Source organism: Musca vetustissima, unplaced genomic scaffold, assembly GCF_032173495.1.
Source record: "Musca vetustissima isolate MV318-11 ecotype Yass unplaced genomic scaffold, APGP_CSIRO_Mvet_v1 utg34093, whole genome shotgun sequence".
In the NCBI taxonomy this organism is placed as follows: Eukaryota; Metazoa; Arthropoda; class Insecta; order Diptera; family Muscidae; genus Musca; species Musca vetustissima.
In genome coordinates, this window is record NW_026885788.1 from 3,213 (window position 1) to 72,461 (window position 69,249).

Below are 69,249 nucleotides of genomic sequence, written 5' to 3' on the forward strand. Positions count from 1 at the left end.
TTACTCAGGGAACGTTCTGGTGCTAGTTGTTCGCAATTTTTTTTTGTTTTCAAATTTTCCAAATTTTGGATTTTTTTTTTTCAATTTTTTTCCATTCACATAAGGCATTTGTTTGGGGTTGGAGGGGGGTATGATTTTTTTCCCAAAAAAATAAAAACACAAAAGACATTAAGGGAAAATTTTTCAAAAAAAATTAATAAATTTTTTTAAAGGGTTTGTTGGTATTGGAATTTCAAAAAAATGTTGCAATGAGAACAAAATACAAAAAAAATATTTTTTTTAATTAAATTTTTTGAAAGCGTTATTGGATGTTGATAGCAGAGAATTTTTTCTTTAAGATTAAGTCATTAGTTTAGTTATAAAAAACTACACTGAGAAAAATACACTGAAATATTTGCTTATTTTAATTTGAATATTTTTAAAAAAAATTGCAGAAAAAATAAAGACTGCTAATTATTCTATATCAAAAATAATAAAAAGAAAATAAATAAATAAAAAAAAATAAAAAATATTAAAAAATAAAACAAAATTAACCAGTAAGGAAAATAGTAAAGTCGGACGGGGCCGACTATATGATACCCTTTACCACTTTGGCTATATTCGATAAATATATCTATCCTAATTTCAGAACGTTGTGCAAAATGTCGTGCCAATCCGCTTAAATTTGACTCTTTGGTGCACAATTTGCGAAAAATCGGACAAAAATATACATGGGAGCTATATCTAAATCTGAACCGATTTCAATAAAACTTGGCACACGTTAGTCTATCCTAACTTCAGTACGTTGTGCAAAATTTCGTGCGAATCGGCCTAAATTTGACTCTTTGGTGCAACGTTTGCGAAAAATCGGATGAAAATATATATGGGAGCTATATCTAAATCTGAACCGATTTCAATAAAACTTGGCACACGTTAGTCTATCCTAACTACAGAACGTTGTGCAAAATTTCGTGCGAATCGGCTTAAATTTGACTCTTTGGTGCACAATTTGCGAAAAATCGGACGAAAATATATATGGGAGCTATATCTAAATCCGAACCGATTTCAATAAAATTTGGCACTCGTTAGTCTATCCCAACTTCAGAACGTTGTGCAAAATTTCGTGCGAATCGGCCTAAATTTGACTCTTTGGTGCAACGTTTGCGAAAAATCGGACGAAAATATATATGGGAGGTATATTTAAATTTGAACCGATTTCAATAAAACTTGGCACACGTTAGTCTATCCTAACTACAGAACTTTGTGCAAAATTTCGTGTCAATCGCTGTAAATTTGACTCTTTGGTGCACCATTTGCGAAAAATCGGACGAAAATATATATGGGAGCTATATTTAAATCTGAACCGATTTCAATAAAACTTGGCACACGTTAGTCTATCCCAACTTCAGTACGTTGTGCAAAATTTCGTGCGAATCGGCCTAAATTTGACTCTTTGGTGCACCATTTGCGAAAAATCGGACGATCATATATATGGGAGTTATATATAAATCTGAACCGATTTCAATAAAACTTGGCACACGTTAGTCTATCCTAACTTCAGTACGTTGTGCAAAATTTCGTGCGAATCGGCCTAAATTTGTCGCTTTGGTGCACAATTTGCGAAAAATCGGACGAAAATATATATGGGAGCTATATCTAAATCTGAACCGCTGTCAATAAAACTTGGCTCGCGTTAGTCTATCCTAACATCAGAACGTTGTGCAAAATTTCGTGCCAATCTGCTTCAATTTGGCACTTTGGTGCACCATTTACATTAAATCGGACGAAACTATATATGGGAGCTATATCTAAATCTGAACCGATTTTCTCGAAACTTGGCAGACATCACTCTGGGCTCAATTCAGTACGTTATGCCAAATTTCGTGCAAATCGAAGGATATATAGGGACTTTGGTGCACTATTTACATGAAATCGGACGAAACTATATATGGGAGCTATATCTAAATCTAAACCGATTTTCTCGAAACTTGGCAGACATCACTCTGGGCTCAATTCAGTACGTTATGCCAAATTTCGTGCAAATCGAAGGATATATAGGGACTTTGGTGCACCATTTACATGAAATCGGACGAAACTATATATGGGAGCTATATCTAAATCTAAACCGATTTTCTCGAAACTTGGCAGACATCACTCTGGGCTCAATTCAGTACGTTATGCCAAATTTCGTGCAAATCGAATGATATATAGGGACATTGGTGTGCCATTTACATGAAATCGGACGAATCTATATATGGGAGCTATATCTAAATCTGAACCTATTTTCTCGAAACTTGGCAGACATCACTCTGGGCTCAATTCAGTACGTTATGCCAAATTTCGTGCAAATCGAAGGATATAGGGACTTTGGTGCACCATTTACATGAAATCAGAGGAAACTATATATGGGAACTATATCTAAATCTAAACCGATTTTCTCGAAACTTGGCAGACATCACTCTGGGCTCAATTCAGTACGTTATGCCAAATTTCGTGCAAATCGAATAATATATAGGGACTTTGGTGCACCATTTACATGAAATCGGACGAAACTATATATGGGAGCTATATCTAAATCTGAACCGATTTTCACGAAACTTGGCATACACCACTCTAGGCTCAATTCAGTACGTTATGCTAAATTTCGTGCAAAACGAAGGATATATAGGGACTTTGGTGCACCATTTACATGAAATCGGACGAAACTATATATGGGAGCTATATCTAAATCTAAACCGATTTTCACGAAATTTGGCAGACATCACTGTGGGCTCAATTCAGTACGTTATGCCAAATTTCGTGCAAACCGAATAATATATAGGGACTTTGGTGCACCATTTACATGAAATCGAACGAAACTATATATGGGAGCTATATCTAAATCTGAACCGATTTTTTCCCAATTTCAATAGAGTTCATCCTTGGGCCAAACAAATGAGCTGTGCTAAATTTTATCCAAATCGGATTACAAATGCGACCTGCACTTTGTTTACAATTTAACATGGACAGACAGAAAGTGATGCTATGCATATTCCCGAAGAGGATCATGGGTCTACCTCGTTTCCTTTTGCCTGTTACAAACATATGCACAAAGTCGTAATACCCTGTTCCACAGTGTGGTAAAGGGTATAAAAAGAAAAATATTTTTTAGAGAACTTCAATAGGCGTGGATTTTTTAAATAATTTTTTTTTAACGACCTATATAAGGCGTAGATTTTTTTCAATGGGGAGGAGGGGAATTTTTTTAGAAATTAAAAAAAAATCAAATTAAATAAAAACACAAAACATTTTTTTTTTGTTTTTCACTAACATACATGATTGCCATAGCAAATTTTTATTTATTAAAAAAAATAATAATAAAAATTAAATAAAACAAAACTTAATTATTAAAAAAAATCATAGCATATATAATAGTAATTAGCTGTTTATGTTTTTATTTTACTTGATTACAAATTATAAATTAAAAAATAAGAATAATAATAATTGTGATTATATGTGTTTATATATATATTTTTGTATAAATATATTTTTATCGTAATGCATTTTAATAATATTTTTTTATTAATAATAATTATAATAAGGGAGAGTATATTATTTAATAAAAATTAAAAAAAAAAATAAAACATAAAACATAAAAATGTTTAAATATATTTTTGTGTGTATATATAACTATTTTTTTGTTTCAAAATAAATACAATTTTTGTTAGAAACTTAAAAAGGAAATTTGTATATATATATATTGTTATATTTTATATATATTTTTAATATATATTTATTAAATTGTGATCATTAACAATTATATATATTGTGATATAAATATTTATTTATTTATTGTATGCAATAATTAAAAGCAAACAAATTTAAAAAACAAATGCCATATTTTAACTAAAATCTAAAACCTAAAAAAAAATAAAAATATTTTTTTTTTTTTTTTTGGAAAAAAAAGTTGTTGGGATTTATTTTTATATGAAAATAACACAGGGTCTGAAGGGCAAAATTCACCAAAATTTTTTTTCTAATTTTTATATTAAAAACATTTTTACTATTTTTACAGAATTTTTCAATTTCTAAATTTACAAAAAAAAAAAAAAAAAAAAAATTGAAATAAAATAAAAAAATTAGGACCGGAATTTTTCAGCCTTCCACAATTTTTAAGCAACTTTCCTCGAATAATTTAATTTTTTAAATACCTATATTAGGCCTGGATTTTTTTAAATAATTTTTTAAACACCTATATAAGGCGTGGATTTTTTAAATAATTTTTTCTAGGACCTATATAGGGTGAGGATTTTTTAAATAATTTTCTTTAACACCTATATAAGGCGTGGATTTTTTTAAATAATTTTCTTTAACGCCTATATAAGGCGTGGATTTTTTTAAATAATTTTCTTTAACACCTATATAAGGTGTGGATTTTTTAAATAATTTTTTTTAAACACCTATGTAGGGTTAGGATTTTTTAAATATTTTTTTAAACGCCTATATAAGGCCTGGATTTTTTTTAATAATTTTCTTTAACACCTATATAAGGTGTGGATTTTTTAAATAATTTTTTCTAGGACCTATATAGGGTGAGGATTTTTAAAATATTTTTTTTTAACACCTATATAAGGCCTGTATTTTTTTTATTAATTTTCTTTAACACCTATATAAGGCCTGGATTTTTTTTTTTAATAATTTTCTTTAACACCTATATAAGGTGTGGATTTTTTAAATAATTTTTTCTAGGACCTATATAGGGTGAGGATTTTTTAAATATTTTTTTAACACCTATATAAGGCCTGGATTTTTTTAAATAATTTTCTTTAACGCCTATATAAGGCGTGGATTTTTTAAATATTTTTTTCTAGGACCTATATAAGGTGAGGATTTTTAAAATATTTTTTTTAACACCTATATAAGGCCTGGATTTTTTAAATAATTTTCTTTAACACCTATATAAGGCCTGGATTTTTTTAAAATAATTTTCTTTTAGCACCTATATAAGGCGTGGATTTTTTAAATATTTTTTTCTAGAACCTATATAGGGTAAGGATTTTTAAAATAATTTTTTTGGATAAATTTTTGACATTTTCTACCAATTTTTTTAATAATAAATTTTAATAATTTAATTTTTAATTAATAAATTTTTGACATTTTTCTACTAATTTTTGCAATTTTTAAATTCTTACATAATGAAAAAAAAAATTTTTTTTGAAAAAATTATAGCCCCGAGATTTTTCAGCTTTGTTCAATTTTTAAATATTTTTCCTCTGATTTTTTTTCCAAAATATTTTGATTTTTTTAATAATTTTTTCTAGGACCTATATAGGGTGAGGATTTTTAAAATATTTTTTTTTTGATTTTTTTTAATAAATTTTTGACATTTTCTACCAATTTTTTTAATAATAAATTTTAATAATTTAATTTTTAATTAATACATTTTTGACATTTTCTACTAATTTTTGCAATTTTTAAATTCTTACAAAATGAAAAAAATAAAAAAATTTTGAAAAAATTATAGTCCCGAGATTTTTCAGCTTTGTTCAATTTTTAATATTTTTTCCTCTGATTTTTTTTTTCCAAAATATTTTGATTTTTTTAATAATTTTCTTTTAGCACCTATATAAGGCGTGGATTTTTAAAATAATTTTATCTAAGACCTATATAGGGTGAGGATTTTTAAAATAATTTTTTTTTTGATTTTTTTTAATAAATTTTTGACATTTTCTACCAATTTTTTTAATAATAAATTTTAATAATTTAATTTTTAATTAATAAATTTTTGACATTTTTCTACTAATTTTTGCAATTTTTAAATTCTTACAAAATGAAAAAAAAAATTTTTTTTTTGAAAAAATTATAGTCCCGAGATTTTTCAGCTTTGTTCAATTTTTGAATATTTTTCCTCTGATTTCTTTTTCCAAAATATTTTTTTTATAGTAAATTTAATTAAGCTAATTACATTTTGAATTTTTTTCAAAATTTCTTAATTAGGCCCATGACTTTTTTCAGACCTTGTGTTATTTTTTTTTTCAGGTGATTTTTTTTTTATCGAAGTGATGATATGAAGTGTGTTTTTTTTTTTTTTTTTTTGAAAAAAATGCGAAACATAATTTTGTTTTTATGATTTATGAATTGTTTTTTGTATTTAAAATGATTTAAAATTAAAATGAATTTTGAAGTTTTGATTTTTCGAGGTGAAGGCCAAACAGTGGGTCGACAATTAAAGAGGGGTTTCAAAATTAATGGCTTTGTTAGTTTTTGGTCGATTCGTTTCGATTTTTTTTTTTGATTTTGTTGTTTCCAAATTTAGGTGAATTGTTCTAATTTAAAAACAAGGCCTAAATAGAAAATTCTACCGCGTAGTTTTTTGTCCTGCTGATAGAAAGAGAGAAAGAGAGAGAGCATGCCAATCAATCTCTTGGAGGACATTAACTACTATTATTATTGGGAGAGGGGGAAATTTAGTCGAGGGGTTTCTAAAGGGGAAAGGGATTTTTTCATTTACAAAAAAATTTCAGAATATTAAAAAATGGTAAATTTTATAAAAAAATATTTTTTTTTTAGTTTCCCAAAGGTTAAGGGGAGGGGTTTTTTTTTAATAAAAAATCATAATATATTAAAAAAAAAACTAATAGAATTTTTTATTTATTTTAAAATTCTAAGAAACTAATTGATTTCTTTATTTTAAAATGTCCCAAACACTTTTTTTAGATTTTTTTTTTCGAAAAAAATTATCGTGATTTTTTTTAACAATTTCTAATAATTCCAGAAAATTGGGGAAAAAAAATTAGGGTTTCCCAAGGGTTAAGGGGAGGATTTGTTTAATTAAAAAATTCTAAAAAAAAAATAATGGGATTTTTTCTTTATATTAAAATGTCCCAAATTTTTTTAGAGAACTTTTTTTTTGAAAAAATTTTTTCGTGTTTTTTCCTAAAGGGTTAAAGGTTAAGATTCTTTAACAATTTTTAGTAACTTTAATTCCAGAAAATTGAAAAAATTGGGATAATTTAAAACAAAATTTTTTTTATTTCAAAAATTAAAAAAAAAATCGGAAAAAAATATATCGTGGTTTCTCAAGGGTTAAACGCTAATAATTTTTTGTATTTAAAGATTTCTAATAAATTTAAAATTATTGGGATTTTTTGTATTTCCAAATTTTTGGAGAAATTTTTAGAAGATTATTTTAGGATTCGCAAGGGTCGAAGTTAGGATTTTTTTTATTTTCCAACATTTTTTTTTTGTGAAATTTTTCATTTTTTTTGGGGAACAATTTTTGGTTTCCCCAAGGGTTAAAATGTAAGAAAATTTTTAATTAAAAAATCTATTAATTTTTTTGGGCTTTAGCCCTTTGGCTTCCTCAAGGGTTAAAGGCTAAGAATTTTTTAATTAACAAAATATATTAAATTATTTATTCTTAATTTTCCCAATTTGTTTTTTTTGTGAAATTTTTAAATTTTTTTTTGTAAAAAAATTTTTGTCCCCAAGGGTTAAAAGCTAAACATTTTTAATTAAAAAAATCTACCCCTTTTATTTATTTATTTTTTTAGAAATTTTTAATTTTTGGCGAAAAAAATTTCTGGTGTTCCCATGGTTTAAAGCGTAAGAAATTTTTTAATTAAAAAAATCTATAAAATTATAGTTTTTTAAAAAAATTTTCAATTTGTTTGTGAAATTTTAAATTTTTTTTCGGGAGAACAATTTTTGGGTTCTCCAAGGGTTAAAGGGTAAGATTTTTTATAAATTAAAAACATCTATTATATTTCTTTTTAATTTCCCAATTTTTTATGTAAATTCTTTGGAAAAAAATATTGGGATCCCCAAGGGTTAAAGTTTAAGATTTTTTTAATTAAAAAATCAAATAAATTATTTTTTTAAATTTCCCATTTTTTCTTTTTTTTAAGAAAACATTTTTGGGTTCCTCAAGGGTTATAGTTAGTATAAGATATTTTTTAATTAAAAAAATCTATTAAATTATTTTTTTTAATTTTCCATTTTTTTTGTGAAATTTGTACATTTTTTGAGGAAAAAACATTTTGGTTCCCCCAAGGGTTAAAGGGCAAGAATTTTTTTAAATAAAAAAATATATTTAATTATTTTTTTTAAATTTCCTAATTGGTATTTTTTATGTCAAATTTTTAATTTTTTTGGAAAAATTTTTGGGTTCCCCAAGGGTTAAAGGGTAAGAAATTTTTTAATTAAAAATCTATTAAATTATTTTTTTTAATTTCCCATTTTTTTTAATATCTTATTTTTTTGTGAAATTATTAAAATTTTTTGGGGGAAAAATTTTTGGGTTAAAGGCCGAACAATTTTTCAATTTTAAAAAATTTCAATATTTTTTTTTTTTTGGAATTTTTCCCCTTTTAAAATAACCCACATCTTGTTTTGGAGCTTTAAGTTTAAGGTTTACTGAAAAAGCTTTCGAGTGAGGGGGTTGGAAAGCTATTGAGTTCGAATTTTGTAAACTTTATAAAGCTGGGTTTTGGAATATTTTTAAACATTTTTGAATATAAAAATTTTTAATTTTTTTTTTAATTTTTTTAAAAATATTTTCTTTTCTTAACAAAGCCATTTAAAATAATTTTGTGCACCCTCTTTAATTTCACAAGAGACTCATCTAAGTAGAAAGAGAGTGAAAAAAAACAATAAATAAAACATAAGGAGAGGAGAGGAGGAGAAGCACCAAAAACAACAATTTTTTTTGAAATGTCATGTCATCACTTTATTATTTTGTTTCCGGAATACATAAAAATTTACAAAATTAATATTTGTAAAATTAAATTAAAAAAAAAATAATTAAAATACATTTTCCACATATGTGTATGTGTGTAAGTAAGTAGTAGTGGTGGGGTGTGGGCATTGGGAGTATAGGAGGGTGTTTGGGGTATAAATACTTTTGCTAAATTTACAAAATTTTGTAAAAAAAAATTAAAATATATATTGCGATCAAGAACACAAATTAAGCTAGGCTTACACGAAACAAAAAAAAAACATTTTTTTGAGGTTAGGTTAAAAATAAAATTTACAAAAAAATTTAAATCAATGCTGGGAAATATTTTTTTTTTTGCAACTACAAATAAAAATATATATTTTTTTAAATTAACTACAAACAAAATTTGTTGTAAGCTTTTAAGGATGCATTAACATGATTTTCTAAAATTCTAAAAATATTAAAAAAAAAATAATTTTTATATATTTTTTTACTTAATTTAAAAAATTACTAATTCTAAAAAATTTTACTTTTTTTGTGTTCTACTAAAAAACTTAATTTTCTTGTATCTTGCTTAATTGTGATTGTTTTTAGTGTGTGTGTGTGTGTGCGTGCTTTCCTTAAATTAAATAACTTTTTTTGTGTGGTTGTTGTTGTTTTTGTTTTCTTTTCGACTCACCGACGTGGTGGTGATACTGTTGTTGTAAACCTCCGCCGCCGCCACTACTCGTCGTCTGCGTCGTCGTCGTCGTACCGTTATTAAGACCACCGTTCATACGTGTTAATTGTTGTAGATCATTTCCGGTTAGAGGCGCCGATGAATTTAGAAATGCTGACGCCGTTACAATTGCCGCCGCACTGCCGCTGGCATCCGTCGTCGTGGCAAACTGATGATTGGCAAAATGGAAGCTATTGTTGTTGTTGTTGCTATTCTGTAAGATTGACCGATTGTTGGCGGCTGCCGCTGCTGCTGCAGCGATAAATGGTGTGCTTTCAATAACTGGTGTCTGGGGTGAGTCCAATGGTCGAATGCCCACAAATGAAGATTCAAGCCAACATTTTCTGGAAAAAAAACAAAAAACATTTTTTTAGATTTTTTTCAAAAATTCGGAACAAATATTTTTTTAAATATGATTAATATAAAAAAATATTATTTTTTTATTTAAAAACATTATAAACATATTTTTATATAAAACAAAAAAAAAAATTTTTATAAAAGAAAAATATATATTTTTCTAAATTTATTAAAATAAAATTTTTTATAAAAAATTATAAAAATTTTTTTTTTTATTTCTTATTAAAAAAATTGTTTTTAAAAAAAATTATAACAAATATATTCACGATATAAAAAAATATTATTTAATATAAAAATTATTTTTTTTATTTAAAAACATTATAAACATATTTTTTATATAAAACAAAAAAAAAATAATTTTTATAAAAGAAAAATATATATTTTTCTAAATTTATTAAAATAAAATTTTTTATAAAAAATTATAAAAAAAAATTTTTTATTTCTTATAAAAAAATTTATAAAAAAAAATTTTTAACAAAAATTATAAAAAATATATTCACGATATAAAAAAATATTATTTAATATCAAAATTATTTTTTTTTATTTAAAAACATTATAAACATATTTTTTATATAAAACAAAAAAAATAATTTTTATAAAAAAAAAATATATTTTTTTTCTAAATTTTTTTAAAATAATTTTTTTTATAAAAAATTATAAATAAAATTGTTTTTTTAATTTCTTATAAAAAAATTACAAAAAATATTTTTTAACAGGTGATGGGAGAGGGAAATATTTTTTGGAGAGACTTTGGAGCTCCATTTACCTTAAATCGGACGAAAATATATATGGGAGCTATATCTAAATCTGCACCGATTTTCACGAAACTTAGCAGACATTATTCTACCCTAATTCAGTACTCTATGCCAAATTTCGTGCAAATCGAATGATATGTAGGTACTTCGGAGCCCCATTTACCTTAAATCGGACGAAACTATATATGGGAGCTATATCTAAATCTGAACCGATTTTCTCGAAACTTGACACAAGCCATTCTAGACTCAATTCAGTACACTATGCAAAATTTCGTGCAAATCGAAAGATATATAGGAACATTTGTGCCCCATTTACCTTAAATCGGACGAAAATATATATGGGAGCTATATCTAAATCTGAACCGCTTTTCACGAAACTTGGCACACGTCATTCTAGACTCAATTCAGTACACTATGCAAAATTTCGTGCAAATCGAAAAATATATAGGGACATTGGTGTCCCATTTACCGTAAATCGGACGGAACTATATGGGAGTTACATCTAAATCTGAACCGATTTTCTTCAATTTCAATAGGGTTCGTCCTTGGGCCAAATAAGTGACTTGTGCCAAATTTCATCCAAATCGGATCATAAATGCGGTATGTACTTTGTTTACAATTTAAGATATACAAACGGACGGACGGACATGCATAAATCGACTCAGAAAGTGATTCTATGCATATTCGCAAAAGGAACCATGTGTCGATCTCGTTTCCTTTTGCCTGTTACAAACATATGTACAAAGATATAATACCCTGTAACACAGTGTGCTGAAGGGCAAAAAAAAAAAAAAAATCTACGCCTCTTGTATGTACCTCAAAAATATTTTTGAAAAATCTACGCCTCTTCTAAGGCCTTGAAAAAATATTTTAAAAAAATCTACGCCTCCTCTAAGGCCTTAAGGCCTTGAAAAACTATTTTTAATAAATCTACGCCCCTTCTAAGGCTTTGGAAAAATATGTTTTAAAAAATCTACGCCTCTTCTAAGGCCTTAAGGCCTTGGAAAAAAATATTTTTAAAAAATCTACGCCTCTTCTAAGGCCTTAAGGCCTTGGAAAAAAATATTTTTAAAAAATCCACGCCTTATGATAGACCTTGAAAAATATTTTTAAAAAATCCACGCCTTATGATAGACCTTGAAAAATATTTTTAAAAAATCCACGCCTTATGATAGACCTTGAAAAATATTTTTAAAAAATCCACGCCTTATGATAGACCTTGAAAAATATTTTTAAAAAATCCACGCCTTATGATAGACCTTGAAAAATATTTTTAAAAAATCTACGCCTCTTCTAAGCCCTTAAGGCCTTGAAAAAATATTTTAAAAAATTTACACCTCTTCTAAGCCCTTAAGGCCTTGAAAAAATATTTTAAAAAAATCTACGCCTATGTAGGCTAGCCGAAAAAATATTTTTAAAAATCTACGCCTTGTTTAGTATTTCTTATGAGTAGCTCCAAAATATATTATTCAAAACTCGTCTAATAATCCATAGAAAATAATTTCTAATTTCCACTCTAACGTATACGTTTTGTCATCACTTATACGCATCGAGATCCTTAGGAATGTATTTTATTTTGTATTTATTTGGTATCTTTTTAATAAATATTAAAAATATTTTATCTCTTAAGTTATATAAAATGTGAACCCATTTTGTCATGCCGTTTTTAAAGCCCCTTGGCCTTTTATTTGTTCCCTTATATTGCATAGCATTTCATGCCCTAAGGTCTCAAATTGTCTTTTGTAAATTTAAATGAGACAACCCGTGGCCTCATTTAATGGCCTGCGGATCGTGGTTTAGTTTCATGAATATTAAATTGATAATATGTATGTGATTTCTGCGTTTACGTACAAATTTATTGTAGTGACCACTGAGCGTATACGTTGCGTCAGCATGTATACGCAGGAATGGCCCGTTTAAAAATAAATCTTCTTTAAAGAACTAAACCCTTAATTATTCCCAAAAAATATTAATACAAAATCTATGCCACTTTTGAAGACCTCGATTTAAGGTAAATAGTGCGCCAAAGTCCCTAAATATCTTTCGTTCAATTTCATGTCAATGTTCTTTCGAAAAGTCGACGTCTGTTAGGAGACTATGTAGAATATACCCAAAGTGGCAAAGGGTGTCATATAGTCGGCCCAGTCCGACTTTACTACTTTCCTTACTGGTTTAAAAATATTTTTTCAATGACTATTATAAGGCGTGGATTTTTTAAAAATATTTTTTTTTCAATGACCTTGAGGTACTACCAAAAGACGTAGATTTTTTAAAAATATTTTTGAGCTACTTAGAAAGGGTATAGATTTTTAAAAAAATATCATTTGAGTACCTCAAAAAGTATTTTTTGAAAAAGAACTACGCCTCTTTTGAGGATCCCTCAACCTGAAAAATATTTTTAACAATTGTATTAACCTATAGAAAATAATTTGTAATTTCCACCCTAACGTATGCGTTTTGTCACCACGTATACGCCTCGAGAACTCAAGAAATTTATTTACTTAGTTCTTGTTTTAATAAATATTAAAGTTATTATAAATATATGTTTTATCTTTTAAGTTGAGAAAGTGTGATCTCATGCCCTTAAAGCGATATATTTTTAAAGCCGCTTGGCCCTTTTATTTCTATCTCATCATTACATTGCATATTGTGCCCTACGGTCTCATGCTGTCTTTTAAAAAATTTAAATGAGGAGAGGCATTGCCCCACTTAATGTCCTGCGGATCATGGTTTAGTTTCATGAATATTAAATTCAAATATATGTATGCCATATCTGCGTTTACGTACAAATTACATATTTATGTTACGAATCACAAAGCGTATACGTGGCGACAGCATGTATACGCAGGGATGGTCCTTTTAAAAATAAATCTTCTTTAAAGAACTAAAGCCTTAGCTATTCCCAAAAATATTAACACAAAATCTATACTTCTTTTGAAGATCTCGAAAAATATTTTTAAAAAATCTACATCTTTTTTGACGACCACAAACAAATATTTAAAAAAAAATCTACATTTTCTGTTGTTCTTCAAAACCTGCTTCTAAAAAATCTACCACACTTTTGAGGACCCGAAAAAATTATTTTTAAAAAATCTTTTGAAGACCCGAAAAAATTATTTTTAAAGAATCTGTGCCTCTTTTGAGGACCTAAAAAATACTTTTTTAAAAATCTACGCCTTTTGGTAGTACCTCAAAAAATATGTGTCAAAAAATCTAGGCTTTTAAATTGTCTCCACAAATATTAATTAAAAATCTGCGCCAATTATTGCCGAAAAAATATTTAAAAAAAATCTACACCTATTATTTAGCCCAGAACTGAGCAATTACCCTATTATTTAAGTAATTAGGCCACTAATGCGTATACGTTATATCAGCACTCTACAACATATATTTCCTCATTTAAAGTTAGATTGAACCTGATTTTTTAAATATTTTACAAAGTTTAAATGAGGAGAAGCATGGCCTCCGTTACTTGCCTGTGGATCATGGTTCATTTTCCTGAATATAAAATTTAAAAATATATGTACAACATATCTGCGTTTACGTACAAATTACATATTTATTATGATACGTACTACAGAGCGTATATGTGGCGACAGCATGTATACGCCTGGATGTTCCATTTAAAAATAAATATTTGTTTAATTTGTGCTAAAAAAATATTAATACAAAATCTAGGCCTCTTTTGAAGACTTCAAAATATTTTTTGTAAAAAAACGACGCCTTTTTTGAGGATCACAACAAATATTCTTTACAATCTACGCCTTTTGGTAATACCTCAAAAAAGGTATGTTAACAAATCTTCGCCTTATTTGAGGACATCAAAAATATTTTTTAAGAAATCTACGCCTCTTTTGAGGACCTTATAAAATATTTTTAAAAAAATCTACACCTATTATTTAGGCTCAAAACTGAGTAAATACCCTATTGAGTAATTAGACCACTAAAGCGTATAGATTATGTCAGCACTTATACGCCCTGTGGTATATGTTTATTATGATACGTACCACAGAGCGTATACGTGGTGACAGCATGTATACGCCGAGATGTTCCATTTAAAAATGGATTTTGTATTTATTTAGGGTTCTTCGAGATATTTTAAATCGCAATGAATTATTTTTAATTTTTTTTAGAAATATTTTCCCCTTTGTTTGTATTGAAATAAAAAAAAACTCCGAAAGAATAGCATTTCAGATTCCATCTGCTTTGTATTAATTTCACGTTTGTGCAATTCTTGTGGTTTAAAAAAAACAATTGTTCAATTGTGTTTCGGCTATGGTTTTGTCCAAATGCCAAACAACAAATAACATTTCCGCCTACCGGAAAAAGCTTTTGTTGCGCCATTGTTCGGTTTTACAGAAGAAACGGCAAAAAAATAAAAAATGAGGCTGCAGTAGGATTTGTGGCGCTCTTTTTCATCTGATTGTGGTTGTTGCTGGGAAATGCCTTTAGAAAAAAATATTTTTTTATTTGTCTTTGCTTTGATGATGTTTTTTCTTCTCTTCTCTACTTTTTATTTAATGTTTGTTGTTTTAAGTTTTTTTATATATATAATTTTTTCTTGTGTCTCTCTTTCTTGATGACTCACAATCTATGGCTTTGAATAATTTATAAAGTGTGTGATTATATTTTATAAGTCATACAATATGTAGGTATATTTAGACATACATACTATTGCATAACCTTAGACTATGTCTGGAAAATGTATCATCATCATCGTCCTCATATATCGATGCACATTCTCAGAGTCAAGGAAAAGCCGGCGTCATATTTCCAGTATTTCAAAATTATTCTAATATTCATGAACTCAATAAATAAAAACCATGGTCCCCCAAATGACAACATGAATGTAATACTTTCTGAGGGATATAAAAACTCCACGAGAGAGAGATAGAGAGGGGAGGAAAAGTGAAATCATCACAACCAGCAGAAACTTGTAACAAATATACAAATGTCACATAAAAAAGTTTACTTTACAAATATAACCCAACAACATCAAAAAAAAGTAATATGAAAATGGAAAATACATTTTATGCGACCTCATTTTATTTATTTTTTTTTCTCATAATAAAAAAGTGTTCCGGTAAAAAAATCGTGGAGCCAATGTTATAGGTAGTTTGTTAAATAATCTGAAACTTTGAAAGATATTTGAAAAATCAGGTTAAATCAAGCTTTAAATAAAGGAATTTATTTTTGAGTGCCTCAGGGCGTATAAGTGCTGACATAATGTATACGCATTAGTGGCCTAAATACTCAGCAGGGTAATTACTCTGTTTTGGGCCTAAATAATAGGTGCAGATTTTTGTTTTAAATATTTTATAAGGTCCTCAAGAGGCGTAGATTTTTTAAAAATATCTTTAAGGTCTTTAAAAGAGGCGTAGATTTTTTAAAAATATTTTTAAGGTCTTTAAAAGAGGCGTAGATTTTGGAAAATATTTTATAAGGTCCCCAAAAGAGGCGTAGATTTTGGAAAATATTTTATAAGGTCCCCAAAAGAGGCGTAGATCTTTTAAACATAATTTTTTCGGGTCCTCAAATAAGGCGAAGATTTATTTATTTTTAAATGGAGCATCCCGGCGTATACATGCTGTCGCCACATATACGCTCTGTGGTACGTATCATAATAAATATGTAATTTGTACGTAAACGCAGATATGCTGTACATATGTTTTTAAATTTAATATTCTTGAAACTAAACCATGATCCACAGGCCATTAACTGAGGCCATGCTTCTCGTCATTTAAATTTATAAAAGACAAGTACGCGTAATAAAAAAAATGTTGAGGAAAAAATTCTGAAGTCAATTTTATAGGTGGTTTGTTAAATAATCTGAAACATTGAAAGATATTTGAAAAATCGGGTCAAATCGAATTTTAAATAAAGGAATTTATTGTTGAGTACCCCAGGGCGTATAAGTGCTGTATACGCATTAGTGGCCTAAATACTCAATAGGGTAATTACTCAGTATGGGACCTAAATAATAGGTGTAGATTTTTTGAAAATATTTTTGAGGTCCTGAAAAGAGGCGTAGATTTTTTAAATATATTTTTAAGTTCTTTAAAAGAGGCGTAGATTTTTTAAAAATATTTTTGAGGTCATCCAAAGTGGTATAGGTTTTGGAAAATATTTTGAGGTCCTCAAAGAGGCGTAGATTTTTTAAAAATATTTTTGAGGTCATCAAAATTGGTGTAGGTGTTGAAAAATATTTTATAAGGTCCCCAAAAGATGCGTAGATTTTTAAACATAATTTTTTCGGGTCCTCAAATAGGGCGAAGATTTATTTATTTTTAAATGGAACATCCCGGCGTATACATGCTGACGCCACGTATACGCTCTGTGGTACGTAACATAAATATGTAATTTGTACGTAAACGCAGATATGGCACACATATATTTTCATTTAAGATTCATGAACTAAACCATGATCTGCAGGCCATTAACTGAGGCCATGCTTCTCCTCATTTAAATTTATAAAAGACGAGTACGCGTAATAAAAAATGTTGAGGGAAAATTGTGAAGTCAATTTTAAGGGAATTATTTGTAGAGTAACCCGGGGCGTATAAGTGCTCACATAATGTATACGCGTCTGGGCCCTAAATACTCAATAGGGTAATTACTCAGTTTTGGACTAAATAATAGGTGTAGATTTCTTTGAAAATATTTTATAAGGTCCTCAACAGTAGCGTAGATTTCTTAAAAAAATATTTTTTGAGGTCCTCAGCTGAAATCAAAATCAGATTATATCAAGCTTTAAAAAAAGAAATTGATTTTTGAGTACCACTGCGCGTATAAGGGCTGACATAATGTATACGCATTAGTGGCCTAAATACTCAATAGGGTAATTACTCAGTTTTGAGCCTAAATAATAGGTGTAGATTTTTAAAAAAATATTTTATAAGGTCCCCAAAAAAGTCGTATATTTCATAAAAAATTTTTTTTTGAGGTCCTCAAATAAGGCGAAGATTTTTTAACAAATAGTTTTTGAGGTCCTTAGCTGAAATCAAACGTTAAATAAGGGAATTATTTGTAGAGTACCACGGGGCGTATAAGTGCTGACATAATGTATACGCGCCAGCGGCCTATTTATTCAAATAACAGGGTAATTACTCAGTTTTGAGCCTAAATAATAGGTGTAGATTTTTTTGAAATACTTTTCGGCGAAAAATCCGTCCCTACAAGAAAAATCTGTTCTAAAAAAGGAATGTTCTGGTGTTATGTCAAATGTCCGAACCTTGACACGGTTGAATTTAATTCGTAGATGCAATTTCGCAACAATAGTCGACATAAATACAGCTTATCAAGTAAAGACATTTGTAAGCCACATTGCCCAATATGCCTGATGAGCCGCTTAACCAACGGAATGTAGTATATCTCTGGCTTTCCTTTTCATTGCAACTCCGATCATGTAGCTCTCATCTCGAAAGAGAAATTAATAAAAAAAAAACATTTACATGAATGATCCTTCGCCCTAAAAAAGGCATAAAAACTCAAAAATTCAGCTTGAGTCCGGTTGGGATTTGAACCCTGGTTCCCATGGCATCTGTTGATTGTTGTTCGGCGCCTTAGCGTTCAAAGCCACCTCGCTATCTTTCTAAGGTTGCACAATATGCAGTTGCATACCATTGAAGAAAAATATTGTAGTCTGTATGGAAAAAAAAAAAATCCGTCACTACAAGAAAAATCTGTTCTGAAAAGGAATGTTCTGGTGCGTAGTCAAATGTCCGAACCTTGACACGGTTGAATTTAATTCGTAGATGCAATTTCGCAACAATAGTCGACATAAATACAACTTATCAAGTAAAGAAATTTGTAAACCACATTGACCAATATGCCTGATAATCCGCTTAACCAACGGCGAAACGTGTCGCATAATGGTGGGAATGTAGTATCTCTCTGGCTTTCCTTTTCATTGCAACTCCGATCATGTAGCTCTCATCTCGAAAGAGAAATTAATAAAAAAAAGGTAATTGGCCCGGTTTGTAATTAATATTAGCCTAGATTTTTGAACAAATATTTTTTGAGGTACTATCAAAAGGTGTAGATTTTTAAAAAAGTATTTTTCAGGTCCTCAAAAGAGGCATAGATTCATTAAAATTTTTTTAGGTCCTCAAAAGAGGCACAGAATCGTTAAAAATAATTTTTTCGGGCCCTCAAAAGATGCACAGATTCTTTAAAAATATTTTTTCGGGTCCTCAAAAGAGGCATAGATTCATTAAAAATATTTTTTTCGGGTCCTCAAAAGATTTTTTTAAAAATAAATTTTTCGGGTTCTCAAAAGTGTCATAGAAGCAGTTTTTGGTGAACAACAAAAAAGTGTAGATTTTTTTTTTAATATTTGTTTGGGGTCCTCAAAAAGGCGAAGATTTCTTAAAAATATTTTTCTGAGGTCCTCAAAAGAGGCATAGATTTTTATATGAAATATTTCTTGGAAATAATTAACGACTTAGTTCTTTAAAGAAGATTTATTTTTAAATGGAACATCCCTGCGTATGAATGCTGTCACCACGTATACGCTCTGTGGTACGTAACAAAAATATGTACAACTAAATGGCGTAGATTTTTTTAAACTATTTTTTCAAGTCCTCAAAAAAGGCATCGATTTTTTACAAATATATTTTCGAGGTCATCAAAAGTGGCATAGATTTTGTATTAATATTTTTTTCCAGCACAATTAAAGGCCTACGTTTTTAAGCAAATATTTATTTTTAAATGGACCATCCCGGCGTATGAATGCTGTCACCACATATACGCTCTGTGGTACGTAACATAAATATGTAATTTGTACGTAAACGCAGATATGATATACATATATTTAAATTTAATATTCATGAAACTAAACCATGATCCACAGGCCATTAACGGAGGCCATGCTTTTCCTCATTTAAATTTATAAAAGACAAGTTGAGACCTTAGGGCATGAAATTTAATGCAATGCGAGGGAACAAATAAAAGGCCAATGGGCTTTAAAAAATATCTCGCTTTCAAGGCATGACAAAATAAGGTCATATTTTGTAGAATTAAAAAAATAAAATAAAAAATATTTATAATATATATAATATTTATGAAAAAAGATAAAAAACTAAATAAGTAAATTTCTAAGGGCCTCCAGACGTATAAGTGATGACAAAACGTATACGTTAGGGTGGAAATTATAAATTATTTTCTATACATTAAAAGTGGAGTTTTGAAGAATATTTGTAAGGGAGCAATAAAAATATTTTTGAGGTCCTCAAAAAAGGCGTAGATTTTTTAAAAATATTTTTTGAGGTGCTACTACAAAAGGCGTAGATTTTTTTAAAAATATTTTTTGAGGTACTACATTATCAAATACCCGGGGGTCAAATCGAAATTTAAATAAAGGTATTAATAAAAGTTAGTTGTAGAGTACCCTAGTGCGTATATGTGCTGACATAATGTATACGCATTAGAGTCCTAATTACGGAAATTATATGTGAAGATTTGTATACCCTACACAACTATGTAGTCAGGGTATTTTAGCTTTGTGCGGTCCCAAGAGTTTGTAACGCCACGAAATATTAGTCCTAGAACCACCTTTAAGTATACCGATCGTCATGTATTGACTAGCTGAGTCGATCTAGACATGTGTGTCCGTCCATTTGTCCATTATAATTTGTAAACACGATACAGGCCACAGTTATGAACCAATCTTCACGAAATTTTGCATGTAAGATGGGTTCTGGTCAATGAAGACCCCTAATGGTTTTGGTAATGATCGGTTAATATTTACCAAATACTTATTTTTTTCTGGTCGCCGCAGTTATGGTCCGAACATCGTGAAATTTAACATGGAGAAGGGTATCGGGCCAAAGAATAAACATGCCTGCTTTGATAAAGATTGGTCATTATTTAGCGGGTCAAATGGACCCTGACTTTTGTGTGAAAAATTACAAAATTTCTATTCTGGGGCGTATATACTTGCTCCTGAAGGACGGACATATACCCGAGAAGTTGATAGTATATTCAAGAGGAGTTGTTGACCTTCAAATTGATACCAATTATATGTACTCTGTATGTACTCTGATGTGGGAGTTATACGTAATTAGGTAAAGGTGACTCTGTGCATAGTATCGCTTTGAAATTGTACATGAAGTTCCGATTATGGTCAAGGACGACGCCTATAGTTTTCGGTGAAGTTGAGATTTCATTAAGGGGGTGCAATGAACCGAAAACTTTAACTTTGTAAGATTTTCCAGTCGCTCCAGAGGTAATTATTATATGCAGAACACATCACATCTGACCAATATTCCGAGGGTCAAATCAACCAAAACCTAAAGTGACTAGTTTTTTATTTAATGGCGTAAAAATTCACTTCAAGAAAAAAACCAGTAAGGAAAGTAGTAAAGTCGGACTGGGCCGACTATATGATACCCTTCACGATTTTGGGTATATTCTACATAGTCTCCTAACAGACGTCGCATTTTTAAAGAACCAGTAAAATGAAATTGGATCCATAAACATGTCATTCTGCAATTCATAGCGCTGTACCAAATTTCGTGCAAACCGAAAGATATTAAGGGACTTCGGGGCACCATTTACCTTAAATCGGACGAAGCTATATATGGGAGCTATATCTAAATCTGAACCGATTTTCAGGAATCTTAGCACACACCATTCTAAACTTAATTCAGTACGCTATGCCAAATTTCGTGCATATCGAAAGATATTTGGGGACTTTGACGAACCATTTACCTTAAATCCGACGAAAGTATATATGGAAGCTACATCTTTATCTGAACCGATTTTCACGAGACTCAGCACACATCTTTCTGAACCTAATTTAGTACCCTATGCCAAATTTCCTGCAAATCAAAAAATATATAGGGACTTTGGTGCACCATTTAGATTAAATCGGACGAAGCTATATATGGGAGCTATATCTAAATCTGAACCGATTTTCAGGAAACATAGCACACACCATTCTAAACTTAATTCAGTACTCTATGCCAAATTTCGTGCAAATCGAAAGATATAGGGACTTTGGTGCCTATAACGGACGAAAATATATATGGGAGCTATATCTAAATTTGAACCGATTTTTTCCCATTCTCAATAGGATTCGTCCTTGGGCCAAATAAGTGACTTGTGCCAAATTTCATCCAAATCGGATCATAAATGCGACCTGTACTTTGTTTACAATTTAACATCTACTTGAAAAAAATATTTTTAAAAAATCTACGCCTCTTCAAAGGCCTTAAGGCCTTGAAAAAATATTTTTAAAAAATCTACGCCTCTTCAAAGGCCTTAAGGCCTTGAAAAAATATTTTTAAAAAATCTACGCCTCTCAAAGGCCTTAAGGCCTTGAAAAATAATTTTAAAAAATCTACGCCTCTTCTAAGGCTTTAAGGCCTTGGAAAAAATATTTTTAAAAAATCTACGCCTCTTCAAAGGCCTTAAGGCCTTGAAAAAATATTTTTAAAAAATCTACGCCTCTTCAAAGGCCTTAAGGCCTTGAAAAATATTTTTAAAAAATCTACGCCTCTTCTAAGGCCTTGAAAAAATATTTTTAAAAAATCTACGCCTCTTCAAAGGCCTTAAGGCCTTGAAAAAATATTTTTAAAAAATCTACGCCTCTTCTAAGGCCTTGAAAAAATATTTTTAAAAAATCTACGCCTCTTCTAAGGCCTTGAAAAAATATTTTTAAAAAATCTACGCCTCTTCTAAGGCCTTGAAAAAATATTTTTAAAAAATCTACGCCTCGCAAAAAAATCTACGCCTCGCCTTGCAAAATATTTTAAAAAAATCTAAGCCCGTTATTAGCCTTTAAAATTTTTTTTCTACCTAAAAGTATGCAATAAAAAATAATGTCATCATAATCCCATGATTTATTCTCTGAATTTTAATTAAAGCCAATTTTCTTGTTCTACTTTCGATTTTTCTTTAATACCGAACTTTTTAATCTCAGCCATGATTTTTTTTTTTCATAATTTAATTCACTTCACTGATATTGTTCTTTTGTTTCCGATTTTTTTTTGTTCTTCCATGGATTTCATGGCTCAGTGGATTTTGTAGGGGAGAGGTTCTTCTTCTTTGATTGAGGTAGTTTCAAACTCAAAATTAAACTTCTTAATGGAGGACGGACTTAATTTTAATGAGGTAGGTTGATAGGTAGGTAGTTGGGGAGTCTTATTTAACACTGCAGAGAACCTTGCGAGAAATTTCTCAAGCAATTCGATTTCGATGTTTCATGGTAAACTCGGTCTTTGATTAATTAATTTAAAAAGTTGTTTTTTTTTTTTTTTTTGAAAAATCAGAAATTTTACCTCTTGGTATTTAAATCCGACGATAACACACACACACTCACACTCAGAGAGACAACAATTTCTATCTTTTCTTTCTTCTCCAAAAAAAAAAAAAAAAAAATCCGGCCTTAATTACAACTCAACGCGGTAATCACACACGTTGCCGATTATTTTTTTCACAATTCCGAAAATGATAAAAATAATTGCCTGACAAGAGAACGATTCGCACGTCTTGCTGGTAGCACGCTGTGTAAGCCAATGAATCCGTCGTTCGCCAAAAAGGAAACTCTCTTCTGAACTACAACAGCAGCAGCAGCATTTTGAAACGCAATGGCCTGGTATGGTCTGGTTTGGTTCTTGTTGCTGTTGTCACTCAATGCTATTGTAGTGGTGCGGGGTGTTCCGAGATGGTGGTGAAGGATAGTCGTGGTGATGGTGGTGCTGTTCGGTCGATTGTGTGACCGACAATGGATGTGTGTGTGGTATTTTGTGGATGATGGTTGATTCCAAAAGGGGGTGGGAGGAGGTTCGCCACCCTACATTTCAAATTTCAAACCAGAGACGTGGTCTATTGAAACCCCTTTTCGACTCATGAATTTCCTTACGACCCTGTGTGCCAAATTTTATGTTTGTAATTCTTCATAGAGACTAAAAGTCGTCGCCATTGTCTCATGGCTTTTGATATGATACTCACACATATATATAAATATATATAAGTGTGTGTGTGTATGTGTCTCTATGTTTGTAAAGAAAATCGTTTATTATTTGTTAACAGTAAATACTGCCGATGTTGGCAGGAAATAAAAAATAACAACAACTAGTTGTTGTAATAAGAAAGGAAAACACAATCACAAATGAAGTGTGGGAACGAGGGCAGAACCAACAAGGTCAGGAAGAGGCCTTAGAAGAGGCGCAGATTTTATAAAAAATTTTTTAAGGCCTTAGAAGAGGCGTAGATTTTTTAAAAATATTTTTTCAAGGCCTTAGAAGAGGCGTAGATTTTTTAAAAATATTTTTTCAAGGCCTTAGAAGAGGCGTAGATTTTTCAAAAATATTTTTTCAAGGCCTTAGAAGAGGCGTAGATTTTTTAAAAATATTTTTGAGGTACTTAGAAGAGGCGTAGATTTTTTAAAAATATTTTTGAGGTACTTAGAAGAGGCGTAGATTTTTTAAAAATATTTTTGAGGTACTTAGAAGAGGCGTAGATTTTTTAAAAATATTTTTGAGGTACTTAGAAGAGGCGTAGATTTTTTAAAAATATTTTTTCAAGGCCTTAGAAGAGGCGTAGATTTTTTAAAAATATTTTTTCAAGGCCTTAAGGCCTTAGAAGAGGCATACATTTTTTAAAAATATTTTTTCAAGGCCTTAAGGCCTTAGAAGAGGCGTAGATTTTTTCAAGGCCTTAAGGCCTTAGAAGAGGCGTAGATTTTTTAAAAATATTTTTTCAAGGCCTTAAGGCCTTAGAAGAGGCGTAGATTTTTTAAAAATATTTTTTCAAGGCCTTAAGGCCTTAGAAGAGGCGTAGATTTTTTAAAAATATTTTTTCAAGGCCTTAAAAGAGGCGTAGATTTTTTAAAAATATTTTTTCAAGGCCTTAGAAGAGGCGTAGATTTTTTAAAAATATTTTTTCAAGGCCTTAGAAGAGGCGTAGATTTTTTAAAAATATTTTTTCAATGCCTTAGAAGAGGCGTAGATTTTTTAAAAATATTTTTTCAAGGCCTTAAGGCCTTAGAAGAAGCGTAGATTTTTTAAAAATATTTTTGAGGTACTTAGAAGAGGCGTAGATTTTTTAAAAATATTTTTGAGGTACTTAGAAGAGGCGCAGATTTTTTAAAAATATTTTTGAGGTACTTAGAAGAGGCGTAGATTTTTTAAAAATATTTTTTTCAAGGCCTAGTTGAGGTGTGGTTTTTTAAAAAATATTTTTTTCAAGACCTAGTTGAGGCGTGGTTTTTTTAAAAATATTTTTTTCAAGGCCTTAGAAGAGGCGTAGATTTTTTAAAAATATTTTTTTTTTGCACAGCTCACTTATTTGGCCTAAGGACGAACCCTATTGAAATTGCAGAAAATCGGTTCAGATTTAGATATAGCTCCCATATATAGTTTCGTCAGATTTTATGTAAATGGTGCCCCAAAGTCCCTTAATATCTTTCGATTTGCACGAAATTTGGCACAGGGTACTGAATTAAGCCTAGAATGATGTGTGCTAAGTTTCGAGAAAATCGGTTCAGATTTAGATATAGCTCACATATATATTTTTGTCGGATTTAAGGTAAATAGGGCATCAAAATCCCTCCATATCTTTCGATTTACACGAAATTTGGCATAGGGAATTGAATTAGGTCCAGAATGATATGTGTAAAGTTTCGTGGAAATCGATTCAGATTTAGATATAGCTCCCATATGTATTTTTGTCCGATTTAAGGTAAATTGTGCACCAAAGTCCCTATATATCTTTCGATTTGCACGAAATTTGGCGCAGCGTACTGAATTAAGCCTAGAATGATGTGTGCCAAATTTCGAGAAAATCGGTTCAGATTTAGATATAGCTCCCATATATATTTTCGTCCGATTTAAGGTAAATGGGGCACCAAAGTCTCTATATATTTTTCGATAGGCGCGAAATTTTGCTTAGGGTACTGAACTAGGTCCATAATGATGTGTGCAAAATTTCGTGAAAATCGCTTCAGATTTAGATATAGCTCCCATATATATTTTCGTCCGATTTAAGGTAACTAAGGAAACCAAAGTCCCTATATATCTTTAGATTTGCACGAAATTTTGCTTAGGGTTCTGAACTAGGGCCAGAATGATGTGTGTAAAGTTTCGTGAAAATCGCTTCAGATTTAGATATAGCTCCCATATATAGTTTTGTCCGATTTTATGTAAATGGTGCACCGAGGTCCCTATATCTTTCAATTTGCACGAAATTTTGCATAGGGGACTGAATTAGGTCCAGAATGATATGTGCCAAATTTCGAGAAAATCGGTTCAGATTTAGATATAGCTCCCATATATAGTTTTTTTTATAAAATCCCAGGACTTCCCTCGTTCATGTGTGAGTCAGCATTTTTCAAGAGAGTCATGTACTGCGGTTTGCTGCACATTCCTCGAAGTTGAGTGGAGTATTTTGAGAGGAGAGAGTGTGTGTGTGTGTTGGTGTTCTGCAGAGCAAAACCTCATACTTGTGCCGACACAATAGGGGAGTTTGAACTAGTTTAGTATGTATGTCTAAGTGTATTGCAAGCAAGGGTGAGGGGGAGGAGGACGAGGCAAAATGCATTGCACCACCACCACCCAGGAAGGGGGTTAAATTCTTTGTCTCTCTGAAGTTTGTTGTCCTATTCATTGCTGTTGGACGATAAATGGAGCAGAGACCACCATATGTGTGTCTGTCATCTATGTCCCGGGCTCGTAGTATGGTCCTCGACATTTTTTGCTCGGCTTGTATGTATATAACAAAATATTTGCTGCAGGTTTCCGGTATGATGACGAAGTCACCAACAACAACCTAACGAAGTTCTGAAGCGAGAGCAAGATGAGGGGAGGAGGATAAGTGTGGTGGTCAAACGGAAATAAGGTAGTAGACAGTGGCAGAATAAAATGCAGCAGTTGCAGTGGCCAGTGTCAGGACAGGGGGAGAATTTTATATTTCCAAGCGAGCGAAGAGGGTTCGGAATTTTTCGAAAAAGTAATGAACGAGGACTAATGGAGTGAGTGTTAGTTTGCCCTGCAGAAATATGTTACGTGCGAAGAAAAAAAGGTTTATTTTTGAACAAATTTGTTCAGGCGAAGGACGGAAGGGGGGAGGGATGCCCTCTAACAGATTGTGAGGGTTTTTTTTAGTTTATTTCTAGAAACTAGGGTAGATGGCCATCTACCGGTGATGTTGATGGCGGATGATGAGGGTAGTAGCTCCGAACATTTGCTCTTTTTTCCCTCAGAATAGTGTTGTTGTGGTTGTTGTTGGCTTTTTTCGTCGTCGTCGTGTTTGATTTGAAAACTTCTAGGCAAACAAATTGAGGATTTCTGTGTGTTGTGTTGTTCCACAAATATTGATATGACACTTTTCCATGGAAGTAGTGTCGCTGAGACTGTGATACCTCGCCTTGGCCTCTCTTTTCCGCATAATTAAAAAGATGGCAACAATTTTGTGAAATAAAATTCAAACGGCAGAACTTATGTCAATTATAATTATTTTGGAATTGGAGGACAGCTGTCACAGGTAATTTATTTTGAATTAAATATTTTTTTCATGGCCTATTTTAGGCGAGGATTTTTTAAAAATAGGTTCTAAGGTCTATTTATTGGCGTGGATTTTTTTGAGATATTTTTAAAGGCCTACTTATAGGCGTGGATTTTTTAAAGATATTTTTTCATGGCCTATTTTTAGGCGTGGATTTTTTAAAGAATATTTTTAAGGGTCTACTTAGGCGTGGATTTTTTAAAGAAAATTTTTAAGAGCCTACTTATAGGCGAGGGTTTTTAAAGATATATTTAAGGGCCTACTTATAGGCGTGAATTTTTTAAAGATATTTTTAAGGGCCTAGTTATAGGCGTGGATTTTTTTAAAGATATTTTTAAGGGCCTACTTATAGGCGAGGGTTTTTAAAGATATATTTAAGGGCCTACTTATAGGCGTGGATTTTTTAAAAATATTTTTAAGGGCCTACTTATAGGCGTGGAATTTTAAAGAATATTTTTAAGGGCCTACATATAGGCGTGGATTTTTTTAAACATATTTTTAAGGGCCTACTTATAGGCGTGGATTTTTTTAAAGATATTTTTAAGGGCCTATCATAAGGCGTGGATTTTTTAAAGATATTTTTAAGGGCCTACTTATAGGCGTGGATTTTTTTAAAGATATTTTTAAGGGCCTATCATAAGGCGTGGATTTTTTAAAGATATTTTTAAGGGCCTATCATAAGGCGTAGATTTTTTAAAGATATTTTTAAGGGCCTATCATAAGGCGTGGATTTTTTAAAGACATTTTTAAGGGCCTGCCTTTAGGCGTGGATTTTTTTAAAGATATTTTTAAGGGCCTATCATAAGGCGTAGATTTTTTAAAGATATTTTTAAGGGCCTATTATAAGGCGTGGATTTTTTAAAGATATTTTTAAGGGCCTATCATAAGTCGTGGATTATTTAAAACTATTTTTCAAAGCCTATTTATAGGCGTGGATTTTTTAAAAATATTTTTCAAAGTCTATTTATAGGCGTGGATTTTTTAAAAGTATTTTTTCATGGCCTATTTATAGGCGTGGACTTTTTAAAAATATTTTTCAAAGCCTATTTATAGGCGTGGATTTTTTAAACATATTTTTCAAAGCCTATTTATAGGCGTGGACTTTTTAAACATATTTTTCAAAGCCTATTTATAGGCGTGGACTTTTTAAACATATTTTTCAAAGCCTATTTATAGGCGTGGATTTTTTAAAAGTACTTTTCATGGCCTATTTATAGGCGTGGATTTTTTAAAAGTAATTTTCATGGCCTATTTAGAGTGGTGGATTTTTTAAAAGTATTTTTTCATGGCCTATTTATAGGCGTGTATTTTTTAAAAGGAATTTTCATGGCCTATTTAGAGTGGTGGTTTTTTTAAAAGTATTTTTTCAAAGCCTGTTTATAGGCGTGGATTTTTTAAAAATATTTTTCAAAGCCTATTTATAGGCGTGGATTTTTTAAAAATATTTTTCAAAGCCTATTTATAGGCGTGGATTTTTTAAAAATATTTTTCAAAGCCTATTTATAGGCGTGGATTTTTTAAAAATATTTCTCAAAGCCTATTTATAGGCGTGGATTTTTTAAAAATATTTTTCAAAGCCTATTTATAGGCGTGGATTTTTTAAAAATATTTCTCAAAGCCTATTTATAGGCGTGGATTTTTTAAAAATATTTTTCAAAGCCTATTTATAGGCGTGGATTTTTTAAAGATATTTTTCCTGAATTTTATTTCTCTTTGAAACTGAATTTATCCACATGTCACCACACACATCCCTTGGTTTAAAATCCAATAAAAAAATTACTTTTAAACAATCATATGGTCCCCTCGTTTCGATGTAATTACCACAATCATTTTTTCCGAACGATATGTCGGATTGCAAAAGTTCTTCTTCTCTAATAGCATTTCAATTGCATTCAATCGCTTAGGGCATATGTTGCAAAGCTCATACCCGGGCTCACTCCCTTTCTCCGGGAAAAGCACTAACATTATTAATGACTGGTAGCTGTGGCAGTAATAAGTAACCTCCCTCTGATGCAATTGCAGCAAAAATAAAAAATCAATAATAAATGACATTAACAAAATTGACTACCTCAGTAGGACGGACCGACCCTACCTCACACCATAAGATTAATGCCAATTCCTCGCAGGCAAAACTAACAGCGACCTGTCGACCAGGTTGTACCCGATACAATTACAATTTAATCGGATTGATGTGATTCTAACGCCACTCCGCCGCACGCCACTCGTCATCACCGTTTTCCAAGTGACCTAAGGTGATGACATGTATGTGCCAACAATGGAAAAAGGCGGACAGACTCATGTCTCGAGCATATTGTGTTTGGGCTGAAATCTATGACAATTTATGGAATTTTTATCTAATAGGTTTTTTTTCTCTATTTTTTTTCTTAGAATAATAATAATATTGATTTCATAGCATACATTTAGGGGCTGAGGATATTTGCGTCACAATGTTCTTCATTTCATCTAGTCACAGGCAATTTCATTAGAGGAGCAGAGGAACAGAAGAAAAAGCACTTTAACATTTTCCCACTTCGAATAGAAATATATTGTGTGTCTATGTGTGTATGCACACATACATACATATATAGTATGTATGTCATCATCATGTACTTCACTATAATGACACATATGGACTATATTCAGTTTTTTCTGTTGTTATTGTTTCAAGATGATGATGAGAGAGCTCATTTATCTCGTCATTAGTTTTCTTAAGCGCTGATGATGAAGATAATGGCGTGTGTTTCTTAGCATGACATTGAAATGGATGTAGCAGAGCAAAGAAAGAGGGAAGATTTTCAAAAAAAAAAAATTAAAAAAAATATTAAAAAAATTAAAAAAAAATGTTCCCAATAAAAACGTTATTAAAAATATTTAAAAATTTTTTAGCAAACCCGCGCCACTGTGGAAACCTTTGAAAAATATATTTAAAAAATCCACGCCTATAAATTGGCTTTGAAAAATATTTTTAAAAAATCTACGCCTATAAGTAGACATTGAAAAATATTTTTTTCAAAAAATCCATGCCTATAAATAGGCTTTGAGAAATATTTTTAAAAAAATCCACGCCTATAAATAGGCTTTGAGAAATATTTTTAAAAAAAATCCACGCCTATAAATAGGCTTTGAAAAATATTTAAAAAAAAATCCACGCCTATAAATAGGCTTTGAAAAATATTTTTTAAAAATCCACGCCTATAAATAGGCTTTGAAAAATATTTTTAAAAAAATCCACGCCTATAAATAGGCTTTGAAAAATATTTTTAAAAAATCCACGCCTATAACTAGGCTATGAAAAATATTTTTAAAAAATCCACGCCTATGTTGGCTGTTTGAAAAATTATTTTTAAAAAATCCACGCCTATAAATAGGCTTTGAAAAATATTTTTTCAAAAAATCCACGCCTATAAATAGGCTTTGAAAAATATTTTTAAAAAATCCACGCCTATAAATAGGCTTTGAAAAATATTTTTAAAAAATCCACGCCTATAAATAGGCTTTGAGAAATATTTTAAAAAAATCCACGCCTATAAATAGGCTTTGAAAAATATTTTTAAAAAAAATCCACGCCTATAAATAGGCTTTGAAAAATATTTTTAAAAAATCCACTGCTATAAATAGGCTTTGAAAAATATTTTTTCAAAAAATCCACGCCTATAAATAGGCTTTGAAAAATATTTTTAAAAAATCCACGCCTATAAATAGGCTTTGAGAAATATTTTAAAAAAAATCCACGCCTATAAATAGGCTTTGAAAAATATTTTTAAAAAAAATCCACGCCTATAAATAGGCTTTGAAAAATATTTTTAAAAAAAATCCACGCCTATAAATAGGCTTTGAAAAATATTTTTAAAAAATCCACGCCCTACGGCCCTAGAAAATTGTTAAAAAAAGAAACCAATCCTATAAGTAGGCCCTAGAAAATGGTTGAAAATACCCTGACAACATAATTGTGTAGGGTATAAAAACCAACGCCTAGGCCTATAAAGGTGTGTGTTATGTTTCGTGAAAATCGTATCAGATTTAGATATAGCTCCCATATATATTTTCGTCCGATTTAAGGTAAATGGGGCTCCAAAGTGATTATATAACTTTTGATTTGCACGAAATTTGGCATAGGGTACTGGATTAGGTCCAGAATGATATGTGCTAAGTTTCGACAAAATCGGTTCAGATTTCGATATAGCTCCCATATATATTTCGTCCGATTTAAGGAAAATGAGGCATCAAGGTCCCTATATATCTTTCGATAGGCGCGAAATTTTGCATGGTGTACTCAATTAAGTCTAGTATTACCTGTGCCAAATTTCGAGTTATTCGGGTCAGATTTATATATAGTACCCATATATATTTTCGTCCGATTTAAGGTAAATGGGGCACCAAAGTCCCTACATATCTTTCGATTTGCACGAAATTTGGCATAGGGTACTGAATTAGGTCCAGAATAATATGTGCTATGTTTCGAGAAAATCGGTTCAGATTTCGATTTAGCTCACGTTATAGATATCGTCCGATTTCCTATAAATGGTGCATAAAAAACATAAAGTTTGATCGATTGCCATGAAATTTGGCACAGCGTAACGAATTGGGTCTAAAATAACGAATGTCAAGTTCGGTTCAGACTTCAATATAGCTCCCTTTATAAATATCGTCCGATGTCATGTTATGGGACCATTAATTATTCATTATTTGTGCGATTGCCATGAAATTTGGCACAGAGTACCAAATTGATGCTAGAATGATGTATATTAAATTTCATCTTAATCGGTTCAGATTTAAATATGGCTCCCCTTATAGATATCATCCGATTTCCTATAAATGGTGCATAAACACACAAAGTTTGATCGATTGCCATGAAATTTGGCACAGAGTACCAAATTGAGGCTAGAATGATGTATTTTAAATTACGTATAAATCGGTTCAGATTTCGATATATCTCTCTTAATGGTATCGCTCGATTTTCTGTAAATGATGCACCAAACAGTCGAAGTTGGCTCGATTGGGACGAAATTTGGCACAGCGTACACAATCGAGTCTAGAATGACGTATGCCAAGGTTTGGTAAAATCGGTTCAGATTTAGATATAGCTCCCCTTAAAAATATCGTCCGATTTCCTATAAACGGTGCCTAAATGACGGGTATTAAATTTCGTGTAAATCGAATCGGAGTTCGATATATGTCCTTTTATAGCTTTCGTCCGATTTTCAGAAAGTACAGTCTCAAACAGCCAAATGTGGTTCTATTGGACGAAATTTGATACATCGTAGCAAATTGAGACTAGAAGGATGTGTATTCAATTTCATCATAATCGGTTCAGATTTCGATATAGCTCCATTTATACATTTCGTCCAATTTTCGGATAATACAGCACAACACAGCCTGTCTCATTATATCATAGCTACCCTTGAACGGATAAGGGAGGAGAAAATTATCATTCCGATCAAATGCAATTTTAATAGCCATACAAAGTTGCATTTACTGCCGTTCTCTACCTCTCTCTCTCAATTTTTTTTCACCCTCCGAACAATGTCATTATTTTCACCACCCAGTAGTCATTATTCAACATTTATGGTATTGGGGTAATTTATAGTTTATTTTTCTCTTTACTGTCCTACCCCATACCAATAATTCTTAAGTACAAATTATGGCCATTCAAGGTGGAAGCGTAATTTCCCTTCTTGATAGTTAGTTGTTGTTGCCAAAGTAATGGCCTAGCTTTAGATTCATGGGGAAATGAAGAATTTGTTCTGCCAAGAAGAACGATTTTTTTTGTTGAGGATTGTCATTAGGTGTGTCCTTTTTCGCAGAAAAATTTGCAAAATAATTTTGAAGGTGGCAAATTACTGCAACAAAAAAAAAAAACAATAAATCCTGAAAAATTGCAACTCACTTTTTTTCATTGGATATATTTGGGGAGAGAGGTTTTGAACCGAGGCTTGGAGTTTTCTGACGTCTCTCTTAGGCCTGGATTTAAAAAAAATATATATTTTTCATGGCCTACTTATAGGCGTGGATTTTTTAAAAGGAATTTTCATGGCCTATTTAGGGGGGTGGATTTTTAAAAAGTATTTTTTCATTGCCTATTTATAGGCGTGGATTTTTTAAAAGTATTTTTTCATGACCTATTTGGAGGGGTGGATTTTTTAAAAATATTTTTCAAAGCCTATTTATAGGCGTGGATTTTTTAAAAATATTTTTCAAAGCCTATTTATTGGCGTGGACTTTTTAAACATATTTTTCAAAGTCTATTTATAGGCGTGGATTTTTTTTAAAGTAATTTTCATAGCCAATTTATAGGCGTGGATTTTTTAAAAGTATTTTTTCATGGCCTATTTATAGGCGTGGATTTTTTAAAAGTAATTTTCATGGCCTACTTATAGGCGTGGATTTTTTAAAAGTAATTTTCATGGCCTATTAATAGGCGTGGATTTTTTAAAAGTAATTTCATGGCCTATTTATAGGCGTGGATTTTTTTAAAGTAATTTTCATGGCCTATTTATAGGCGTGTATTTTTGAAAAGGAATTTTCATGGCCTATTTAGAGTGGTGGATTTTTTAAAAGTATTTTTTCATGGCCTATTTAGAGGCGTGGATTTTTTAAAAGTAATTGTTCATGGCCTATTTAGAGGCGTGGTTTTTTAAAAGTAATTTTCATGGCCTATTTATAGGCGTGGATTTTTTAAAAGTAATTTTTCATGGCCTTTTTATAGGCGTGGATTTTTTATAAGTAATTTTCATGGCCTATTTATAGGCGTAGATTTTTTAAAAGTATTTTTTCATGGCCTATTTATAGGCGTGGATTTTTTTTAAAGTAATTTTCATGGCCTATTAATAGGCGTGGATTTTTTAAAAGTAATTTTCATGGCCTATTTATAGACGTAGACCTTTTAAAATGGGTTTCGGTAGCCAATTTATAGGCGTAGATTTTATTGTCTCCCCATTCAGGTCAATGCCTCCATTTGATGACTACAACACTTCCTTCCTGTTCCTTTGTAAAATTAAAATACAAAAACAGACATTTTCACCATTCACAAAACATGCAATACATTTTTCATTGGGAACGGTAAAAATGTTTTCCGAATTTAATAAGGACGTTCATGTTTGATTCCTTCCCCCCCGCCTCCTCCTCTCCTCCGCTATTTATAAACAACTTAGACAGCAAAGAGGATATGTTCCTTTGGCAACATATAAAGGAACAACATAAATGTTGTTCCTGTTGTTGTCAACAACAAAACAACAATTCTCCACAGGAGGAACAGGAAGCCCGCCGAACACACACACACAAGGTAAAAGCCACCTTTCTTCTTTCAAGGAAGAAGGATGAAGGAACATGTGTGTGTGATAGTATTTGTGTTGTTAGTTTGTTATTTGCCAAGTTTTGTTGTAGCAGTTGTTAGTTTGTTCGTTGCTATAGCACAGTCCAAATGGCATGGAACTGCATATTCTATTCCTGCTGCTGCTGCTACTAACTTCGGTATTTGGTTGTTTGGTTCGCCTTCGTACGTTCGCCTTTAACAAGGAATATAAATTGAATTTTATTTCCCCAATGCAAAAAACTACAATACGTGTCCTTTTCTTAGAGCAGCAGCAACATACATACATATGTGTACGAATATGTGTGGCAGAACACTGTCCTTCTTAGGGGAGAGGGGGAGAGAGAGCAGCACCGAGAGAAGAAAATACATTGTAGAAATCAGCAATCAAATGGGAATGACATTACCAAAGACATGGCATATCCTAGGTAATATTGTTAGGTAGATTGCAGGGAAACAACTAATGGAATAATGTTGAAAAGGACTAGAAGAATTTGAAATACAATTCAGGGATCTTCAATTGAAGAGAAAAAAATTAAAGAAAAAATAGTTAGGGCTATCATAGGGCGTGGATTTTTTTTAAAAAAATATTTTTTTATGTCGTTGAATTAAAAAAAAATATATATTTTTTTTGGCGTCTACTAACAGGCGTGGATTTTTTAAAAAAATATTTTTAGGGTCATTCTAGCCTCAAGTTGGTATCAAATTTCCAAAATTGTCAAATTTCAACGTAATCGAACTAACTTCAGCTGTTTAATGCAGTATTTTCCGAAAATCGGAAGAAATCTATAGAGAGAGCTATATCGAAATCGGAACCGATTTACACAAAATTTAATACACCTCATTCTATCCTTATTCTAGTTCACTGAGCCAAATTTCATGGCAATCGATCAAACTTTGGGTGTTTTATGCACCATTTATAGGAAATCGGACGATATCTATAAGGGGAGCTATATCTAAATCTGAACCGATTTCAACAAAACTTGACACACATCATTCTAGCCTCAATTTGACACGCTGTACCAAATTTCATCGAAATCGTACAAATAATTAGTAACTAATGGACCTATAACATGAAATCGGACGAAAGTTATAAAGGGAGCTATATCAAAATCTGAACCGATTTTAACAAAACTTGACATACGTTCTTATAGACCCAATTCGTTACGCTGTGCAAAATTTCGTCGCAATCGAACCAACTTTGGGTGTTTTATGCACCATTTATAGGAAATCGGACGATATATATATAAGGGGAACTATATCTAAATCTAAACCGATTTCAACAAAACTTGATATACGTCATTCTAGACTCGAAAGTGTACGCTGTGCCAAATTTCGTCGCAATCGAACCAACTTTGGGCATTTGGTGCGGTATTTTCCGAAAATCGGACGAAATCTATAATGGGAGCTATATTGAAATCTGAAGCGATTTCCATAAAACTTAATACACAACATTCTAGCCTTAATTTAGTACGATGTACCAAATTTCATCGCAATCGGGCAAATAATGAGTAATTAATGGACCTATAACATGAAATCGGACGAAAGCTATAAAGCGAGCTATATCGAAATCTGAACCGATTTTGACAAAATTTAACATACGTTATTCTAGACCCAATTCGTTACGCTGTGCCAAATTTCGTCACAATCGAACCAACTTTGGTTGTCTGGTGCACAATTTATAAGAAAATCGGACGAAAGCTATAAAGAGAGCTATATCGAAATCTTAATCGATATACACGAAATTTAATATACATCATTCTAGCCTCAATTTAGTACGCTGTGCCAAATTTCATCGCAATCGAACGAAATTGAGGCATTTGGTGCAGTATTTTCCGAAAATCGGACGACAAGTATAATGGTGGCTATATCTAAACCCGAACCGAATTCAATGTTATTTAAAAGACATCACTCCAGACCCATTTCGTTACGCTGTGCCAAATTTCGTCGCAATAGAACCACATTTGGCTGTTTGGTCTAGTATTTATCAAAAATCGGACGAAAACTATAAAGGGAGCTATATCGAAATCTGAACCGATTTCAATAAAACTTTACACACATCATTGTAGGCTCAATTGGGTATGATATGCCAAATTTGGTCGCTATCGAACAAACTTTGGCTGTTTGGTGCACCATATACACAAAATCGGCGGAGATCTATAAAGGGACCTATATCGAAATCTGAACCGATTTCAATAAAACTTAACACACATCATTTTAGCCTCAATTCAATACGCTGTGGCAAATTTCGTCTTAATCGAACAAACTTCCGCTGTTTTGTCCATCATTTACATGAAATCGGACGAAATCTATAAAGGGACCTATATCGAAATCTGCATCGATTTACACAAAATTTAATACCCGTCTTTTTAGACCCTTTTTAGACCTCTGTGCAAAATTTCGTCGCAATCGAACAACATTTGACTGTTTGGTTCACTATTTACATGAAATCGGACGGAATCTATAAAGGGACCTATATCCAAATCTGAACCGATTTCAATAAAACTTGACACACATCATTGTAGGGTCAATTTAGTACCCTATACCAAATTTCATTGCAATCGATCAAACTTTGGCTGTTTGGTCCACTATTTATATAAAATCCGACAAAAGTTATAACGGGAGCTATACCAAAATCTGAATCTATTTACACGAAATTTAGTACACATCATTCTAATATTAATTCAGACCTCTGTACCAAATTTCATTGCAATCGGACAACTTTCATTTTTTTTGAAATTATTTTCTTAAATTAAAATTTTCTTAAAATTAAAAAAAATAATAATTTTAAAAATTAAAAAAACACTTACCTTAAATTGTAATGAAAATGAAAAGTTCAAAATTTTGTATTGTGCATGTGTGCGTGAAAATCATACGGCTCATATGTACAATGTAAAGAGTAGGAAGAAGAAGAAAAACCAAAAATTTAGGAGGGTTGGGATGTGAACGGATGTGATGATCGGACCCACAATTTAGCGGTGGGCTGTTGTAGCTCCACATCCATACTCGATAGAGGTGGAGGAGGAGGAGTAAATCAAATCAACAGGTCTACCAGGTGAGGCGAACTAATAAAGTTGGTGGGGTGCATGAAGAAACTCAAAATCAAATCGGAGAACTTCGAAAATCAAAAATGAAACTGAAGAACTGAAAATCGGCCGCAGAAGAAGTACGTACGGTCGCGTGATGGGGGTTTTATAAATAGCTACAAAGAAAAAAATTATAAAAAAAATAGAAAAAATTGAACTAAAATTGTGCAGTACAAAAAATTGAGTCGGTTGGTTGGGGTTAGGGGTCACAAACACAAAATTTTGAAAAAATACAACTCTAAAAAAGGTTGTTGGCTTGACTAAAGAGGGGGTGGTCAGTGAAAAAACTAAATTGGGGAGATTTACTTAAAACTTAAGGTGAAGTTCTATACCGAACCCTGGTTTTAGGGTTCAGTTACTAAGGTGCTGTACATTAACAAGGGGGGTACTTAGATTGCGGGGGAGATTAGGTGGTTGAGTGGTTGGTGGCGGAGGTTTTAAACCTCCTCCCCGAACAAAAACTACTTTAAACTGAAAATTCAATTCGAAAAGCCTAACAATGCTGGCGGATTTTTGTTTTTCCGTTCGCCCCAGCCTACCTCGAATTTGGACTCGTCGATCTACTGCGCTGTTGATTTGTCTGATCGTTTACATAATGTACAATGGCCGATGTGACCTCCTTGATTGAGGATTGAATCTCCGGGGTGACCGGTTGTAGCTTGCGAGTGGCCGCCGTAGGGGTGGTTTGGCTTGTGGGCGATGTGCGTTGTTGCTGGGACAGCAAAGAAGAGGCCAATCTGCAATTTAAGAAAAAGAAATTAATAAAAAAATCTGAACTTCGAAATGATGTTCCGCCTTACCTTTCATGGGCCGTTCTCTGTGACAATTTCTCTTGGCTACGCCAGCCCAAATAGGGCTGACGCATTGAATTCCTTATCACACTGTGACCGCTGTTGACGGACATAAAGCTCGAATTGATGGGACCACCTCTCGAAAATGAACCGCGTTGCGAGACGCTAGGCGATGTCTGTGACGAATTTAGGTGAGATGTGGACCAGCGTGAAAATGCCCCACCACTACCGGCACCATGACCGGCATGCCCACCAGCTGCAGTACCATGCTGACCAGCCGTACCCGTCTGACCACCATGATGACTATGTGCCGAGGGACTTAACAACAAAGGACTACGATCGGAACGCTGGGAACCCAACGAACTAAGGGATGTGGTCTTTGAGTTAAGACCGGCCCAACGACCAGAATCTTGGGTACGTTTGCGGGTGAAATTGCCGGGTTTATAGGTGCCAGCAGCCGACGAGCCATCCGGGGATTTTTGATTGTATTGCCTAAACCAGTCGGGTATATTGAGACGTTGCAGGGAGGCCTGGATGCGTAGCTGATGTTCACTCAGGGCGGCCGGATTGTGATCGTGGGATTTTTGAAGCTCATTTTCGGGGGGCTGGAATTAAAAAAAACAGATATTTATAGGCGTGTTTTTTTTTAATATTTTTTAGGGCCTACTTATAGGAGCGGATTTAAAACAAAATTAGGGCCTACTTCTAGGCATGGATTGTTAAAAATATATTTTAGGGCCTACTTCTAGGCCTGGATTTTTAACAAATATTTTTTTAGGGCCTACTTCTAGGCGTAGATTTCTTACAAATATTTTTTTAGGGCCTACTTCTAGGCGTAGATTGTTTAAAATATTTTTTAGGGCCTACTTCTAGGCGTGGATTGTTTAAAAATATTTTTTAGGACCTACTTCTAGGCGTGGATTGTTAAAAATATATTTTAGGGCCTACTTCTAGGCCTGGATTTTTAACAAATATTTTTTTAGGGCCTACTTCTAGGCGTGGATTGTTCAAAATTATTTTTAGGGTCTACATCTAGGCGTCGATTATTCAAAAATATTTTAGGGCCTACTTCTAAGCCTGGTTTTTTTTTTACAAATATTTGCTAGGGCCTACTTTTAAAATAATTTTTAAAGGATCCTCAAAAGGTGGTCATGGACCCCAGGAATCCGCACTTCGACCGGAAAATTAAAACAAGAAATATTTTTCTTTGAAAAAAAAATTGAATTTTATTTTTCTTAAATCCTAAAAAAGAGAGAGGATCTTTTCAAGACCCCCTCTCCGAACTATATATTACAAAACTTAAACATAAACTTCCCGATGACTTCCGAGGACATTTAAAACGTGATCCATATGTTTGCTGCAGGCATTCAAGCGGACATCAGCATAACGACTCAGGAAGAACATATACCGCTCCAGTTCATCGAGGGAACAATGCTGGAAACCATTACTGTTACCAATCCGCCGAATATCCGCAACGATATTTTTAAGTAGCGGTAAATATTCCGGAGAATCCTGTAGGGCTTCCAAGGCGTCATAGGAGGTCTGAGGCGAATTGTGATGATATTGTGATAGACGACCCTGCACTGAGCTGAGACGGCGATGTTGCATCTCTAAGGTGGCCATTAAGCTATCAATGGCAATTAGAGATCGATTGGGGCTTGAAGGACGGGAGGAGGCGTTTTTGGTGAACAATTGATCCAAGGGTTCATTTTCATATTCCTGTCCGAACGAATCGAGTAGGGCATTTTCACTGTATCGGGTCATGGTTGTGCCGCTGCAGGGTTCTTCCGAATGCAGTGAGGTGAAATCGAAGGTACGACTGTCAAAGGGCGAAATGGATGAGCAGGGCGAATCGATTTCTCTAAAATCATCGGTGTCGAAGTCGAATTGCTGAGCCTGGAATTTTGTGGGCCAATTGTTTTTCGTTGAGCGGGCAGGGAGACTGAGGCGGCTGCTGGTGCGGAACATCACGGGTTTGGCAGATATGCTGCTATCCCTTGAGGAAGATTTACTGCTGCTATAACTACCCAGGGAATATTTGGGACTTGAGGATAGGTGGGAGAAATTCGAAGAGGCATCGAAGTGGCTGGGCGAGCCGGATCCGACCTTGGAGAACTCAATATCATCGATACCAAACTGCAGGCGTCCCGTCTCCTTCACCGACACCTGGATGAAGGCAAAAAGCCTTTGAATTTTTTCCGGACTTAGGAATTTTCCACTAAACGGCAGGGTCATATCCTCCGAGGAGAACCAATAATGCGAACTTTCTTGTTGGTTACTTGAAAATCGTTGAGAAACTTCGGAGTCTTGCTGTCCACCACGCAACATAAATTTATGGCCATCTATGCCAAAATTGATGGGTTTTTGTTCCGGGCATCTTTGCCGAAAGATTTCATAGAGCAGCTTAAGGCGTTCCTTTTCATTGGGGAAAATTTCCAAGGCAACATAAAAATCTCCGGATTTTATCCAGAATTTTGAGAACTCCTTTTCTCCGTCCTGATGAGCCGCCGTCTCCATTTCCATGGTAGAGGCATTTTGATAAAATGTATTACCTCCTAGGCTATAGGTTAGCTGGGGATCTTCCACATCCTCCTCCTCACCCTCGTTCTCTGGTTCCCAAGAGTGATCTTCTCGTATGACCTGCATGGCAATGGAGGAACTTCTTCGGGAATCATTGTCATAAATCGATCTGGGTCTTGTTTTATTGAGCCTCGATATCGGTATAGGGCTGACAGACTGCTGCTGCAGACTTCCCGTGTCATTAAAGGCCGAACTGAGATTCCTTGGCCCTGGTCCCCGTTTAATGGGCGTCGAATAGCACCTCTGATTCTCCTCAAATTTCCCCAGGGAACGATTGAGGATACCCTGAGATTTACTTTTCCATCGTATGGGGCTATCGAAGTCATTCGACCCAGTTTCGAAACCCAAATCGAAGCTATCGCATAGACGAGGGCCCGACAGAGGACTTCGTAGAGGTGAGGAGACCGAAGTGTTACCTTTTATTTGCCATGAGTTATTTAAAATCCCCTTGGTGGGAGCAGCGGCAATCAGTTGTAAATCCAGTTGTGACTTGGGTTTACCATGAGGTCTGGGTCGTGGACGGATTTTATTTTCCGTTTCCGAATCGGTACTGGAGAGGGTCCGGGTCTCTACCAATGAGTTGTCTTTACGCCAGCTCAAGCTGCGGCGTAATTTCTTTTTGCGGGCCGGTTTAATGGGTGCCCCACGTTGGGCGCCACTTTCAGCCAGCGAATCTCGACATGAGTTCTGCAAGAAAAATTGAAGGAAATTGGTAAGACTTGGTGACTAGTAACTCAACTAAACAAACACTTACCTTGAGGTCCGCTTCAGGAGCCGAGGAGTAGGACTCCATTTCACTACTGGGAGTAGCTTCGCCGCTATTCTCCTTAAAACCCTCCGAGGAAAGGGTAAAGGTTTCCGTACAAGATTTCTCCTCGGAATCTGTATTCACAGGCGATGAATCAGCGGAGGAGGTGGAGGCGGATTTGAGTTCGGATCTCAGAGAATTCTCTTGCTTCGGAATGCCAGGAGCCCGATGCTTCTTACGCGACTTCCGTATCGATGGATTTGAGACAAATGAGTTGTGCTCAATTTCCTGAATCTTTGACATGATCTGCTCGTGGAATCTCTCGGCCTTCGCCAGGAAACAGTTAAGGGGTGGTAATTCAGTGGCCAGTGGTAGAGTTTCCAAGCTACGCGATCGACTGGGTCTTTGCTGGACTGGACAATTCATTTGAGTGCGGAATTCTTTCCTCAATTGATCGATGGTTTTATAGTCCAGGGATTTGGATCTGCGGAGCCTTCCTTGGACCTCTGGCTTAGCAGAGAAACTCTTTAGAGTAGCATCCGAAACCTTTGAGGTTTCTTGAGGTTGCTGCTGTTCCGCCACCTTCTTTGCGAGTCTTCCTCGACTCCTTGGTAGGGTAAATAATTTCGCCAGTGTCGATTGCATGGCGTTGGGTTGCTGCAGCGACAGCTCATTCGCCAAATTGTTATAGCTTCGGGTCAACGTCGAGGAATTACGACGCATAATTTTCGAAAATTTACTATTCAACAATGAGGCCATGCGTTTCACTTTGAATTTTTTCAGAAGTTTGGTTTTCAAAGGCCTGGCACCTTCCGTGGGCACTTTTGATGAGGAAGCCATTGTTGCGGGAATTTCTTCGGGAGTTGGTAGGTCGATTGTTTGGAATGAGGCGTCAATGATTTCGATGGAGGACATTTTTGATAATTTTATTAAATTTTAAATTTATTGGTTAGAGGTTTTGCTTAGAGCCTTGTGTTGTAACGTTAGACGTTGCAGTTTAGAACTGACACGGATTTCGAATTTTTCTTCAGGTTTTATACGAAGAACTCAAATCTCTTCGTTCTCTCTTGTGTGTGCGGAGTTTTATGATCCTCCACAAAGACAGGTAGCTCGAATTATTAACTTCGTTAATTTTCCTCCGCACAAACCCTGCCGCCACCACTTGACAGGTAGGTAGATAGGTGCTACGTGGCTGCCACGAGCTTTGGAAAGTCCCTAAAAAGCAGCTGTCTTTGCGGGATTTCGCATCGAATGAGGATTTTTATGGTGGCTTAGCGGCATTTAGTGTGAAGTGTTAGACGCTAATTGGTTTCCAAGAAGTTTACGATTGAAAATAAGAAAAAAATATTCGGAGGATTGCCAATTCCGCAAAATCCAATTTTCTATGAAAATTCAGCGGAGAAATTTGGAAGAAATAATTTTAAAGTGAACTAGAAATTATGGTCTGAGGGGTTAAATAATTTTGAAAAAACAGATTTTTTGAACTAAAAAATGTGCTCCCCATAATCGGAAAGAAAAAATATAAATTTTTTAATTCTAAAAATTGGAAAAATACCTCCCAAAAGCCTTGGAAATTTTTTGGAACAAAAAAACTATATTTTGTACAATGGCGCCCAACGTGGAAATCGTTTAAAATTTCACATAATTCACAGAAATTTTCAGGAATCCATTTCGTTATAGATTGGCAAACAGCGTTCTATAGTTTGTAGATATATTTTCTGTGAGAAAAGCATGAGATGTTAAAAATGGCGCCCAAATTTTTTAAGTCTGCATTTTTTTCAATTAATTTCGAAACGTAGATATTAATTTTTTACTTTTGACAAAATTTTCTGTAAAATAATATCTTCCAAAATGGTTTCCTATAAGAAAAAATTATTTCTGGGATATTTGAAACATGGCGCCCAACGCGAACCTTTAGAAGATTCACACAATTCAAAGAAATTTTCATTTGAGAATGTATCGAATTGCCTCTTTGTTCACTTCCATTTTAACACCCTGTAATACAAATACAGCAAAATATTTTTTACTGCGAAATTTCACCCATAAATCTGAATTTGTTTGATCGATTCTTTACCAGAAATCTATCAGTACAGCCATCTGCCGAAAAATAATGGATTTCTTTTTCCCCAACCTAATATTTTTCATTATATTCGGTATTGGAAAAGCAAATCAGAATGGCTTATTAATTTTTTATTATAATTTTGAAGCAGAATAACGACAAAATGACAATTAGAAAAAATGGCGCCCAACGTAGGGCACACCTTCAATGGTTTACGAAAACTATAAGAGAACGCAAAATTTCGAAGAAATTTGGAAAAAAATTGCCTCGCACTATTTGTTATTTTCTATGGAAGATGACATGGCTGAGAAAGTTTTTTTTTAAGAAAAAAGTACCACTCTAAGTTGGGGAAGTTTTTTCTACAGAAAAAATATTTCCCTAATGCTGAGATATGTTTCTTCATTATTTATCGAATATGAGTGCAAACCAAAATGCCTTATTAATAGAAAATTTTTTATGCAGAACTAGCAAGAAAAGTGAATTTAAGAAATTGGCGCCTATCGTGGGGTAACCTTTATATTAAAAAAAAATTGGTGTATACAGTACAAATTAAAGTCTATGGTTTAAATATATGTTTTCATTATATATATGTTTTCATTATTTCTGTAAGCTGGCAAAGAACCTAAAAATAGGTGAACACCGAAATAGCATCTGGCGCCCAACGTGGGGTAACTTTATATATTTAAAATCAAACATTTTTCATTAGTTTTCGAATCTGAATAGCAAACAATCAAATCTTGAGAAAATGGCGCCCAACACAAAGCATGGAGGACAAAGAAAACATAAAAACTCCACTAAAAAATTAACGAGCCAATTTTTTCTGAATTAAAACTATTTTCTATGCGGAAATATAATGAAAATGGCCTTGAGTAAATGGCGCACAACGTGGAACGCAGATAAAGGCTCGCTATTTTCCTTCAAAACTTCACAGAAGAATGATAGAGGGTTTAGGTGTTCCGCAACAATCTTCTTTAAAGGATGAATAAGAAGTTTGCTGAACATAAAGTACCGCTAAAGTAACCGGTTCTGGAGAAATCACTAAGTCTCCTAAAAATTGTACTGCGTTGAAGGATGTTATAGTTTTTCAGCTATCAGGGTGAAGGCTAAATGTCCGCTAAAATGAAAAGCTAAAGCGGTAAGGGGTTCCGCAACAATGTTCCTCAAAGGGTTAGCAACAAGTTTGTGGAACATAGTGTACCGCTAAGGAGTACGGTCCTCGAGGAATTACTGATGCCACCAAAAATTCGTATAAACTGTTATTTTTGAAGAAATCTACTGTTTTTTTAATAATAAGTGGTCTGAAGCACCTTTAAATGAAAAGTGAGAGTGATCATATGCTTCAGAAAAATTTTCAGCATATTGTTACCGTCAATATTGCGGAACATTGTTTGAGGTTAAAATGTATCAATTGCCATGAAACACTACCGCTTCCCAAGAAATCACTACTGCTTCGAAAGAGATTGCATATTTTTTAAGTTATGTATAGATGAAGGTCAAATAGTCCTTTAAAATGAAATTCTGGAAGCTTAAGGTCTTCCACAATGTTCCTCAAAAGGTTAGCAACAAGTTTGCCGAACATGGCGTACAGCTAAAGTGTACGGTTCCCGGGTCCACCAAAAACGCTTATAAACAAAATTTTTCTTAAAAAAAAAAACATATTAAAAAAATGTGACCTGAAAGACCTTTAAATGAAAAGTGGGAGGGTCAAGGTGTATAAGAAAAATATTCAGTATATTGTTATCTGCAATATTGTCGAACATTGTGAGCTACTAAAATCTATCGATCCTAAAGAAACACTACCGTTTCCCAAGCAATCACTACTGCCTCGAAGGAATGCAGATTTTTAAAGTTATCACGGGGACACCTAAAAAGTACGCTAAGATGAAATGCTAGAGGGTTAAAATGTTCCGCAACATTACTCCTCATTGTGTTCTATACAAGTTTGCCGACTATAGCATATGGCTAAAATCTATGGTTCCCGAGGAATCCCTGATGATTCCAAAAATTCATATAAATTGTTATGTTTTTTATGTAATGAAAACTACTATTTTTTTAAAGTGACCTTATGACCCATAAATGAAAAGATAGAGGGTTGAGGTGATTAATAAAAAATATTCAGCATATTGTTATCAACAATATTGCTGAACATTATCTGCAGCTAAAATCGATAGATCCCAAGGAAAAACCACCGTTTCCCAAAGAATCACTAGTGCTTCGAAAGATTGCAGATTTTTAAAGTTATCGCGGGGACGACCAAAAAGTCCGATAAATTTAAACGCTAGAGGGTTATGGTGTTCCTCAACATTACTCCTCATAGTGTTACCTACAAGTTTGCCGACTATAGCATATTGCTAAAATCTATGATTTCCGAAGAATCATGAATCATTTCAGAATCAGAATCATGATTCCAAAACTAAATAAAAAATAAAATTAATTTTGTTCTTTTGTTTCTTATTTTTATTATCATTAAAATTTAATGTCCTTTTCAAGGACCTGTCTTATTCGATAGGTAACTTAAAAATATACAAACATTTACAAATAATAATTTCTAAACATATACCGCCCGTTGATCGAGCAGAGCATCCAGAATCTTGTCCATGTGATTGCTACAACTATTTAGACAAATATCGGCATAACGGCTCAAGAAGAACATATAACGTTCGAGTTCTTCAAGGGAGCAGGATTTAAAGCTATCACTGGATCCCAGTTTTCCAATATCCGCCACGATTTTCTTTAATTCCGTTAAATATTCCGGTTTACCCTGCAGGGCATCCAGAGTTTCACATGAAATCATTGTGGGATTGTGATAGTTGGATAGACGTTCCTTGACCGAGCTCAAACGTTCATGTTGATTTTTCAGGACATTTAACATTTCCGGCACGGAATCCATGGGAGGTGATTTTTCCTGAATGGTGGGGTTGGTTTTCTTCTCTTCGAAGAGATGATCCAATGATTCATTTTCATAATCCTTACCAAATGAATCGGAATTGAAACGCATTGCATCACTGTTCCGTGGCATCATGAGATCTTCAGCTCCCAAGGAGGCCAAATCGAAGTGATTGCTTCCAAATGGGGAGAGGGAAAGACGTCCTGATTCCTCCTCTTCGACTTCCTCTTGATCGAATATGTCACTTTCAAAATCCGATTGATCAAGATCACTAACGGGTATTGGCTTCGAATGGGGCCATGCATATTTGCTGCGTCCCTCTAGGCCATTGCTAGTGCCGGATTGTAGACCAACCAACATGCTGTAATTACTTTCCATGGAGAATTTAGGAGATTGGGACCAAAATTCCGGGACATTTGAGAATTCCATGTGATCGACCCCGAAGCGTAGGATGCCAGTTTCCTCTACGGAGGATTTAATGAATTGGAAGATTCTTTGAATCTTCGCCTGGCTGAGACGTTTTCCCGCAAAGGGTACGGCCAAGTCTCCGGTGGAGAACCAGTATTGCGAGCAGTTTTCTTGATGAGGTAAACGCTTGAGGATATCCACATCCTCCGAATCGGTGGAGGGCGCTTCGTGTACAGCAAATTTATAACCATCAATGCCGAAATGTAAATCCTTGGTATCGCAACTCCTCTGGCTAAAGATTTCATAGAGCAATTGAACGCGTTCTTTTTCGTTGCGATGGATCTCCAGAGACATAGAACAGTCGCCGCAGTTAATCCAAAATTTGGAAGAATTTTCTGCAGACTCCTGCAATTTATGGTGATTGGATGTCTCTTGGCTGAAGAACACCTGTTGGGAATTCATGAACCTGGGTGATTGTATCTCATGATGTTCGAGCGGATGATCTTCCCGAATCACCTGCATGGCCAGAGAACTTCTCCGCGACTCGGCGTCGTAGATGGAGCGTCGTCGTTGCTGCTTTAATGGCAAGCCAATGGGACTGAAGATTTGTTGACGAGCTCCTGTGCCGGATTCATTGAAGGGTACTGCTGTCGAGGATCCGGTTAGAGATTTCACCGGGGTGGAGAAACTTGAAGGCACATCATCATCGCTTGACTTCTTTTCCTGGTCCAACTTGACAAACAACGGAGCACTGGGTGGTTTCTCTAGGCGGCGAAGAGAGGTTTTCCGAGTCATCCTTATGGGACTTTCTATGTCATTTGAGCCCGTCTCAAAGCCCTGGTCGAAGCTATCGGTTAGGGAACGAGGTAGTTCAGGTGTTTTCTTTTCATCGGAGCCTGAATTTCCAATCATTGTTGAATCGGCTTGCAAAAGTTGCTCCCTTTGATTCTGAGCTTCATTCCCCACCATGGGAGTACACACGGTTAGGGTATAGGCGGATTTTATTTTCCTCGGCGAATTTACCGACTGTATGAGGGACTTATCCAGTTCGCTGAAGCTACCCTCAGTCATATCCAAAGGCTTTTCTTGAGGCGCCTTTTCATTATTTGCAATTTTCATGTTGGGCGCCACTTTGTTGAGAGGCTTTTCCGCTGGGTTATCCGTTTCCGAATCTGTGGAACTAATGGTATTAGTTTCCACCAAAGAGCTATCCTTACGCCAGCTAAGACTGCGGCGCATTTTCTTTTTCCTCAAGGGTTTCAGGGGTTTGGCGAAGACAGCCGAATCGTTGTGATTTTGCGCCTGTGACGAATCATCAGTGGTGGGCTGCGGAGAAGAGGAGTAATCGGGAAATTGAGCCACTTTTTCCAAGGAAAATTGTTCTCCATTTGGACTTACCTTCTCCACTTGTGAAATACCCGATTCACTTTCTTCCCCATCCGTTTGTTTGGCCGAGGAGGTGGTAGAGACCTCCGAACTTAGAGAGGAATGTTTTGGCACTTCTTCTACGGGATTCTGTTTACCTTGAGCCTCCTCCTTCTCTTGTTTTTGTTGAATTTTCACCGTTTCCAATTTGGCAATGGCCTCTTCGAGCAGCTTATCCACGGCAGATTTTTCTTCGACCTGTTCCTCATCCTCTTCCTCCGCCCTGACATCTTCCATGCTCTCTTCATGCCTCTCCTTGAGCCAAGAATAAAACAAAGTTTCCAAATGTTGATTCTGAAAGACATGAGGTGGAGCCAAGTGCTCGGCCCTGGTGCGTCGGATCTTCTTGGGCGGAGCATAGGCCTCAATGGAGAGGGTGGTACGCATCTTTTCATTATGACGTTTGTAACAGGGTTCCGAGATATTCAAATTCACAATTTGATCCACTTCACATCTTCTTCTGGGTAAAGAGCGGGATCTGCTTTCCCGTCTCTGTTTAACGGGAGATGAAGAAGCACTTTGCAGGGTAATTGTCAGGGTGGAAATGTGCGAAACTTTGGGCTTGACGAGGTCCTCAAATTCCTTGGATTTAATGGGAGTTTCAAGGCTCCTTCCCTTCATCTTTGGTTGTCGGACAGAATTCAGTCTCTCCACAGCATCGGGAGAGATTCTTTGCTTGGGGAAGACACAGCGAGCCTCCAAATTAGCCAGAAGATTTTTCACAGATTCCTGTTTTTCATTGACCACTTCACCGCGGGCCACTTCCTTTTTGATATTCGCCTCCAAGGCTTCAACATGTTCAACAAATTTGGGATTCTTCCTTGACATATCGGACACGAATTGGGTATACAGCTGGGCCTTATCTTTCACCGACATTTTGGCAAAGGCATCCTCAGCCACAAAGCAGCTGGGTTTCCTCTGCAATCGAGCCAAGGATTTGGAGCGCGGACTGGGCACCGGTACTTTTTCCTTGGTGTAACGAGTCCGCGGCAAGGGTAGAGGTTTGGGTAATGTATTGGGCTTATTACCCTCTACCTCTCCATCTGCTGAAAGTTCCCTTACCAGGGTATTATAGCCTTTGCTGTGGGCCTCACTTTTGACGATCTGGGCCACCTTGTTGTTGAACATATTTGCCATTTGTTTGACCTTGAATTTTTTGAGTAACTTCGGGGATTTGGGCTTGGAGGTTTTGCTGACTTCGGAGTTGCAGGTTGAGGAGTTTGATTCATATTTCTTCTTCAATTCCTGAATGCTGGGACGTTGTGGGGTAGTATTTGCAGCTTGAGATACCATGTTGAGAATTTTTTGTAATAACTGATCGGTTATTTTTGCTTAGAGCTTGTGTTTTAACGTTAGACGTTACAGTTTAGAACTGATGCCGAATTGTGGCGCACAAGGTCCTTAAATACGAAAAATTGAGGATAGGTAGAAGATGTGCGATTTTTCCGCGCACACTTATACCTTTTCTTTACCTGCCCATCCTGGCTGACCAGCTGCATTGATCGATTGTCCTTTTATTGTCTTTCCACATAATTATTAATCTGATGTTAGTAATCCGCATAGGATTACCTGTTTATGGCCACAACGATTTTATTGCGGCCATCGCGAAGTGCCAATATTTTTTATGGCCACTTGTGAAATTCGGGGAATCGCGAAATTATACACACGCACATAAAATTTCCAAGAGGATTTTCATAGAGACCATTAAGAGTTCTCGGTATACGCAAAAAATGATCGGAAATTTTATAAAGGATTGGGAGATCAGGGATTACATGAGCAGCTGCTAACTTCACGGAGGAAGTAGACGACAAGAAAAATATATTTTTGGAAGACTACAAAAATATTCTTCGAAGTATGGACTGAGGGTAAAGGCATCGAAAAGAATTTTTAAAAATCTGAGCCTTATTGTAACCCTTGAAAAATATTTGGTTAGGCCTTAACATTAGAAAAAAATATATAAATTTTAATACTTATCTATAAATTTGAAAATCGTATCCATATTTTTATCCTCTGATTTTACATACCTGCAAAGAAAATAAAAAAAATATTTTTAATAAAATAATTAAATATATTTTTTTATATAAACTAGTTTTAAAAAATATATACCCCGTTAAAATATGCTAAAAAAATCATGCCTTTGAAAAAAATATTAAAGAGGACCCAACGGCCAAGATACCATCAGCCCCGAAGAAGAAGTACCAAAACCTTCTACTCTAAGTTCGGAGGTCTCTACCACCTCCTCGGCCAAACAAACGGACGGAGAAGAAAGTGAATCGGGTATTTCGCAAGTGGGGAAGGTAAGTCCAACTGGAGAACAATTTTCCTGGGAAAAAGTCACTCAATTTCCTGGTTACTCTTCTTCTCCCCAGCACACCACTGATGTTTCGTCCCAGGCGGAAAATCAACAGGATTCGACTGTCTTCGCCAAGCCCTTGAAACCCTTGAGGAAAAAGAAAATGTGCCGCAGCCTTAGCTGGCGTAAGGATAGCTCTTTGGTGGAGACCAATACCATTAGTTCCACGGATTCGGAAACGGATAACCCAGCTAAGAAACCTCTCAACAAACTGGCGCCCAACATGAAAATTGGAAATAATGAAAAGGTCTCTCAAGAAAAGCCTTTGGATATGGCTGAGGGCAGCTTCAGCGAACTGGATAAGTCCCTCATACAGTCGGTAAATTCGCCGAGGAAAATTAAATCCGCCTATACCCTAACCGTGTGTACTTCCATGGTGGGGAATGAAGCTCAGAATCAAAGGGAGCAACTTTTGCAAGCCGATACAACAATGATTGGAAATTCAGGCTCCCATGAAAAGAAAACACCTGAACTACCTCGTTCCCTAACCGATAGCTTCGATCAGGGATTTGAAACGGGTTCACAAATGACATAGAAAGTCCCATAAGGGTAACTCGGAGAACTTCTCTTCGCCGACAAGACAAGCCACTCAGTGTGCTCCGTTGTTTGTCAAGTTGGACCAGAAAAAGAAGTCAAGAAGTGATGATGTGCCTTCAAGTTTCTCAACCCCGGTGAAATCTCTCACCGGATCCTCGGCAGCAATACCCTTCAATGACTCGGGCGCAGGAGCTCGTCAACAAGTTTTCACTCCCATTGGCCTGCCATTAAAGCAGCAAAGGCGTCGCTCCATTTATGACACCGAATCGCGAAGAAGTTCTCTGGCCATGCAGGTGATTCGGGAAGATCATCCCCTGGAACATCATGAGATACAATCACCCAGGTTCATGAATTCCCACAACAAATGTTCTTCAGCCAAGAGACCTCCAACCACCATCAATTTCAGGAGTCTGCGGAAAATTCTTCCAAATTTTGAATTAACTGCAGTGACTGTTCCATGTCGCTGGAGATACAACGCAACGAAAAAGAACGCGTCCAACTGCTCTATGAAATCTTTAGTCAGCGTAGCTGCGATACCAAGGATTTACATTTCCGCATTGATGGTTATAAATTTGCTGTACACGAAGCACCCTCCAATGATGCCGAAGATGTGGATATCCTGCAGCGTTTACCTCATCAAGAAATTGTTCCTAATACTGGTTCTCCACCGGAGATTTGACCATACCCTTTGCGGGAAAACGTCTCAGCCAAGGGAAGACTCAAAGAATCTTGCAAATCTTTAAATCCTCTGTGGAGGAAACTGGTGTCCTACGCTTCGGTGTCGATCATATGGAATAATCTAATGTCCCCGAATTTTGGTCTCAGTATCCCAAATTCTCCATATATAGTAATTACAGCATGTTGGCGGGCCTGGCACAAGTAATGGCCTGGAAGGGCGCAGTAAATATGCCTGGTCTCACTCGAAGCCCATACCCGTTAGCGATCTTATTCAATCGGATTTTGAAAGTGACATATTCGATCAAGAGGAAACCGAAGAGGAATCAGGACGTCTTTCCCTCTCCCACTTCGGTAGCAATCATTTCGATTTAGCCTCACTGGGCGCTGAAGATCTCATGATGCAGCGGAACAGTGATGCAATGCGTTTTAATTCCGCTTCGTTTGGCAAGGATTATGAAAATGAATCATTGGACCATCTCTTCGAAGAGAAAAAGACTAACCCCTTCGTTCAGGAAAAATCACTTCCCATGGATTCCGTACCCGAAATGTTAAATGTCCTGAAAAAACAACATGGACGTTTGAGCTCAGTCAAGGAACATTTATTCCACTGCCACAATCCCAAAATGATCCCCTGTGAAACTCTGGATGTTCTGCAAGGTAACCCCGAATATTTAACGGAATTAAAGAAAATCGTGGCAGATATTGGCAAATTGGGACAGCGACAGCTTCGAATCCTGCTCCCTTGAAGAACTCGAACGTAATATGTTCTTCTTCAGTCGTTATGCCGATATTAGCTTGAACAGCTGCAGCAATCCCATGGATAAGATATTGGATGCTCTGCTCGATCAAAGAGCGGTATATATTTAGAAAATTTAATTTGTAATTTTTTTTATATTTTTTAAGTTACCTATCGTATAAGACAGGTCCTTAAAAAGGACATTGCATTTTTTGATAATAAAAACAAGAAACAAAAGAAAAAACAAATTAAATTTTTATTTAAAAAAATGTAACCATTATGGACATTTTTGGGAGCATCAGTGATTCCTCGGAAATCATAGATTTTAGCCATATGCTATAGTCGGCAAACTTGAAGGTAACACTATGAGGAGTAATGTTGCGGAAGACTTCGACCCTCTAGCATTTCATTTTAGGGGACTTTTTGATCGTCCCCGCGATATCTTTGAAAATTTGCAATCTTTCGAGGCGGTAGTGATTCCTTGCGAAACTGTAGTGATTCCTTGGGATCCACACATTTTACCCGCAAACTATGTTCCGCAATATTGCAGATAACAATATGCTGAATATTTTCTTAAAACATCTTACTCCTCTCTCATTTCATGTAAGGGTCCTTCAGGTCACTTTTTAATAAGAACATAGTTTTCTTTAAAGGGACATAACAGTCTTTACGAATTTTTGACGAAATCAGAGATTCCTTGGGAACCGTACACTTTGTTGCGGAACATCATAACCCTGTAGCATTTCATTTTAGGGGAATTTTTGGCCTTCATCTTGATAGGTGAAAAATATGCAATCTTTCGAAGCTGTAGCATTTTTGGTGGGATTAGTGATTTCTCGCGACCCGTACACTTTAGGTGTAAGTTATATTCGGTTGACTTGTTGCTAGCCCTTTGAGGAACATTTTTGCGGAACATCATAACCCTCCATCTTTTAATTTTAGGGTACTTTTTGATCTTCCCCTTAAAAACTTACAGCAATATAGAATCTCTCGAAGCGCTAGCGATTTTTTTGGGGTCCATACATTTTAGCCGCAAACAATGTTCCGCAATATTGTTGACAAGAATATGCTGAATATTTTTCTTGAATATCTTACCCCACTTACACTTCATTTAAGGGACCTTCAGGACAGTTTTTAATAAAAAAGCTTGCTTTCTTTAAAAAAAAATAGTTTAAAGAAATTTTTGGTGGGCTTAGTGATTCCTCGAGAACCGCACACTTTAGCCGTACACTATGTTCGGCTAACTTGTTGCTAACCCTTTGAGGAACATTGTTGCGGAACATTTTAACCATCTATGATTTCATTTTAGAGGAATTTTTGGCTTTCAATCTGATAGCTAATAATTATACAATCCTTTCATTCATTTTTGGTGGAATCAGCGATTCCTTGGGAACCGAACACTTTTGCTTCACGCTATGTTGGGCCAACATGTTGCTAACCCTTTGGGCAACATTGTTGCGGAACATTTTAACCCTCTATGATTTAATTTTAGACGACTTTTTGACCTTTAACCAGATAGATATAAAAATTTACATTACTTCGAAGTGGTAGAATTTTTGGTGGGATTAGTGATTTCAGGGGAACCATACACTTTAGCAGTATGTTATATTCCGCAAACTTGGTGCTAACCCTTTGAGCTACATTGTTGCGGAGGGTTAACTTTTCATTTTAGGGGACTTTTTGGTCTTCACACTAATAACTAAAAAAATAAAATCCTTAAAGCGGTAGCATTTTTGGTGGGATTATGATTCCACGGGAACCGTACACTTTAGATTCAAGCTATGTCTAATAAGCGCGCAGAGAACTCTTTGGGGAACATTGTTGCGGAACATCATAATCCTCTAGCGTTTCAATTTAGGGACCGCCTTGTGTTAGGCCTTAGAAAAATATGTTAAAAAATATCCCCGCTTATTTTGAGGTCCCCAAAAAATATTTTTAGAAAATCCCGGTTAATATTAAGGCCCCCAGACATATTTTTAAAAATTCAGTTTTTTTTAATTTTTAAAATCATATTTTATTTTTTTTTAAATCTATTTCTTAAATATTAGTCGCCTTTAGAAGGCTTTGCTATTTACAAAAAAATCTTAAAACTATTCGGTTTTTTAAAAAACCTCTTTACATCTCCACGGTCCTGCTACGTTCCATCATGGCATCGAGGATTTTATCCATTTGACTGCTGCAGCTATTGAGGCAAATATCAGCATAACGGCTCAAGAAGAACATATAACGTTCCAAATCCTCCAACGAACAATCCTTGAAGCCGTTCCGACTGCCAATGCGACTGATATCCGAAACAATGGATTTGATTTTTGCCAAATATTCCGGTGTACCTTTCAATTCCTCCAAAGAATCACATGAGAGATTCAAGGGATTCTGATAACCTGACATGCGTTCTTGTACCGAAGTAAGGAGTTCTTGATGACCCTGCAGGGTGGTGAGGATTTCTGGTAATTTGCTGTCATTTAGTGACGATTCTTTGGGATGTTGAGTCTCCTCGGCAATTTTGTGTTCGAACAACTGATCCAAGGGTTCATTTTCATAGGCCAGGCAAAATGATTCCTCAGACATTAGTAGGGCTTCATCGCTTCTTGGCAGGTCAAGAATCTCCTCTTCTTCGACACCATTATCCAAACAGGCCAAATCGAAATGTTTGTTGTCTGCCGTGATGCCGGAGAACGGAGAGTAGGAATCATTTTCCGCAAAGACCTCCTGATCTTCTTCATAATCCGATTGATCAAGATCACTGACCGGTACTGGTTTGGTATTTGGCCAAGCATATTTGCTACGTCCCTCCAGGCCATTGCTGTTGCCGGATTGTAGACCCACCAGCATGCTGTAATTACTTTCCATGGAAAATTTCGGCGATTGAGTCCAATTTTCAGGGACATTGGAGAATTCCACATCATCCACACCGAATCGGAGGATACCATTTTCCTCGACCGTCGATTTAATGACCTGGAAAAGTTTTTGTATCTTCTCCTCGGATAATTGCTTCCCAGCGAAGGGTATCACCAAATCTCCTGTGGAGAACCAGTACTGAGAAACTTCAGGGGTTTGAGGAAGACGCAATGCTTCCTCCTCATCACCTTGCTGAGTTTGATTATGCACCGAAAACCTTTGCTTATCGATGCCGAAATGCATTTCCTTGGTGTCACAGCTGCGTTGAGAGAAGATTTCGTGGAGCAACTTCAGACGTTCCTTTTCATTTTTATGGATATCAAAGGAGAGATTGAAGTCACTGGACTTGATCCAAAACAGAGAAGACTTAGGGCTGGTGATTCCGGTCAGATCTCCACAGCTTGTCATATCCAAAGTCGGAGCATTGGCAAAGAAAACTTCGGTATTGCAAAGATTCCTTGGCGATTTCATTTCATGATGCTCCAAGGGATGATCCTCCCTGATGACCTGCATGGCAATCGAACTGCGTCGGGATTCATTGTCATAAATCGAACGTCGGCGATTTTTCATGGGTACGGAAATGGGACTGAAGAGCTGCTGCTGACCCACTGCCGATTGATTAAAGTTGGCCTCTTGAGTTTTCCTTTTGATAGGTGTTGAAAATCCGCTGGGGTTTTCGGGAATTTTTTGCGAACGCTCAATCGAAGATTGTCTCCTGAGGATGGGTTTGCGCTGCACTTTGATGGGACTATCCAAATCATTGGATCCCGTTTCAAAACCTTGATCAAAACTCAAATCAGTTGCAGGGCGAACTTCCGAAGATTTTGGTAAATCCGAATCCATATCATAAAGGCTTTGATTCCTTGAGGGTGGTGGGGAGAACACAGTCAAGGTATAGGCGGATTTGATTTTACGTGGCGAATTCACCACACGCATAAGGGATTTATCCAATTCCCCAAAACTGGCCTCCTGGGAGGGTTGAGTTTCAATCGCAACACTCGATTGAGGCTGTTGCTTCGTAATCTGACAACTGGGTCTTTTGTGTACAATTGGTCGCTCATTTTTGGTTTCATTCTCGGAATCGGTGGAGGAAATCGGCTTGGTTTCCACCAAACAGCTATCCTTTTTCCAGCTCAGGGTACGGCGCATTTTCTTTTTACGCAAAGGTTTGACGGGTCTATCGGTCTCTTTCATTGCTGGGCTTGGCATTTTCTCGGCCACTTTTTGTTCCTCATCACTGGTATTCTGTTGAGAAGGGGAAGAAGTTGCGAAATTAGTTCGGGTTCCCAGGATTCCTTGTGGATCTCTTGAACATACCTTAGTTAGATTAGAAATTCCCGATTCACTTTCCTCACCGCTGGAGGATTGTTTGGCCGAGGAGCTGCTCACAGAGGAAACTAAACTACTTCCAAGACTAGATGAGGTTCCCTCCGAATTTTCCATGGCCTTGGTAGGCTGAGGTACTGCAGGTGCTGGCCTTTTCTTGGGCTTCAATTTGGGCGCCATTTTCTCTTCTTCATTTTGTTTGATTTCCACATTTTCCAATTTCACAATGGCCTCTTCTAGCAAGCGATCGATGGCCGACTTCTGCCTTTCATCCTCCATTTCACAGGTGTTCGATTGCTGAGTCTCTTCGTGCTGAGAATGTTTCTCCTTGAGCCAGGAATAGAATAAGGTCTCCAATTGTCGATTGGCTAGGCAGAGTTGGGGTGTCATTACCTCGCAGCGGCTGGCACGTATCTGCTTCGGTGTGGCAAATGAAATAGAGGCTTCCTCTTTAGTCTGAACTCCGTTCTTCACGATCAATTGATCAATTTTGCTATGCGAAAGTGAGCGGGCTCGGCGTAGTTGATGATTCCTAACGGATTTAAGGTCTTCCAATTCCATGGCTTTCACTGAGCATTTGCGGCTAGGACGCAGGGTAGTTGCTATAAATTTAGGCTTCATTTTCTCCTTTTGATACGATTGTCCTGCCGAACATCTAGCCTCCAATTGCTGCCTTAGCTGCTTAACTGATTCCTGTCTTTCATTGATGACTTCACCGCGTGCCACTTCCTTTTTCACTGTGGCTTCAATGAGCCCAGCATGACGGCCGAAACGTGGATTTTTCTTCGACATATCCTCAACGAATTGTGTATAGAGCATGGCCTTATCCTTGACACTGAGATGGGCAAAGGCATCCTCAGCCACAAAGTAGCTGGGTTTGCGTTGCAATCTCGATTTTGATTTGGTGCGAGGACTGGGTACAGGGGCCTTTTCCTTATTGTGGCGGAAGCGAGGCATTGGCAAAGGTTTGGGTAACGATTCAGTGGGCTTCTTCGTCGATGTAGTCGAGGAGGAAGAGGTGACTTCCGTATCTCTTCGTATAATCTGGGAAATTTTGTTATTAAACATCGAAGCCATTTGTTTGACCATCGATTTGCTTCTCATCTTCGGTGATTTGGGTTTTAGGATTTTCGAAGCGGAGGAGTTTACGATTCCGTTCGTAGTTGATTGACTTTCATATTTCTGCTTCAATTCCTGAATACTGGGACGTGGAGGAGCTGGATACTTCTTGCGTGATGGAATTTGTGATGATGCGGCGGATGCATTTTCTTGAGCCTCGATGTTGCTGGCAAGAACTTTTACGGATGAGGACATCATGTTGATAGTTAGATTTTTTGTTAGTTTAAAATTTGCTTAGAGCGGATTTGTTTGGTTGTTAACGTTAGACGTTGCAGTTTAGAACTGATGCTGATTTGCCCAAACGCCAGGACTATAAATACTCAAAACTCACTTCGTTACTTAGGTAAAGGATTTTTCCTAATTGTGTGCGCGCGCTCACACAACTTCTTTGCGGAACCCTTTTTCAGGTCTTTTTCTAATTTGAAGATTTCCCTTTATCCCATTTAGAATTACCTGACGTTCCTAAATCTACTAGTGCGCAGATTTACGGAATTCTCGTGTGGCGCAATAAAATCCTGGTGAGAGTGGGAGCGTGTGCTCACAGCAAATAAGACTCTATCTACCTGTTCGTCAGAATAGCACCTTTGACAATTTGAAGCAGCTGTTCGTGGGTGATCATCTGGATTTCGAGGAAAGTGATTTTATTGCGGATTGGATTAGTGATTTCCGTATAATTTCAATAATTAATTGGAAACTGAAAAATTTCCCAAATCTAGAGCAGTTAAAAGGAAATTATGAAATTCCGCAACAGCTCAGGAATATTTGGCAGAAGAAGTAAAATAATTTAAAAGAAGATATTCAGAACTAAGATGCCTAAAAGAATTGGAATATTTTCTACAAAGAATTTTTAGACAAAAGATAAGAAACTAAATAATTGGTCGAACTTAAAGTGGCGCCCAATATGGGGAAAAGAAGGCGGAGAATTACAAATCCTGCATGAAATTACAGACTAAAATTTTTTTCATTAAAGAATAAATATATTTAGCGCCCAATTTGAGAAGCACTTCAAATAACAATTTCTTTCAAATTTATACAAATAATTGGAATATTTGCCGTAAAAAAATTCAGGATGGTCCTATAAATTTTGATGTGAAAATCTCAAAAATTTTGGAAGACATAGCTGATTTATTTTGTTAGCATCAAGTGACAGCATCTCCAAACAGCGTTTTTGCGCGGCACGATAACTCAAAAGCTAATAACCCTCTGTGAGTGTATAGTTATCGTATGAACTAGGATAAAGTCAATCGGTGAAGATCTTCCTTATTTTTTTTAACTTAGTTTGTGGTCAAAAATAGGCGATTTTTCAAAAATTGTTTTTCAAAGTTCCGCCTTTTTGTTAATTGTTGTGCGAAGTCAATAATCCTAGTTCATACGAGAGCCCGACATGTACAGTTTCTAACACCGTTGGAATTTTCGGATTCCGATGTTCCAGCCCGCCATCAAAAATAAGGACTTTTCATTGATTGTTCCCTTAAGTTCGAAGATGGGGAATATAGGTCCACTCCTTAATAAATTAATTTAATAATAACATGCACACGGACTAACCGATTTTAACGAGACTTTGTACAACTTATTATCTTTACCAAACCTAGATAAAGTTTGAAGATGGGACCCATTGGTCCACTCCTTCTGGTACCCCACAAAATGGTCAAAATTGTGCTAAAAATTAATTTTATAATAACATGCAAACGGACTATCAGATTTTAATGAAACTTTGTACAAGCTATTATCTTTACCAAGCCTAGATCAAGTAGCAAAAGGGGACCTATTGGTTCACTCTTTCTAGTACCTCCCCCACCCCCCCCCCCCCCCCAAATGGTCAAAATTGTCAATATTTGTAAATCCAATATCAGGCGAATGGAATGTCCGATGTGAATCAAACTTTACACAACCTATTACCATTACGAAGTCTTGGTTACGTCCGAAGATGGGACCCATTGGCCCACTCCTTCTGGTACCTCCCCCATGAATGGTCAAAATTTTCAATATTTATAAATGGAATATCTTTACCAAGCCTAGATCAACTCCGAAGATTGGACCCAATAGTCTACTCCTTCCGGTACCTCCCTCACAAATGGTTAATATTATATAAAATGTTATCAACATTAAATCCGAAAACTCTTTGATAAAAATATATTTCTTATATAAAGCTAGTAATAAAATCTGTGTGTAATTTCGAAGACCTCCGCAAACCATAGACTGGGGGTATATATCTGTCGGCAACACCGACTGACACTTTTATACTTGTTTTTAATTTGTTTATAAATATATATTGGCGTCCAATATGCTTAGACTATTCCCTGAAGAATTTAAGGACAAAAATAAGGTTGAAATAAAGAACAAGTGAAAAAAGCGTTAAGTTCGGCCGGGACGAACTTTGGATACCCTCCACCATAGATATACTGACAGATACTTGAAATGAAAATATTGGGAACATAAAGTGACCTTTCTATAAACTGATTATGTAAACCATAATGTACACCAAATATAAATTTCAGCAATTTTAATGGACATTTATACCCTCAGCCTTATGGCTAATGAATGTGTATACACTTTGATACAGTGAAAATGTGCCTCATCGAAATATTGGTTCCAGACCCATGTTTCTTTGAACAAAATACGTTTCTTATTATTTCTTCCAAACATAGTTGAAGTTCGAAGATAGGGAATATCGGTCCACTCCTTCTGGTACATCCAACACAGGGGTTCATATATTGTTCATTATCGAACCATGCGTTCTAGTTTTTATCTCGATATCCTCCGCAGGTGAAATGATTACCACAGAGTTTTAGAACCAAACCCAAAACGCGGAACAAATCAGATAACTATTTTAATATAAAAAAGGGGGTCATATGGGGACTACCTCAAAAAGGGAGCGAATATTAATAATTTTTGGTAGGGAGATTTGTTACCATATACGACTGCAAAATACCAAATTGCAGCAAATTGGGTTGAAAAACGCGCTCAAGAACCCCAAAATACCGAAAATTGGGGGGTACCTTTATATGGGGGCTATCCGAAAGAATGGACCTATATTCACAATTTTTTTGTGGGGAGATTTGGTGCCTATTAAGGACTCAAAATACTAAATTACAGCCAATTCGGTGAAAAAATCCGGTCAAAACCCCCCCAAAAACTGGAAATTGGGAGGTGCCCTTTTATGGGGGCTACCAGAAAAAGTGGACCTATATTTATAATTTTTAGTGGGGCAATTTGGTACCCAATAAGAACCCCATGTACCACATTTCAGCGAATTCGGTTGAATCCCGCGCTCAGGAACCTCAAAATACCGAATATTGGGGGGTACCCATATATGGGAGCTATGCCTAAACGTGGACCGATATATCCCATCTTCGAACTTGACCTGCCTGCAGACAAAAGACAACTTTATGCAAAATTTCAGCACCCTATCTCAATTCCTTCAGAAGATAGCGTGATTACAACAGACGGACGGACGGACATGGCTAGATCGTCTTAGAATTTTTTGTAAATATTTTGATGCTTAATCTATATTCTGGTGCCCAATATTTTTTTATCAATTGACAAAATGTCACAATTTTTAATAGCAAGTTGTCCCTTGAGTGACATTTACCGTTAGAACGTATTTTTTATGCATCTGCATAGCAAAGTCTAAAAGTATGCTCAGATGTATCCAATGAATACACCGTTTTCACATGTTATTCAAAACATATCAAATGTAATTCGAGAATTCCATTTGTTATTCAAAACATATATATTGCAATTCGAGAATTCCATTTGAAATTCACAACATGTAAGTTGTAATTCGAGAATTTCATTTGTAATTCATAGAATAGCTTTCGAAATTTATATAATTCCATTTGAAATTCCAAAGATTTCATTTGAAAGACATACAATTTCATTTGAAATTAATAAAGTTTCTTTAGAAATTCAAAGAATTCCACTTGAAATTTATAACATTTGATTTGAAATACATAATATTTCATTTGTTATTCATAACATTTCATTTTACATTCGAAAAATATTAATAGTAATATACAAAGAATATGTAGGAATTTGAAACGAATTGTTACGAATTACAAACGAAATATTATGAATTACAAGTGAAATGTTATGAATTTCAAATTCAATTCTTTGAATTTTAAGTGGATTTCTGAGAATGTCAAATGAAACTCTACGAATTTCAAATAGAAATATACGAATTACAAATGTAATTTTTTAAATTTTAGATGGAATTATGTGAATTACATATGAAATGTTTAAAATTACAAATGGAATGTTGTGAATTACCAATTACATTCTCGAATTTCAAATGAAATGTTATGAATTGCAAATTGAGTGGTGGAGGTGCCCTGTTCGAGAACTTTTAAACATACACCCGACCTCGCGGTATTAAATGAAAGGCATTCACCTCTACTTTCTGAAATGATTTTATTCAATAATTTTTTGAAACAGAAATTTTGAGAAATCATAAAAAATCATTTTTTATTTTTACAAAATATATTTTTAAGGGCAAATGTTTAAAGGTCCACTGTTCGGGAACTATAAAACATACACCCGACCTCGGGGTACCTAATTAAAGCTTTTCTCATCTACTTTCCAAAATTATTTAATTCACATTTTTTTGAATTAAAAATTTTGAGAAATTTTTTTTTTTAAATAATTTTTTTACTATACTAATTTTTTAAGGGCAAAATTTTTGGAGGTACACTGTTCGGGAACTATGAAACATACAACCGACCTCGAGGTATCAAAGGAAAGACCATCCTCTCCACTTTTCGAAAATATTTTCATTAAAATTTTTTGAAACAGGAATTTAGAAAAAAAATAAAATAAAAATGTCTTTGTGTTTATTTTTGTAAAGATAACTGCTCCAAATATTTGGAGGTGCCCTGTTTGGGAACTATAAAACATGTAGCCGTCTTCGGGGTATCAAATGAGAGTTCATCTCCTGTACTTTTCGAAAATATTTTATTCAAAAATTTTTTGAAACAGAAATTTTGAGAAAAAATTATTTAAAAATATTTAGATTATTTTTACAAAAAATAATTTTTTAGGGCAACATGTTTGGAGGTGCACTGTTCGGGAACTATGAAACATACACCCGACTTCAAGGTGCCAAATGAACGGCTATCTCCTCTACTTCTCGAAAATATTTTATTCAAACTTTTTTGAAATAGAAAATATGAGAAAATGGTAATTTGAAAAAAATTGGTTTTTTATTTTTACAAAAAATAATTTTTTAAGGGCAACATGTTGTAAGGTGCCCTGATCAGGAACTATGAAACATACACGCGACGTCAAGGCACCAAATGAAAGACTACAAAAATTATTTATTTCAAATTGTTTTGAAACAAAAAGTATGAGACAAAAAAATTATTTGAAATAAAAAATTATGTTTCATATTTACAAAATATATGTATATTTTTAAGGGCAACATGTTTGGATTTGCCCTGTTCGGGAACTATGAAACATACCGCCGACCTCGGGGTATCAAATGAAAGCTTATCTCCTCTAATTTTCGAAAATATTTTAATCAACATTTTATTGAATCAAAAATTTTCAGAAACAAATTCTTCGAAATAAAAAATTATGTTTTATATTAAAAAAAATATATATATTTTTTTAGGGCCATATGCTTGGGGTGCCCTGTTCGGGACCTAAAAAACATATAGCCGACCTCAAGGTGCCAAATGAATGGCTATCTCCTCTACATTCCGAAAATATTTTTTCCAAAATAATTTTGAAACTAAAAATTTGAGAAAAAAATTATTTGAAATAGAAAATATCTGTTTATTTTTACCAAAAATAATTTTTAAGGGCAACCTGTTTGGAGGTCCCCTATTTGGGAACTGTATCCGACCTAACGGTACCAAATGAAGGGTAACCAATGAAAGCTCATCTCCTCTATTTTTCGGAAATATTCTTTTCAAAATTATTTTGAACAAAAAATATAGAAAAAATAATTTGAAATAAAAAATGCTATTTTATATTTACAAACACAATTTTTTAGGGCTAGATGTTTGAACGTGCCCAGTTCGGGAACTATAAATCATACACCCGACCTCTGGGTACCAAATGAAAGGTATTCACCTCTACTTTTCGAAAATATTCTATTCCAACATTGTTTGAAATAGAAATTTTGAGAAAAAAATTATTTGAAAAAAAAAAAATATTTTTTTTACAAACATAATTTTTTCAGGGCATCATATTTGGAGGTGCACTGTTCGGGAACTATGGAATATACATCCGACATCAGGGTACCAAATGAAAGTCTATCTCTTCTATTTTACAAAAATTATTTATTTCAAATTGTATTGAAACAAAAATATGAGACAAAAAAAAAATTATTTGAAATAAAAAATGATGTTTCATATTCACAAAATATATTCTTAAGGGCAACATGTTGGGAGGTGCCCTGTTCGGGAACTATTAAACATACAACCGACATCAGAGTACCGAATTAGAGTTTATCGCCTCTACTTTTCGAAAATATTTTAATCAAAATTTTATTGAATCAAAAAATTGCAGAAACAAATTATTTAAAATAAAAATTTTTTTTTTATATTAAAAAAAAATATTTTTTTAGGGCCACATGTTTGGGGTGCCCTGTTCGGGACCAATAAAACATATAGCCGACCTCAAGGTGCCAAATGAATGGCTGTCTACTCTACTTTCCGAAAATATTTTTTCCAAAATAATTTTGAAACTAAAAATTTGAGAAAAAAAATATTTGAAATAAAAAATATCTGTTTATTTTTACAAAAAAATAATTTTTAAGGGCAACCTGTTTGGAGGTCCCCTATTTGGGAACTGTAAAACATATAACAGACCTAACGGTACCAAATGAAGGGTAACCAATGAAAGCTCATCTCCTCTATTTTTCGGAAATATTATTTTCAAAATTATTTTGAACAAAAAATATAGAAAAAATTATTTGAAATAAAAAATGCTATTTTATATTTTTTTAGGGCTAGATGTTTGAACGTGCCCAGTTCGGGAACTATAAATCATACACCCGACTTCAAGGTGCCAAATGAACGGCTATCTCCTCTACTTCTCGAAAATATTTTATTCAAATATTCTTTGAAATAGAAAATTTGAGAAAATAATAATTTGAAAAATTGTTTTTTTTTTTATTTTTACAAAAAATAATTTTTTAAGGGCAACATGTTTTAAGGTGCCCTGATTAGGAACTATGAAACCTACACGCGATGTCAAGGTACCAAATGAAAGTCTATATCTTCTATTTTACAAAAATAATTTATTTCAAATTGTTTTGAAGTAAAAAATATGAGAAAAAATTATTTGAAATAAAAAATGAAGTTTCATATTTACAAAATATATATTTTTTAAGGGCAACATGTTTGGACTTGCACTGTTCGGGAACTATAAAACATACCGCCGACCTCGGGGTACCAAATGAAAGCTTATCTCCTCTACTTATCGAAAATATTTTAATCAAAATTTTATTGAATCAAAAAATTTCAGAAACAAATTATTTAAAATAAAAAATTATGTTTTATATTTAAAAAAAATATTTTTTAGGGCCACATGTTTGGGGGTGCCCTGTTCGGGACCTATAAAAAATATAGCCGACCTCAAGGTGCCAAATGAATGGCTATTTCCTCTACTTTCCGAAAATATTTTTTCCAAAATAATTTTGAAACAAAAATGTTGAGAAAACATTATTTGAAATAAAAAATATCTGTTTATTTTTACAAAAAATAATTTTTAAGGGCAACATGTTTGGAGGTCCCCTATTTGGGAACTGTAAAACATATAACCGACCTAACGGTACCAAATGAAGGGTAACCAATGAAAGCTCATCTCCTCTATTTTTCGGAAATATTCTTTTCAAAATTATTTTGAACAAAAAATATAGAACAAATTATTTGAAATAAAAAATGCTATTTTATATTTTTTTTAGGGCTAGATGTTTGAACGTGCCCAGTTCGGGAACTATAAATCATACACCCGACCTCTGGGTACCAAATGAAAGGTATTCACCTCTACTTTTCGAAAATATTCTACTCAAACATTGTTTGAAATAGATATTTTGAGAAAAAAATTATTTGAAAAAAAAAATATTTTTTTTACAAACATAATTTTTTTAGGGCATCATATTAGGAGGTGCACTGTTCGGGAGCTATGGAACATACACCCGACATCAGGGTACCAAATGAAAGTCTATCTCTTATATTTTACAAAAATTATTTATTTCAAATTGTTTTGAAACAAAAAAATATGAGACAAAAAAAAAATTATTTGAAATAAAAAATTATGTTTCATATTTACAAAATGCATGTATATTTTTAAGGGCAACATGTTTGGACTTGCCCTGTTCGGGAACTATGAAACATATCGCCGACCTCGGGGTACCAAATGAAAGCTTATCTCCTCTAATTTTCAAAAATATTTTATTCGAAATTAGTTTGAAACAAAAATGTTAAGAAAAAAAATATTTAAAACAAAAAAATTATTCTTACAAAAATATTTTTTTAAGATCAATGTTCAGAAGTGCTCTGTTCGGGAACTATAAAATATACACCCGACTTCAGGGTACCAAATGAATGCTTACGTCCTCTACTTTTTGGAGAATATTTTTCCTAAAATTGTTTTGAATCAAAAATTTTAAGAAAATATTTTTTTGAAATAAAAAACATTTATTTTTCCAAAATAATTTTTAAGGGCTACATATTTGGAAGTGCCCTGTTCGGGAACTATTGAACATACACCCTATTGCAAGGTATCAAATGAAAGTCCATCCTCTTTTCTTTCCGAAAAAATATTTTTTTTTAATTTCCCCCTTCTTATTTCCCGAAATTTCCCCATAAAAATTAAAATATTTTTTTTTGTTTCCGAAGCGGCAAATTTTCTCTTTTTTATTTTCAAAATTCCAACTTATACACTAAAAAAATTAGATGCTAATTCTACCGGATCTTTAGAAGATCGTGGTAACTTACAAAACTATATACACAAAGAAATTCTTAAAAATATAAAACTTAAAATTAGGGGGAGGTTCCTTAAGGCTAAACGCGAAAACCTTGGCCTTTTTCCAAAGACCTTGGTCTTGAGTCATTTTTGAAAAATGTTTACGACGAATGGGCGGAATGTTTTGGGTTTTGGGTTTTTAGAGTACAGTTGAAAATTTCGATCATCGATTGAAAAAGAAAATCTATGCCTGAAATGATTTTTGATTCATCACCACATCGAGAATCTTTTCAATGTGGGCGGTGCAATTGGCCAGGCAAAGATCGGCATAGCGACTCAAGAAGAACATGAAGCTCTCGAGCTGTTCGATGGAACAGGCATTGAATCCGTTGTTACCCCTTCCAATATTATCGATGGCCGAAATGATGCTCCTTAATTTCCTCATGTACTCAGGGCACTCACGGAATTGTTCCAGGTTCTTACAGCTGCTGGTTGTGCTCGAATTGAGAGGTGCAGCACAGTTTACCATCCGTTCTTCGAGGCTTTTGAGTTTCTCTTGCTGGGTGTGCAACGTCTTGAGCATTTCGGGGACAGTCAGCTGTGATGCCATGGCCAATTTATCCGTTTGAGTTTTACTCAAATTCAAATTTCGGGCATCTTCGAAAATTTGTTCCAAAGTATCGGGTGATTCTTCAGATTTAATCGAACCCGAGTCGGAGTGGTTACTACCCAAGGCCGAGAAGCTGAGACTTTGTTCCAATTCCACAGATTCAAAATCTGATTGATCTAAGTCGCTGGTCTTGAGAGGTGGTGAAGCCGAGGGCCAGGTATAGGTGGCATCTGAGGTGGTGGGTGAGATACTGACATTTGAGAATTCATACGAATCAATACCGAATCTCAGCTGACCATGGGAGTCCTCCATGAATTCCCGGATATAATTAAAGAAGGCCTGGATCTTCGTCGTACTCAAATGCTTTCCGGCAAAGGGTAGCAGAACATCTCCCGTGGAGAACCAATACTGCGAACAATTTTCCATGTGTGGAATTTTACGCAAAATCTCCGTTTGACTTAGGGGACATTCGGCGGAGAATTTCTGATCATCTATGCCGAAAGTCATATCACGATTTTCCGCACATTTTTGCCCGAAGATGTTACTGAGAAGCATTAGGCGTTCCGATTCATAGAAGTGGATATTCATCGCCGTGGTAAAGTCGCCGAAAGAGATCCAAAACTGTGATGCTTCCATTTTATGTGTCACCGTCAAATGATGCGGTGTGTTTACCCTGGAGCCTGCGCTGACATGGGAAGAGCCTGCAGAACTATGGGAATGCTGAATTTCACCGTTGAAATAGCTGCCGCTCATGTTGAAAGAGGTTGCCGAGCTGTTCGTGTACTCCAACTCCTCAGAATCCTCGAGTATAGATTGCATGGTCTGCTGCTTCGCATGATGTGATCCCGGACTCGAAGGAATGGGACTGATAAGGTGTTTTTGGGTATGTAAACCCTGCTGAGCGGAGGTGAAGATCTGTTGTATGGGTTTATCCTTATTGGGTGTGGAGAAGTTTTGGGGATTTTCCTCACTGACCCGTAACACAACCTGAGGTTTTTCCAATTCCGTGTGGGAGCTGGATTTCTTGGTTAGTCTTATGGGAGATTCCATTTCATTGGATCCCGTTTCGAAACCCTGATCAATAAAGCTATCCATCATCAAACGATCCTGTTCCAATTCCAATTTGTTCTTCTCGAGGTCGGTGAATTCCGTGGACACAGATTTTTGCCTTAGCTGCTTCTGCTTATCCTCCAGGCCGACCTCTAGAAGTGAGGGTAGAGACCGGGAAAGATCTTTGCTGGGTGTTCTCAACAATTCCGCCGCATCCTCATCATCACAATCACTTTCCGCTGGGGGTGAGGGTGAAGACATCACGGTCAGGGTATAGGCATCCTTGATTTTTGAGGGTGAATTGATTTGTCGCATCAGCGAACGATCCAATTCCATGATGCTTAGCTCCGGCTGACCCACAGAACTGGGTTGTTCGGAACTCACTGAGGAGTTGATGGTCTTGAACAGCAGCTTCTTAACATAGGCAGTGCATTTTTTGGATTTCGACAGGGTGCCCGTGAGGGATTTATTGCTGAGCGAGCGGCAATCGGAATCAGAATCTGTGGACACGGCTGGATTGGCTTCTACCAGGGAATAGTCTTTTTTCCAGGTCAAAGAACGTCTCAATTTCTTTTTGCGTAGCATTTTGGGAGCCTTCGTATCCAAGGGGATGTCGAGAGAATCTTTTTCAGTGTTCGAATCTTCGCTAGTTGTCTGTGGAGGGAAATTGTGGCAGGAGCCTGGGATTGTTGCATTCTTGGTACTTGTGTTTTTTCTAACTTCTTC

General features: G+C 34.7%; 4 protein-coding genes across 4 annotated transcripts; 1 reads left to right on the forward strand and 3 right to left on the reverse strand.

Moving 5' to 3' along the window:
• Positions 1–46,131: 46,131 nt before the first annotated feature.
• Positions 46,132–49,596, reverse strand: LOC133333034 (uncharacterized). Its single transcript, XM_061541369.1, has one exon. The coding sequence runs from the start codon at positions 49,594–49,596 to the stop codon at positions 46,132–46,134; it is 3,465 nt and encodes a 1,154-aa protein (XP_061397353.1).
• Positions 49,597–49,847: 251 nt separating this feature from the next.
• LOC133333036 (uncharacterized) lies at positions 49,848–52,738 on the forward strand. The gene is made up of 7 exons (XM_061541370.1): positions 49,848–49,912; positions 50,459–50,600; positions 50,673–51,174; positions 51,242–51,536; positions 51,641–51,839; positions 52,051–52,528; positions 52,620–52,738. The coding sequence occupies exons 1-7, from the start codon at positions 49,848–49,850 to the stop codon at positions 52,736–52,738; spliced, it is 1,800 nt and encodes a 599-aa protein (XP_061397354.1).
• A 1,984-nt stretch (positions 52,739–54,722) lies between these two features.
• Positions 54,723–58,148, reverse strand: LOC133333037 (uncharacterized). Its single transcript, XM_061541371.1, has 3 exons — positions 57,042–58,148; positions 56,823–56,993; positions 54,723–56,750 (listed from the first exon to the last, which is right to left on the reverse strand). Exons 1-3 carry the CDS (start codon positions 58,146–58,148, stop codon positions 54,723–54,725), a joined length of 3,306 nt encoding a protein of 1,101 aa, XP_061397355.1.
• An 8,959-nt stretch (positions 58,149–67,107) lies between these two features.
• LOC133333038 (uncharacterized) lies at positions 67,108–69,177 on the reverse strand (the record flags this gene model as incomplete). Its single annotated transcript, XM_061541372.1, has 2 exons — positions 67,108–68,139; positions 68,200–69,177. Coding segments are annotated over 2 exons (2,010 nt in total), but the record flags the coding sequence as incomplete, so codon positions are not given.
• Between the last annotated feature and the right edge of the window lie 72 nt (positions 69,178–69,249).

What these genes read in the sequence shown, in the direction of transcription:
- LOC133333034 (XM_061541369.1), bottom strand. Translation starts at nt 49,596, where the DNA reads ATGGTATCTCAAGCTGCAAATACTACCCCACAACGTCCCAGCATTCAG.
- LOC133333036 (XM_061541370.1), top strand. Translation starts at nt 49,848, where the DNA reads ATGTTAGTAATCCGCATAGGATTACCTGTTTATGGCCACAACGATTTT. An exon ending in TTTATTGCGGCCATCGCGAA is followed by an intron (nt 49,913 to 50,458) that starts GTGCCAATATTT and finishes AAAATATTAAAG; the next exon opens with AGGACCCAACGGCCAAGATA. An exon ending in GTATTTCGCAAGTGGGGAAG is followed by an intron (nt 50,601 to 50,672) that starts GTAAGTCCAACT and finishes TCTTCTCCCCAG; the next exon opens with CACACCACTGATGTTTCGTC.
- LOC133333037 (XM_061541371.1), bottom strand. Translation starts at nt 58,148, where the DNA reads ATGATGTCCTCATCCGTAAAAGTTCTTGCCAGCAACATCGAGGCTCAA. An exon ending in CCATTGTGAAATTGGAAAAT is followed by an intron (nt 56,994 to 57,041) that starts GTGGAAATCAAA and finishes CCCAAATTGAAG; the next exon opens with CCCAAGAAAAGGCCAGCACC. An exon ending in GAATTTCTAATCTAACTAAG is followed by an intron (nt 56,751 to 56,822) that starts GTATGTTCAAGA and finishes CCTTCTCAACAG; the next exon opens with AATACCAGTGATGAGGAACA.